Source organism: Oryza sativa, chromosome 11 (assembly GCF_034140825.1).
Source record: "Oryza sativa Japonica Group chromosome 11, ASM3414082v1".
NCBI classification, from domain to species: domain Eukaryota; kingdom Viridiplantae; phylum Streptophyta; class Magnoliopsida; order Poales; family Poaceae; genus Oryza; species Oryza sativa.
The window spans coordinates 3,779,123-3,848,529 of NC_089045.1; the positions used below are offsets into that span (position 1 = coordinate 3,779,123).

At 41.5% G+C, this 69,407-nt stretch overlaps 8 protein-coding genes and 1 long non-coding RNA gene across 12 annotated transcripts in view; 3 read left to right on the plus strand and 6 right to left on the minus strand.

Annotated features, from left to right (window-relative positions):
* Positions 1–3,146: 3,146 nt before the first annotated feature.
* On the minus strand, positions 3,147–4,268 carry LOC107275582 (uncharacterized). Its single transcript, XM_026021384.2, has 2 exons — positions 3,404–4,268; positions 3,147–3,369 (listed from the first exon to the last, which is right to left on the minus strand). The coding sequence occupies exons 1-2, from the start codon at positions 4,266–4,268 to the stop codon at positions 3,263–3,265; spliced, it is 972 nt and encodes a 323-aa protein (XP_025877169.2). The 3' UTR covers positions 3,147–3,262.
* A 1,985-nt stretch (positions 4,269–6,253) lies between these two features.
* Positions 6,254–8,026, minus strand: LOC9272615 (uncharacterized; the record flags this gene model as incomplete). Its single annotated transcript, XM_066305415.1, has 1 exon — positions 6,254–8,026. A coding segment is annotated over one exon (1,185 nt), but the record flags the coding sequence as incomplete, so codon positions are not given.
* An 829-nt stretch (positions 8,027–8,855) lies between these two features.
* Positions 8,856–12,775, minus strand: LOC4349916 (probable alkaline/neutral invertase F). 3 transcript variants are annotated; one of them, XM_015761982.3, is made up of 5 exons: positions 12,436–12,775; positions 11,864–12,243; positions 10,947–11,378; positions 9,947–10,505; positions 8,856–9,409 (listed from the first exon to the last, which is right to left on the minus strand). In XM_015761982.3, the coding sequence occupies exons 2-5, from the start codon at positions 12,221–12,223 to the stop codon at positions 9,114–9,116; spliced, it is 1,647 nt and encodes a 548-aa protein (XP_015617468.1). In that variant the 5' UTR covers positions 12,224–12,243; positions 12,436–12,775; the 3' UTR covers positions 8,856–9,113. The 3 variants fall into 3 exon arrangements, with proteins under 3 accessions (XP_015617468.1, XP_015617469.1, XP_015617467.1); XM_015761983.3 differs by having other exon boundaries at positions 11,864–12,248; XM_015761981.3 differs by having other exon boundaries at positions 11,864–12,325.
* A 5,652-nt stretch (positions 12,776–18,427) lies between these two features.
* Positions 18,428–24,270, plus strand: LOC4349917 (uncharacterized). 2 transcript variants are annotated; one of them, XM_015761984.3, is made up of 16 exons: positions 18,428–18,551; positions 18,671–18,833; positions 19,571–19,665; positions 20,011–20,072; positions 20,154–20,245; positions 20,325–20,460; positions 20,556–20,642; positions 21,168–21,257; positions 21,707–21,809; positions 21,888–21,995; positions 22,354–22,454; positions 22,575–22,640; positions 22,744–22,831; positions 23,222–23,282; positions 23,364–23,427; positions 23,957–24,270. In XM_015761984.3, the coding sequence occupies exons 1-16, from the start codon at positions 18,470–18,472 to the stop codon at positions 24,083–24,085; spliced, it is 1,527 nt and encodes a 508-aa protein (XP_015617470.1). In that variant the 5' UTR covers positions 18,428–18,469; the 3' UTR covers positions 24,086–24,270. The 2 variants fall into 2 exon arrangements, with proteins under 2 accessions (XP_015617470.1, XP_015617471.1); XM_015761985.3 differs by lacking the exon at positions 21,168–21,257.
* A 3,657-nt stretch (positions 24,271–27,927) lies between these two features.
* Positions 27,928–29,956, minus strand: LOC4349919 (transcription factor PCF3-like). Its single transcript, NM_001423171.1, has one exon. The coding sequence runs from the start codon at positions 29,605–29,607 to the stop codon at positions 28,291–28,293; it is 1,317 nt and encodes a 438-aa protein (NP_001410100.1). The 5' UTR covers positions 29,608–29,956; the 3' UTR covers positions 27,928–28,290.
* Positions 29,957–46,035: 16,079 nt separating this feature from the next.
* LOC9268231 (uncharacterized) lies at positions 46,036–47,874 on the minus strand. The gene is made up of 3 exons (XR_010737762.1): positions 47,418–47,874; positions 46,830–46,886; positions 46,036–46,564 (listed from the first exon to the last, which is right to left on the minus strand). It is a non-coding gene; the product is annotated as an uncharacterized lncRNA (long non-coding RNA).
* Positions 47,875–51,803: 3,929 nt separating this feature from the next.
* LOC4349921 (protein TPLATE) lies at positions 51,804–58,349 on the minus strand. Its single transcript, XM_015761778.3, has 7 exons — positions 57,129–58,349; positions 55,923–56,519; positions 55,089–55,450; positions 54,628–54,928; positions 54,076–54,198; positions 52,633–53,085; positions 51,804–52,539 (listed from the first exon to the last, which is right to left on the minus strand). The coding sequence occupies exons 1-7, from the start codon at positions 58,251–58,253 to the stop codon at positions 52,039–52,041; spliced, it is 3,462 nt and encodes a 1,153-aa protein (XP_015617264.1). The 5' UTR covers positions 58,254–58,349; the 3' UTR covers positions 51,804–52,038.
* A 184-nt stretch (positions 58,350–58,533) lies between these two features.
* LOC4349922 (uncharacterized) lies at positions 58,534–63,200 on the plus strand. Its single transcript, XM_015761130.3, has 11 exons — positions 58,534–58,645; positions 59,216–59,485; positions 59,572–59,683; positions 59,784–59,865; positions 60,003–60,090; positions 60,189–60,272; positions 60,934–61,030; positions 61,130–61,217; positions 61,647–61,752; positions 61,850–62,044; positions 62,519–63,200. The coding sequence occupies exons 2-11, from the start codon at positions 59,216–59,218 to the stop codon at positions 62,963–62,965; spliced, it is 1,569 nt and encodes a 522-aa protein (XP_015616616.1). The 5' UTR covers positions 58,534–58,645; the 3' UTR covers positions 62,966–63,200.
* Positions 63,201–65,182: 1,982 nt separating this feature from the next.
* Positions 65,183–69,407, plus strand: part of LOC4349923 (cleavage stimulating factor 64) — a 5,106-nt gene continuing 881 nt past the window's right edge. The window contains exons 1-9 of the mRNA XM_015761520.3: positions 65,183–65,414; positions 65,801–65,879; positions 66,338–66,512; positions 67,634–67,667; positions 67,781–68,019; positions 68,112–68,189; positions 68,413–68,448; positions 68,540–68,962; positions 69,222–69,407. The exon at positions 69,222–69,407 is cut by the window's right edge and continues 60 nt beyond it. Coding sequence (XP_015617006.1) covers positions 65,369–65,414; positions 65,801–65,879; positions 66,338–66,512; positions 67,634–67,667; positions 67,781–68,019; positions 68,112–68,189; positions 68,413–68,448; positions 68,540–68,962; positions 69,222–69,407 — 1,296 coding nt within the window. The 5' untranslated portion in view covers positions 65,183–65,368. The remainder of the gene's footprint in view (positions 65,415–65,800; positions 65,880–66,337; positions 66,513–67,633; positions 67,668–67,780; positions 68,020–68,111; positions 68,190–68,412; positions 68,449–68,539; positions 68,963–69,221) is intronic.

A 69,407-nucleotide genomic window follows, 5' to 3' on the forward strand; every position in this document is an offset into this window, starting at 1 on the left:
CCCTACCTTTTGGAACTAATCCCTCCGATACATAAAACGGAACGACCGCATTATTAATTAGGTATTAGCTTTTTAAAATAAAAAGTAGAATAATATGATTTTCTAAAGCAACTTTTGTATCAAAATATTTTTAGAAAAAATCACCATGTAACCGTTCGGAAAATGTACGCGCGAAAAACGATGAAGATGAGTTGGGAAAGCCAGTGAACAAACTCAGCCTTAATTCAGCAGAGAAGAATCAGATTGTATCTCTACTTTTAGCTATATCAACATTTATTATGTGCCTGCTTATATTGAGTAATTTATTGGTATCCTCTTTTTTTCTGACATATTATGAGAATTGATTCTTAAGATAATGCGATGTGACTCTCCGTACGTGTTTGGTGGAGAGAAAAATAAATGTGATAAATTTCTACGGTAGTTGACATCCTCACCTAATGCTGTGTCAACTTGTGTTATAATCCTTTTGGTCTTCCTGTTAAGTTCATCCTTCACCGCTTGAATTAAACCTTTTGTGTACCTCGTGACACCACCATGAAATAATTTTGATGTACGTTTAGATCTAACAACTCAATTATGACTCATTATGATCTTGAAGAACAACTAGGATTCTAGCGGCTATAGCCATAATTTGGTCTGAGAAATAGCAAAAGCTACATGTTTTGGTCAGTCCACCGAAAAGGGGGAAAAGCATTGACTCAAGATGTTTGTACTAATCTGTGACAAAAATGTGTTTGCTGCTATATGTATTAATTCGTGAGGTTTCCTTGTCTTTAGCTCCTAATGCCTCGAATGCACTTTTGATGGTTTGTTGATTATTATGTTTAGACTTTAGATATTTTGGATATTTCTGTTGGCATGTATGTTTAGACTTAGATATTTTGGATTATTATCTGTTTGTCAACAGTATATTTTCAACCTGACGATATGTCATTGTTTTTTTTTAACCTAATGCTGAAGTGCAAATCTATACCTCATAAAAAAAATCATAAGGCTTCCATAGAGGATTTTCGTCCGTCGCCCAGCGCGCACCTCCTCTGCAAACCCCAAATTATCACACAATCCAATCCAACCCAAAAACAAAATCCAAATCAAAATCGAAATCATCACAAAATATCAACTCAAGAGACAAAATATCAACACAAGAGATGATGAGAGGAGAGGAAGGAGCGAGCGGGAGGCCGCCGCTGCTCCTCGCTGGACCTCTACCTCGCCGCCTCGCTCCCGTGGAGGTCCCGAGCTCAGGGGCTAGATCCTGAACCACCACGCCACCGGGAAGCCGCTGCGTCAAGGAGCAACTGACCCGCCATGCCACCAGGGAGCCATCACCCTGCCGCGCCGCCGAGAGCCATCGACCCGCTGGATGTAGCGAGGAGCGGGGCGGCGGCAGCACCCCGACGAGGAGGAAAGGGGCGGCCGACGGTGCGAAATTATTCTTATGTGTCAATCCGTTATTAAAAGTCTAACATTGATTGTTTATTGAACAATATTATAAGCTTGTTGCCAGGGTTCAATGTATCAGAAAGGGGGGAATTTTGGTGGTTAGAAAAATATGAAATTGTGGATATTTTTCAGATATTTCGAACGAAATATTCAAACAAACTTTAAACTCTCGAACAGAAAAAATGAGGAAATTTGACAAGAGATCCGTCATTTCTAGCAACTTCTGCAACAAAACAAACGAGGGCATTCATGATTCACAATGAAAAGGACACCATAGGAACAACACACCTGCAGCTTGGGCTGCCGTCGCCCATGACACGGATGAAGAGCAGTTGCCGTCGATGTCGCCGGAGATTGTGGCTATCAATGTCTTCCAAAGTGTCCGCTCCACCGCTGCGCGCCGCATCGGTGTGGGGAGCGCCCGCCCCACCTCGGCGCCTGTCGTCGACTTCGCCGGAGAGGCTGCTCCTCCGCCGTTCCAACCGCCGCCGAGGAATAGCTGCGGCGCGCCGCCTAGCTGCAAGGAAGATGTCGCCTCGTGAGGAAACAATAGCAAGGGACCAGGGAAGTGAATCAAGTGATACAAATAGGGAAGAGAAAGGGAGGAATTAAGAATTTTGACTGATTTTGACCCTTTTGATCAAAATATTTGACCGGTAGCCATTTCCATCGGACCCCTCTAAAAGAACTGAAATTTCGGAAATTGTGAACCTTGCTTGTGGCAACACAAGCAATCTTCATTGTGTTCATCTTAAAGGCTTGGGTGCTTCCACAAATCAATGAAAAATCCTACTTAAGAAATATCCATCAGAGAAATGTGCATATGCATTAATGTTAAGACATATTGTTTCATTATTGCAGAATGTTTCACCAACAGAAAGTTCTTCTCTTGTGAATGTTCAATAGCATTATGAGATCAATTCAAGAATAAACTTGAGTTTACCTTTTTTTTTTTTACTAGTGTAGGTGCTGAATTGACATCTAAGCTATTAGCCATAATATTGGCTCAACTTTTACAAATGTAAAGAAAATCTAAAAATAAATATCACAGTTTGATAGAATCAACAATGCATGCTTAGTGCCACCAAAATTAATTTGCAACAGATATTTCAATCAATCATGTTGTAGGTGATCTGTTGTACATGCATAGCAGACAGGACAGTCCTGATAAGCCTTAATTTCTATCAACAACCATTTCTTCCTCATACTCATTGGGAGCCCCAAAAGAGATCTAAGCAGGCAGCCATTGTCACGACAAATAATGCCATACGCTTTCAGCAAATCATCACAATCCAACCCAGGTATCTCTTCGAGTGCCACCAAGATCTCCTCAGGAGAAGCCATCCTTGACACCTGCAGATTTTTGGGAGATGACTCCAATGCTAAAAATTGTGACAAATTACTGCTGATTTCGGTTGTAATTGGCAGCTTGTCGATGTTCGCCGGCGGCATTGTTGTGACATCGCCACAGCTTACTACGTGGTCGGGGATTTTGATAGGAATATAAGTGCATCCATATGGAAGTAGCCATGAGAAAATATCATCGTCGCGCAAAACCGACACTAGTGCCTTGCTCTTCGTGTCCATCATGACCTTCCACATCGTCTCGTCGTCGTCGTCGTCGTCGTCGACGCGGTGTTTACGCCGTTTGCGTTCTCCGCGCACACTGAGGTAGATGAGGTTTGGGTCATGTATGCTCACGATGGGTAACTGTGGATTCGTGTGTGGGAGGCCGCTTAGGCGTCGAGGGACCAGAGCTCGGTGGCGTCGATCATGGCGTCCATGGTCCATGATGACATGTCGCCGTCGTTGTCCATCCTCATTGTCCAGGTGTGGATGACGAAGGCGCCGCCGGAATGGTCGCACTGCGTCGCGCCGCGGCGGCCGCAGCAGCATCGCGGGAAGATGTCGACGAACTTGAGCGTGGCTCCGCCGTCGATGGCGCAGACGGTTCGGGTGTCGAGCAGGCAATGCCGCCGGTTGCCGCCGCGGCGGTCGTGCTCCTCGTCGAACGCGCCGGCGGGGGCCTCCACGGGGAGCGGCACGTAGCGCGGCCGGCGGCGGAGGGGGGCCTGCTCGTCGAACACGTCGTCGCAGAGGATGACGCCGCGGTACAGGTCGACGTAGCACAGCCGCCGGTCGCCGACGGGGACGGCCATGTCGGCCTCCCAGTAGGAGAGCTCCTCGCCCTTGCCGTCGTCGTGGACGATCGGCGAGATCGGCGTGGCGCTCCACTCGCCGGAGCGGAGCACGACGAGCTCGGCGCCCTCCAACGTGTCGCGCCTGCGGCGCCTCTTGGTGAGGAGCTCCGCCACCACGAGCTCGCCGTCGCCGCCGCCGCCGCGGCGCACGAGGAGGCCGGTGCTCCCTTCACGCAGCTGGTGCGCCTTGGCGCTCTGATGCGGACGATACGCCGTTTTCTCAACCTCTGACAATGGGACCCAGTAAGTCGGGAACAGCGACAAGGACGGCGGCGGACGTGGTAGGCCGTCTTCGTCGGCGACGGCGGCGGCGCCGGCATTGTAGACGAAGTAATCGAAGTGCTCGTCGTTCTCTCCCTTCTCGTAATGCATCTCGACGAGCACGGAGTCGCCGTGGGCGGCGACGACGTTGATCGAGGGTCCGTGAACTCTGTGCTTGCTGCACGGCGAGCAGTGGAAGCTTAGCTGCGACGCCGCCGGTGGCGCCTCGAGGCGGAGGGAGACGCGGACGAGATGGCCGTAGGAGGAGCGGGAGGCCGCCTCGGTGATCTTGGCTCCACCGGAGTTGGAGGTGGAGTCCTCGCCATCGCCCTCGACCTCGAGTTCGGCGTAGTGGTTGAGCATCGCCCACCCTGGGCAGCCTCCGGCCGCCGCCGCCGCCGGCGGCGGTAGGGTTTCCATGAGCATCGGCGAGCCGATCTAATGGGGCTCGAGTGGTCGACGGAGTTATGGAATTAATTACACAAAGAAAACCCAGATGAGTTTATTTGCAAAATATTCCCCGGCCGGTGTGCCTCTAGGCCCTCTAGTTCTATGGGAAATCTGAAACAGTATAAAAAAACACGAATATCAAGAAAGGATCTAATATTAAATAAATAAATAAAAAAGATGGGACTTTAAACTCAGGATGTATCTTGTGGAGCTAGCCGAAAGATCACTGGACGTTTCTCGAAATCTGACCCCCGGACGTTTCTCGAAATCTGATACAGATGATTTTAATTTCAAGAAGATTTATAACTTTCCGTTTGTTTAGACTTCAAAATATTTATCCGTTCAAAAAAAGACTTCAAAATATTTAGGATTGTTTTCACTAGTATTTCCCAACTGATCATCTGTCATCTTTTTTTTTCTTTTGACCGAATGTCATAATGCCACTTTGTCGTATTTCTCAATCCGCTCTCAAAAATAAAATAATATTGAAAGCAGTACTTTTTTTCTGACATTTGTTTATTTATTGGCAGATATATATACGGTGTGTGCACACGATAGATTCCTATGATGTCAAGTACCGTAAACATTAACAGCGCCACAAACAATCATATGAAAATTCTTAGCTATTCCAAAATGAAAATAGTTATTCCAAAAAAATATCCATCACATGAACATATATAATATAGTATGTATGTCAAGACAAAACTGTTTAATTATTGCAAAATGTTTCACCAACAAAAACTTTCTCTCTGTTGGATCGATGAAACCACATATACCAAAAGGTTGGGCAAAATTGGTCTGAAACGACTTGGATCGATCTATCGTATACACTTCTTCTGTCCTAACTGGCAGTACAATTACACTAAATTTCGAACCCTTTTTCATGTTTGGTAGACACAACTCCTATAAGCTTCCACATCAAACTTTTCTTTGGAAAATGAAATCTATCGAAACATTCAGGCATTCCATGATGCCGACCATCGCATGGTCGGCTTCACTGGCCAGTCTTCCTCCATGGAGGTCATTATCAGCGTCGACGGGTCTTCCAACATCATACATGCCACAAGGTAGCCGATGATGGACAATGTCCGAAACTTTCTAGCCTACTTGACCGTCCGAGCTTGCCGTCGTAGTACTCCAGCTAGCCGTCTTTCAGTAGGCAAGACTCGGTGAGCTCGACTCTAGTATGAATGAAAATAAAAAGATCATTGCCTGAGTTGTGTGATGTAAAGTGAGAGTGTCTCTCCTCCTTTTATAGCATTTAATGACGGTTGTGAATGGCGGTTACCACCCATAACCATCATTGGGAGCCAATGAGAACTCTCCATGTGGAAGGTGGGGGCGGGGGGCCGTGTTGGTTGTTCGGCCCAACCACTTCCACCGCCTCAAGACACCGACCTTTTCTGTGAGGCTGACATGTGGGTTCTTATGACAATGCATGGTGGATAAGCCTAATTATATCAGTTTTACTCTGATTTATGAGCCCTTAAATCCGTGTGGTCACGTCTGATTGGCCAGATATGTGTTTCTTCGCATAGCGGGTGATTGTGATACAATGTTTCTTCACATGGCAGGTGAGTTTTCATACAGAATTACCTGCATACAAATATTTCACTAACACCTGTGGAAATAGTTAGTAATAAACTCTACCACTATGCCCAGTGTTTCATTTTAGTTTTTTTTCTGCAGGAATGGATGGCACACTTAACATTTAAGGATCGTCAACAAGCTATCAACCATAATATTGGACATCTAAGCTATGAACCATAATATTGGCACCATTCTTCCAAGTGTAAAAGAATTAAAAATAAGAAAAACAATCCACCAGAATCAACACAATCCAATAGTTAATCACACAATGTATACTTAGTACCAACAAAAGTAATTTACAAAAGACATTCCAATATATCATGATCATGTTGTACATGTAGAGCAGACATGACAGTTTAGATAAGCCTTAATTTCTATCAGCAACAATTTCTTCCTCATACTCATTGGGAGCCCCATAAGGGCTTTGAATAGACGGCCATTGTCACGACAAAGAATGCTATAAGCTGTTAGCAAATCATCACAATCCAACCCAGGTATCTCTTCAAGTGCTACCAAGATCTCCCCAGGAGAAGCCATTAACACATACAGACTTTGGGGAGATGACTCGGATGGCAAAGATTGCGACAAATTAGTGCCAGTTCCGGTTGCAGTTGGTGTTGCAATTGGTATCTTGTCGACCATCGCTGGCAACATTGTCGTGGCTTTGCTATAACTCACATAGGTAGCAAAGCAGTCAGGGATTTTGACAGGAATACAAGTGTATCCATGTGGCTGTCGCCAATGGCACCGACCGTCGCCGCGCCAAACCGACACTAGTGCCTTGCTCCTTGTATCCATCATGATCTTCCATACCACCTCTTCGGCGACGTAATGTGCACCCCGTTTGCGTTCTTCGTCCACAATGAGGCAGACGAGATTTGGATCATCCATGCTCACTATGGGGTGTAGTGGAAAGCTCCGTGGGAGGGCGGAGTAGGCGTCGAGGGACCAAGCTCGGCGGCGTCGATCATGGCGTCCATGGTCCACGCCATGTCGTCGTCGCCGTCGCCGTCGATCCTCAGTGTCCAGGTTCTGATGACGAAGGCGCGGCTCGAACGGTCGCAGGTGGTGTGCTTGCCCAGGCTGCCGCAGCAGCAGCGGGAGGAGATGTCGACGAATTTGAGCGCGGCGCCGCCGCCGTCGATGGCGCAGACGACGGTTCGAGTGTTGAGCAGACAACGCCGATAGTTGTCGCCCTGGCGGTCGAAGTGCTCCTCGTCGAACGCGCCGGCGGGGGCCTCCACGGGGAGCGACACGTACTGCAGCCGCGGGGGAATTTCGTCGAACAGGTCGTCGCCGCAGAGGATGACGCCGCGGTACAGGTCGACGTAGCACAGCAGCCGGTCGCCGACGGGGACGGCCATGTCGGTCTCCCAGTAGGAGAGCTCCTCGCCCTTGCCGTCGTCGTGGACGATCGGCGCGATCGGCGTGGCGCTCCACTCGCCGGAGCGGAGCACGACGAGCTCGGCGCCCTCCAGCGTGTCGCGCCTGCGGTACTCCTCGGTGAGGAGCGCCGCCACCACGAGCTCGTCGTCGTCGTCGTCGCCGCAGCGGCGCACGAGGAGGCCGGTGCTACCTCCACGCAGCCGGGGCGGCTTGGTATTGGTACCCTGATAAGTCGGGAGAGCGACAACGACGGCGGCCGCCGTGGTGGGTCCTCGTCGCCGTCGCCGGCATTGTAGAAGAAGTAATCGATCCCGTATTGTTGGTACCCTTCCTTCTGGTAATGCATCTCGAGGAGCACGGAGTCGCCGTGGGCAGCGACGACGTACATCGAGGGCCGGTAATGATGAGCTCCGTATCCGGAGCCGCCGCACGGTGAGCAGTGGAAGCTTAGCCCCGACGCCGCCGGTGGCGACTCGAGGCGGAGGGAGACGCGGACGAGATGGCCGGACGAGGAGCGGGAGGCCGCCCCGGTGATCTTGGCTCCACCGGAGTTGGAGGTGGAGTACTCCGAGTCGTCGACCTCGCGTTCGGCCGTGGCGTAGGGCATGAGCATCACCCACCCTGGGTAGCCTCTGGCCGCCGCCGCCGCCGCCGGCGGCGGAACGCCGGAAGGCAGCGTCGCCGTCGCCGTCGCAACCGGCCGTAGGGTTTCCATGAGCGGCGCCGCGAGCCGATCGATCGGAGTTTTGGAGATCACGTGTTTATTTACGTATGGGTACAAAAACCTAGATGAGTTTATTTGGAATACTTACCGCCTCACCGGCAAGCCACCCCCCCCCCCTCCCCGCGGATTATTTGGAACTAAATTAGTTCGGCTAAAAATTTTGGATTTTTTTCTTTTTTTGAATTTAGCAAAATTATTCAAATTGAACCATATTTTATTTAAATTTCAAATTATTTCGGACCGAATTTTTCCGTCGTATCGGTGCCCTCCGATAGAAAGTGCCGGTGCGATATATCGAACCCTGCTCCCCGGCCTGTTCCTCTAGTCCTGTCCTATCAGAAATCTGATATATATCCTTGATTTTAAATTTCAAGAAGTTTTGAAACCTTCCGTTTGTTTAGACTATAAAATATTTTGGATTTTTTTACTGTTTGCCACCAGTATATTACCCTATTTCCAAACCGACGATCTTGTCGTTGTTTTTTTTTCTTTTTACTGAATTACTGAATGCCGTAATGCCACTTATTTCTTATTGTATTTCTCAATCTGCAACTAAAAGTGTAATAATATTGAAAGTAAATGCACAGATTTTTTTTTCTAAAATTTTCAATGGTATTTGTTAATTGGTGTGTGCACGAAAGACTTATGTTCACAGGATATCGTAAACGTCAATGGCGCCACAATCATACAAAAGTCCTTGGTGTTTCCTTCCACAATGAAAATATGTGAGGAGTATATTAACAGAAAGTCCTACAAAGTATTACAAAGAATTATCCATCACAGAAACATATGCTAGTATATATGTCAAGACAAAACTGTTTAATTATTGCAAAAATGTTTCACCAACAAAAACTTCTTCTCTGTTGGATTGATGAAGCCAGATACGAAAAGTTGGACAAAATTGCTCTGAAACGACTTGGATCTATCGTATACACTTCTGTCCTAACTGACAGTACAGTTACAGTAAATTTTGAACCCCATTTTCATGTTTGGACAAAACTCCTATAAGTTTCCACATTGAACCTCTCTTTGGGAAAAAAAAATTCTATCAAAACATTTCAGGCATTCCATGATGCTGACCGTCGCATGGTCGGCTTCACCGGCCGGTCTTCCTCCATGGAGATCATCATCAGCGTCGACGGGTCCTCCAGCATCATACGGGCTACGAGGTAGCCAGCGATGGACCATGTCTGGAACTTCCTGGCCTGCTTGCCGATGAACCGTCCCAGCTTGCCATCGTAGTACTCTGGCCAGCCGTCCTTCAGTAGCCTGGACTCGGCGAGCTCAATGGCGCGCTTCGCCATCTGCGGACGCCCAGTCTTGATGCAGGCTGCTGTCAGCAGCCACAGGAGAACTGCAGATGGGAGAACACACACATAAACGTTAAGATCTTGGAATGAGGATTCAGGTGACTTTGGTTGTGAACATCAGAATCACATTTCGCCAACTATCTAGGGAACACGAAGATCGGATCAACTTTAGGAAAAAAAAAAGTGCCACACTCAACCCTCAAAGGGATCTGTCGGTTCTGTTCAATTTGATGAAAACAGATGAAGAAGTCAAAATTTCATAGCCATAAGCACCTTAGCTACCCCCAAAAAGTTAGTTTTTACAGCTTCTGTATGACATTAAGGATCTTACAGTATAAGACTTGATTAATAAAAATTATTAGAACAAAGTCATTATCAGAAGAGGTGAATGTTGAATAGTATTATGTGATCGATTTCAGAATAAACTTTAGTTTACCTATTTATTATTGTGTGTGATGAATTGACATCTAAGCTATCAGCCATAATATTGGACATGACTAATTTTTATGAAGAGTAATGCATAGTAAGGATCAGCAACAGAATCATCTCAAGTTAGCACAGTGCAAAAGGAAAACTTTAACCTGGCCATGATCCTCCATTGTGATAACTCCACCGGGTGTTCTTCGGGTCGCAGCCAGTGATTATTCTCCATTCATGGTTCTCAATTGCAGGGTAACATATCTTCAGAGGCATCTCACCAACTAGCTCTTCCCACCGCTCCTCAATCAGATCCATTATTGCCACTGATTGCTCTGGAGTAGCCAGAGATGATATAATGGCAATGCAATTTCCAAGGGCAAACCACCGAAAGTCCATCATAGCTGGGCTCACGTTGCCAAGGAAGTAGCCTCCCCGGCATGGCATGAAATCAAACACCCAGTCAGGGATTGAATCCGGGATGACATTGAATTTGTTCACAGCAGTGTGTGAATACTCCTCTGTTTTATATCTGTATATGTTATTCAGGTGTGGGAAATCTAGCCAGAAGTAATTCCTCATGTGGTAGGTTAGAGCATGTAGCCGTTGCCCTATCTTTTCTATGAAATCCTTCCCTTCACCATCTGGCTTAAGCATCTGCAGAGCACATCTCAACGCCATGTAGAATAGAGCTTGGATCTCAATAGGATAACCATATATACCCTGGAAATAATAGTAGATTTAACATTTGAGCCAAACAGTCATGTAATGATAAGGATCTCAATCACCAATTATAAAATTGTAGTTCAAAAAGTAGAACTTCTAGGAATGAGATTATAGTATTATACTACTACAAATGCCTGTTAGCACTATTATCCATTTTTAAGTAAATTCAAACTACGTAGTATCTCTTTCAGAGAAGGTTAAGAAGACAACGCTTATACTTGAAACTTGGAATAACAATGCAGTGCTCCCGGACATTGTGCTTTGAATATCAGATTTCTGCCCGTTTTATTAAAAAAATGTTTTGAAAAAACAGAACTTGCTTGGTTCTAAGAAGAAAAAGCAGAAACATTCAGCTTCTTTGTTGCCACATCAACTGAACTGTACTGTTTTTAATGATACATGTCAAGAAATAAATCAAATCAAGGTGAAAGCTCATACCATTCGACGATCTATCATTGAGCAGCCATCTGTGCAGAGCAGAGTTGGGAAGGTATCAAATCCCTCAGATAAGCATAGGTTCAGTATCAGCCTCATGCAGTTCTGACACTCTGGTGATTCTGCCAAACTAGTATCTGCCGTATACTTTGTATATGCCCGGAGTAGAATAATCCACCAAAATCCAGAGTCCACTGGAGCCACCCTCCCAATTGCACTCTCACCAAAATCTGCAACTAAAGTTTCAGTGTTTCTGTTCCGATTACGATCCACCTTGAAACTTGCAGGCATCGCTCCTGCTCCAAGCTTGAAACGGTCTACCATTTTCTCCGAGCTTTGCAGGTGGAGTGTTTTCAAGAGGAAGTTTTTCACTATATCAGTCTCATTATTCATTAGAAAAGCCAATGCACTTGGAAAAAAATCTCGCACAAAAACCTGCCATTGTAAGGATAACATCAGGAAAGAGGTGAAGCATAACTGAACTATTCATTTGATTCAGGGGGAAAAAAACATTGAAAAAACAAGCATGCAGAAGAATCCTAGCTAGAAAGCAAGCAAAGTTTTCAAAGCCATACTGCTTAGATAATCAAACTGAACAGGTCATCATAAGTGCTAGTAAAACAAACGAATTTGCTCTGCAGGACTCCATGCCAGTGATGATGGATATAGTTACCATTTAACAGCCTACATAATATATTCAGTAAAGCTATTATATTGCTCGATAATCGACATAATCATATATATCAACATCAAACAAAGGCTAAGCATCAAACACTACAAAGATCCTAAACACACCAGATTACTCAGGTACTGATTTCAACATGTATAAACCAAACATTCAATACATCATACAACAAGAACATAAAAACGAGATTCAGTTTTCAGAAACCATATGAACAAGCAGAGGATTCCGATTTCACCTGATCATAATTGAGCACCTCCTCGGACGCATGGTCGACGGCGGCAATCGTCCCAACCGGCTGCCCCCGGAAGTACACCACGGACTTCCTGAGAGCCTCCCACGCCTCGTTCACGAGCGGGTGGGGATCACCGAGCGTCCCCAGCGAGAAGGGCGAGTCGAAGCCCGAGGGGAACGCCGGGGAGTGCATGATGCTGTCGAAGCCGTCGTTCTGGCGGTGGGAGAGCTCACTCCACGACTGCTCGTCGAAGGACCTCTTCCTCTCCAGCGTCAGCCTCGGCTTGTCGATGAGGAGCCGCGAGAGATCGAGGTTGATCTCCGCCTCCGAGGCGATGGAGACGTGGGACGACACCCTCTTCATCCTGCTGATGACCTCCTCTTCTTTTCTTGGTCAAATTTGTTTCAGCACGAATCAGTTCGAGTAAATCCAATGTGAAATTGGAAAGACAGGCAATGCAAGATCCTGAGAAGAAATCAAGAAAGAATATATTCGGATTTGACACCGGACAGCAAGCAATCAATCGAAGACCGTAGCAAAATCAGCGGCGGCGGCCGGCGAGGAGAGAAGAATACCTTGAATCCGAAGCGGCGGCGGCGGCGTGTTCGCCGGAGAAGAATCGACGAGGAGAGAGAAACCAGCCAACTAATAAACCAACCAATGAGAGCGTCGCCGTTCACCGATCTTGCGGTCTAGATCCAAGCGCAAGAACGGCAAGATCTCCTCCGGCGGCGGATGGGATCAAGAGGGGGAGGGATCGTGGAAGGAGGTGGTGGTGGTGGAGGGAGGAGACTATCCGCATTTCTGGCTCCGGTGAGCTTACTATTTATAGACAGCATTAATTCTCCCCCATTTCCTGGCGCCTTCGGATTTTCTTTCTTCTTCCCGGCGAACTTCGGACGTGCCACCCACACTGTTCAAAGCTTTGTCGTCTCCACTTTCTATCTTTTCGGATATTTGGCTTATCCAAAACTAATACTTCTCTAGTCTAACATGAAGATTTCCTCAAATTTTTTTTTGGAATCAAAAGAAAGGTTAATTTTTTGCAAGTTTATTTCTAAGTTTTGTGATAGTCTCTTCGGTAGGTACTGACCCACGTTAAATGTTTTTCATGGTGGAGGAAGGGAGAAGATTGAGAAGATACGTGTAATGAAGTGAGTCATTAACGTATAGTTAATTCAGTTAATTATTTTAAAATTTAAAAATATATTAATATGATTTTTTAAAACATTTTTTCTATAAAAATTATTTAAGAAAAATATTTAATAGTTTAAAAGGCATGCGCATGAAAAGCGAGGGAAATCTCCTCTCTTTATCTACAGCTCAAACATAGCATGAGAGAGTGCATTGTAGATGACATCATGACAGCCGGCGTATGCAATACTTGTTTATCGGTAGTATCTCGTGACATATTTGAAAGAATAATAACAATAAAAAATTTTAGCACCAAACTCAATATAGTGTAATCCTATATAAAAGAAATCTAACTACGAGTAATCGAAAAAAAATGAAAGTACTAAAAAAACTAAGGGCTCTTTTCAAACGCAGGATTCTTAAACACGCAGCATTAGAATATCATCACGTTTTTTATCTTAGGGAATGAAAAAAAACAAAACAGTTTGAATGGAGTAAAGGAAAAACTGAGAGGAGTATACACAAAGAAAAAAATATTAAGAGGTTGCAGCTCCAAAATTCGCATGAAATAGGAAAAGCATCAGTGGTGTGGTGTTGGAGTCGTGGGTGCATGACTCCAGTCAAATCCTAGCTTCCACAAATATTACACGTATGTAAATGAGCTTTCAACATGGTTTTAATGAAATCTTGAGCGTGTTTCATAAAAAAAAATCCCATAAAACATGCCCATAGAAATTTCAAAAGAATCCCGGAGATCCAATTCTTTGTTTTAAAGGGGCTTTCTATAGGATCCTAATTCAGAACATGATGATAAGCGGAAAAAAGTGGGACGCCAAGACGCCGATGAACTCAAGCTGTGAAAGTCTTCTTTTAGAGAGAGAAGAAAGTCGTCCGAATTTCATTTCCAGGGTCCCGAAGAGGTTCGAAAAGGTGTACATGAGTTCCTCCTATAAGGGGCTCATTGGTTGTCAACCAAGTGAGAGGGATCTAATAAAGATGAGTACAGATACCTTCAACCGATATCGCTTGAGAGGCATAGCCGTCTCTTCCAAGAGATTCTCTCTTATTTCTTAAGCAAGTATGAATTGCCATAGTATTCTTCGAGGCATGATTCAAGATCCAATCGATTTGAAGTATGAATTGAACATTGGTTTTTGCATGTCAATAATACACTGGTAGAGAAACCATCTTTGGTCGGTTGCCCAAAATCCATAATAATCCCGGTTTGAATAAGAACCGGGACTAAAAATGATCTTTAGTCCCGGTTGAAAAGGCTAACGTCACTTTTTGATCTTTAGTCCCGGTTGGTAGTCCCGGTTCGAAAGAAGGCAAGCTGTGTCAGACCCCCCCTATGATCTTTAGTCTCGGTTAGTTACCAACCGGGACTAAAGATCTATTTTAATCCCGGTTGCTTATAACAACCGAGACAAAAGAAAAACAAAAAAAAATCGCACCGCGCCTCCTCGAGAGGACCAACAGCCTTATCCTCTCATCCACTCATCTCTCCTCCTCTCCCTTATCTTCTCCAATCTTCTCCTCCCTTCTCATCTTTTCATCTCCTTCTTCTCTTCTTCCCCCTTTCTCCCCTTCCCCTCTCCTCCCCCTCCCCTGCGGCCGCGGCAGATCCCTCCCCGACGCAGGCGCGGCCGCGTGCGGCGAGCGGCGGATGCAGCTGCGGCGGCGCAGGCGGCGGCCGCGCGCGGCGAGCGGCGGCGGCTGGGCTGCGGCCCGGCGGAGGGCGGTGGCGGGCGGCGGATACAGCGGCGGCGGCGCAGGCGGCGGCCGCGCGCGGCGAGCAGCAGATGCAGCTGCGGCGGCAGCTAGGCGGCGGGCCGGCGGAGGGTGGAGGCGGCGCAGGCGGCGCGTGCGGCAGAAGCGGCCGGCGCGGCGAGCGGCGGATGCAGCCGTGGCGACGACTGGGCGGCGGGCCGGCGGAGGGTGGCGGCGGCGCAGGCGGCGCGTGCGGTAGAAGCGGCCGCAGCGGCGGTCGTGCGGCCTGGCGGAGGGCGGCGGCCAGGTGACAGCGGTGAAGCGATGAATTTGCTTTTGAGAATTTGTGGTGTATTTGATCTGTGCGATGTAAATATGTGATGTATTTGTGATGTTTCTTTTTAGAATTTGTGATGTATTTGTTTTGATTATCTGTGATGTATTTGGATATGGTGGATTTGTAGATGATCGATCTGGGATTTGGAGATGATCTTTTGTTATGTGATTTTGGGGATGATTTGGGGATTTTGGAGATGATCTTTTGTTCTGTGATTTTGGGGATGATTTGGGGATATGGTGAAATCAATATTCAAAGTAAAAAACAATAAAAGAAAAAAGAAAATACTAACCGGATGTGGCTTCATTTTTAGTCCCGGTTGGTAACACCAACACCAACCTGGGTTAAAAATGGCTCCATCTTACCAACCGGGACTAAAGATCGATTTTTAGTCCCGGGTATTTGAACCGGGACTAAAGATAGCGATCTTTAGTCCCGGATTCGTAGTCCCGGTTGAAAAACCGGGACTACAGGGGGTTGCAAACCGGGAGTAAAAAACGTTTCTCTACCAGTGATATCATAGTTGACCTAGAAAAGAAGAGATCGCCATCTCTCTCTCTCATGTTCAATCGAGATTGTGTGGGTGTTTAGTATTGTATTCTAGTTCTGGCTGGTTAGAGTAGAGGACTCGAAATCCTCTTAAAATCCCAAAAATCTTCTATTTTTTTCCTTTAATTTCAAACGAGTCATAACTACGAGAATTGGTTCCCAAGGAAGTCACGGTGCAAAACTCCCCCGTGAAACGTTTGGAAAATTGGAAAACGAGGTGCTAAATTATTATTTTAGCTGCCAAACCGTCAAACCGACACTAAACTTTAGAAGTCCCGCCTAACCGACACTAAGCTTTAGATGGCCCGTATATTATTTTCAACATTGCTCTTAAATGACACTAAGCTTAGATGACAGATTGTTTCCACGGATGATAAGATTTTTCCATGTAGCATATGGATTTGATTTCTGCCTTCCCTGCTTAAATGGATTTACTGATCCTCATTACCTCATTCCATAATTGTTTGGATAACTCCTAATAATAAAGTACAGTAGTAGGAAAACTAACGAGAAAAAATGGCATGAGATAAGGGCATTAACTTTTGCTTAGATATTTTAAGCTGGAAATTCTTTCGATGTCATCAAGGTTGAATAATCGACACCAGCCGACGACGATCGGTGGCTGCTAAAGACCAAGAAAAAGCTACTTTGTCCATTTGTACCAGCTAAAAATATTCCAAAAAAAAAACGTTATATTGTCCAATAACGAAGGACATCAAGTCCAACTTTTCTTGGATGTTTTTTTCCCGTTAAACAGTGAGAAACGACCAATCATGTGACTTGTGTAAAAAATATTGTCAAAAGTTGCTTTCGCTTGTGGTGTGTTGTGCTCGATGGTTTTATGCGTAATTCAAACCGTGATATTTGATTTGTCTTCTATGTCTATTGAGGATGTTTGGAACAATTCCATGATTATATAGCTTTATATATACTCATATAATTTGATAAGATAACCAATTTCATAGATGGAAGTGGAAGTTGATTTCTATAATTTCATTTTGCGAGTGTATGTTATAAAACCTATCTTTTCCTCCTAATAAACAAACCAGTCCCTCACTATCCAAGTAATTTTGCATCACACGAAAAACGAAATCCATAATTCGTTTTTAGGGGGTGCTTATTAGACGCAACTATGCTGAGGATGCAGCTAGAGAACACATTTTTTACAATAAAAAACCAAAAAGAATTGAGTTGATAGTTTTAAATTTGAAGATGAAAGTTTAAATAATTCAAATTATGGGTAGAGTTTTTAAAAAGTTGAGTTGAAAGTTTCAAAATTTATTTGAAAAGTTTAAAATATTAAGTTGTATGTTTTGAATTTTGATATGATATTTTTAATATTTGAGTTAAAAATTTTAAAGTTTGAGATGAAAGTTTTAAAATTGAGTTTCTTCAAAATTGATGTACAGTATATGTGAAACATGCATATAATTTTGGGGAAAAAAAAAGGAAAACATACTTATACTAGTGACGAGTGGACCTTGTGGGCCAGACCAGGTGGTAGCGGAGGAAAAGATCCAATTTCACTCCCTAGAAACCGGGTATATTGCCCCCCCCCCCCAAACGATTAAAGTAGTTCAAAACGACTCCCTCGACTGTATTGCAGGTAATTTTTGCTGCCGTGGTGTCCACATGGTAGCTCAGTCATTAGGAAGATGAAAAATAGACTTGGGACTCACATATAAGTGGCAAAAAAATTGTGAGTTCCACATGTCAGCCTCGACTCTTATTTTCCCCTCTCTCCTCTTTTCTTTCATACAAGAGCACAACACCCTAACAGTGGGCGGTGCAAAGCCCGCTCCTCGTCCTCCCCCTAGGAGGTGAGTGGTGGCGATGGCGGAAGAAGCCGACGAGACAACCGTCGCCGCACGAGGCATGCATGCCAGGAGTCGTCGTTGCTCCAAGGACTTGACCTTGGAGAATGGAGACGCAGAGGGCGCGCAGGGGTGTGATGATGGTGGCGTCAAGTCATCGGCGATGGCGAGCGAGGAGCGCGAGGCTGACAACATTGGTGAAGGGCGCCAATGATTGGGGTCCGACATTAGGCTCCACCTTAGGGTTGTAGGCTCGTTGCAGCTTCGATTAAGCTATCGGGCGGTGAAGGATTGGCGGCGATGATGGCTCCTTCAAATCCGCTTCCTCGTGGTTGATGAAGTATGGAGCTCATGGCCGATGCGCGTGGGTCGAAGAGGAGCCGGTCGGACAGGCACCTTCCCTGTCAAAGAGGAGGACAGTGCTTGCTGCCAGCCACCGCCACTTCCCCTCGTTGTCTCGCCACCTCCGCCGCTATGGAGAGGAGGGATGAGACTCTCTTTCCTCCGGGGAGGGCTGATTGGCTAGCGGGGAGAAGGGGGAGGAGGAGAGAGGAAGGATGAAGAAGATAGGGAGAGCAAGGGAGAAGAAAGAGAAGGGTCACTAATACGTGGACCCTACATATTGACGCAACTAGTTTGATTAGGTCAACGTGCCATATCAACGAAATCACTTACTATCAAGAGAGTCAAATTATATTGGTTTTAATAGTTAGGCGGTCAAGATATCCGGCATTGCAGTTCAGGATATGAATCATATTGGAGTGGACCTATATTACTGGGAGTCAAAGTGGACTTACTCCAATAGCATTCTGTTCATTTATCAGCCCAACAAACTAACAAAGAAGGGCTTCCTGAAATTTGACACAAAACTGAATTTCAGGCCCATGAAAGCCCATGTAGACCTTTCCCGTTAACTTTTGGGCCCCACAAACTGAAATGGGCCCACCCACCTCTCGTCTGCTACGTGGCCCCCACTAATTGCAGTGAAAAACCCCAAAACCGGGTGGATTTCCTCCTTCCCTTGCACGCCTCCACGCACCCGTGGCCGGAGAAGAAGACGCCGCCATGGACGCCGGCGAGTGCTCCAGCTCCCAGCCCTGCGCGTCCTCCTCGCCGGACGCCGCCGGTGGCGTTTGGGCCAAGCTAGGTGCGGCCGCCCTCCTCCCCCACCCCACCCTTCCTTTTTCTTGGGTTTCTTCCGCCGCACGGGTTCTTGATTCTTGACCTTTTCGTTGGTCTTGCCCTTGGCCATTGCTTGCACTGCAGTGCCCTCCGATTCCGCGTTCCCGGAGGTGGAGCTGGCCGAGGACGACGCCGTGGTGTGCTCCCGGGTCACCCCGGACGGCGGCGGGGAGGTGGCCGCGTGGTGCGAGATTAGGCGCGGCGGCGGCGATGGCGACGCGTCGTCGGCGACGATTCGGAATCTGAGGTATCTCCCCTTTTCTGCTTTGCTCTTCTGGACTGTGCATTGTAGGCAAGATACGCTCTTTTTCTGCAATCTTGTTTTATCGGATTGGGGGAACAAATGCCATTCATTGATGATGCGTGTTTGGACGAAGGTTATAAAATGCAGAAAAGTTCGTACTGATTGCGATTGAATGTGAGTTGTTGTCGTTTGGATTATGTGAATCGTTGCGGTGTGGTAGCATCGTGTTCGTGTTCTTGATCACCTCCCAATACCAAAATTAAAGAAAAGTTTCCTGTGGATAAAAAAGATTCAGATTTGCTAATGATTCTAAAGCGCCTTGATTTTCTTATCCATAACTCACTTTCCAAACTTCTGAACCTGATTGATCAAACCAAAAATGAACTTTTGAATCGTGCTCATTTGAAATCGATAGAGGCGAGCCCCTGGAGACAGGGAAGAGGCAGAGTGGTCATGGGTGAGTTTTTTTTTTGGGGGGTGGAGGGTAGAGGAGAAGGGAAGTTCACTTCTGTGGCCAAGGTGGCAGGAGGGTCATGCAGGTTGGAAATGAGGAAGTTTTTCTATATTTATATAAATAGTTTCTCTATGTGCGTACATCATAGCCAACCTGTGTTGCAACCTTCTGTTATTCCTTTTATCAAATTCTCGCTGATGTTAGATGCCTGTCTTGTCATCCTTGTAATGTATGTTTCATTGGACCTCTATCGTACGTTAACATTATCCATGTGCCATTGAGAAAGCTCGGATGCAATTATTGTCGATGGAAGAGTGATCCAGCAAGAAGCAGTTGACATCAAACCGGGGAGTGAAATTGTTTCAGGACCCCAGAAAGATGGTGAGATAACTATGTATTTTGAGTTTGGCATTTCATGCATAGATTGGTGATTGTGTATATTTAATGGTCTTCTATTTTTTTTAAGTGGACTATTTTATGCCTTTATGAAGCCAAATGAGTGTTTACACATGACTCTGAATATATGTACTCATTGAGTCATTTTGAATGTTTATTGTTTCCTAGACCTTTCTGTTTATAAAGTGAAAAATCTATGGTTGCATGTTCGTAATTGTGCTTCCGAACAATTTATCAAATTACAAATGTTTATCCTTTTGTGATTCCGTTATGTTGAACAGGTGAACTGTACCACTATGTAATGCATTTATGCTATCCATCTTCTTGCAGGGCATCTGTTGTACACCTTTGATATAACAGGCCTGAATGACCAGGACAAAACTAATATCAAGGTATTTTGTTGAAATGAATGTTGATCAACAACAACCTCGGTGCATAAACGTCACTAACTTTTATTTAAATGATGATGTCAGATTGTGCTGGATATTGAGAATGCAAAGTGCAGCATATGCTTAAATTTGTGGCATGATGTTGTTACTGTTGCTCCATGCCTCCACAACTTCTGGTACTTTTGCCAATTTTCCTAGCTATTTTTGATTTATCTCAAAATTCTGATTGGTGCTCATTTCTGTATTCCTTTTAAGCAACGGTTGCTTCTCTGAGTGGTTAAGAAGGTCTTCAGCTAATTCGCGTGATAAAAGTCAGAGTGCTGCCTGTCCACAATGTAGGACGGCAGTGCAATCAGTTGGTAGGAATCACTTCCTACATAATATTGAAGAGGTGTGATAGTTGTGTTTAGTGACTTAACTCCTCAATACTGTTTAAGTGCTACCTATTGTACAGCTGAGATGTTTATTATAGTTCTGCTTTTGTAGGCTATACTGCAAGCTTTTTCATCGCTACAGCGGTCTGATGAGGAGATTGCATTGTTGGAGTCATATGCCTCGGTCAAGACAAATATTGTGAGTTAAAAATCTTACTAAGAAATTGTTGATTTCCACCATTTTCTCAATGGATTGTATAAAGTGTTGCACCAGTCTCTTATCTGCCAGCACTGATATTTGTCCCTGTTATCTGCCATAAAATCGAATATTGTTTTAAAATCATCACCCTTTTTTAACTTGTTTATATATTGTTGTTCATTTTAGAGAAGTGCCTTCCTCAGTCATTTGTTATTAGTTGCTGATAAATATTTAGTTTTGCTGTTGATAGCTTTTGAACTTTAAAAAGCTTGTAGTTAGCCTTCCCTACAAATAAAAAATGGCAGCTTGTAATTATGGACAATTCAAGGCCTTTCTCATGATAATGTGATGTTATATATAAATTGAAGGTTGCATGAGTTTTGTCATAAAATATTGTTGGGGCTAATTTTAATTACTCAATTCATATGAAATTTAATTGTGAAACTTTATCTAAGTAGGCGCAGCAGTTGTATTTTAACATTTCTGCTATTCAGTCTATGATGTATTTTAACCTAAAATTCACAGGCATGGCATGCATTCATCCCTTTTCCATGGTCTTATGCTGGTGCGATGATTCTTAGATCCACCATGGGGATAAACATCTGTCAGAGGGAGGTCAGATGGCAACGACTCAAAGTAGAACAGAGCTAGGTGAAGTAGGGTACAATTGAGGGAGCAATAGATCTATAATAGCTTGCCATGAGAGAGACCAGAGCTGACTAGAGACTTGTTTATTCATCTTAGCTTAACGGAAATGTATAATCCCCATCCTTGTGATAATTTGACCCTGAAGCTTATCTCTAAAATAAGGAATAGATACCAACCCAATCTAATCTGTTAAAATCAACTGGCATGAACAGTACCCCTGAACATGACAATTTGTCTGTCTGATGGATAAAATGCCTTATTATTAGAGCCAGTTGAGTCACAGGACAATTAATACCCGACTCACCAAGGTTATAGGTGTTTTCTATGCTATAATATATATGTTGCAAGTATATTTGTTTTGGTATTTAAATGATCAGTCCCATGATTCTGAGTTGCTGTCAATGTTCATACCTTAGGTTTTGGGGAAACAGAAAATCCAGTCAAGGAAGCGCCGTTTGCCACGTTCAAATGATGAAGCTAACCATACTAACCATGCTGATTTTCTATGCCCTCAATGTGGTAAGTGTTGAAATTTCATTTTTAATATTTTTATTCTTCTTTTTAGACATGTTACTCAAATGAGAAAAATAAATGCAGGTGCTGAATTTGGTGGATTTAGGTGCAGTCCAGGTGCTCCACACTTGCCGTGTAATGGATGTGGAGGAATGATGCCAGCCAGACCTGACACCAGTATACCACAAAAATGTAACCGATAATTCTGACCATATTACAAGATTGTAATTCTATAATTCAGTTGTTATTTGATTGATTATTCAACGTAACCATGTGTGCTGCCGTTATGTTAGGAACTGGACATATCTATGTTCATATTTTTTTCTTGCCATACTAATATGCTTGGTATCAATTAGATGAGCTAAAATTATTTTTATTACATAATTGAGGAGTATGATAGATATGCACGATTGCCTCAAGATGTATTTTGAAGTTTGCAGGCATCATGAGTAGCTTGATTGCACCTTTTCCCTACTGAATGTTTATGAAAATTATATCCTCTGTATTCTTTTTAATTTTCTGGCTCTAATCTATCAACCTTATATTGCAGGTTTGGGATGTGATAGGGCATTTTGTGGAGCTTATTGGTGTTCCCAAGGAGTGAATTCAAGTCAGCATAATCCAATCTGTGATCAGGAAACTTTCAAGATGGTAAGATAATCTATTACTTATATCTTTTAGACCCCACTGTACTCCATCATCATACAGTACATGTTGTGTACTTATATTCACTGTTTGACATGTTGTGTGGATAACTGCATAACTTTGCAGATCTCTCAGCGCCATATCTCTAGTGTTCCTGACACAGTACATGGAGGCAATCAATACGAGAAAGATGTAGGAAGTTTTAACATGATCTTATACTATCATATTGCTCCTTTTATACCCCAGATAGTAGTTTCACATGTGAGTACTGAGTATAGTATTTTCTCCTCTCTAGATTACAGAAAGATGTATACAGCAATCAGGCAAAGCATTGCAAGCTATAATCTCAGAGTGGATAGTGAAGTTTGACAATAAGGAGCTTGGTAACCTTCTATCTAGTTAAGCTAATTTTTTCGTTGATGCAAAATCTGATTATATTTGTTATTTAGTTGTAGTACATATTCATGTTGCAGTTTTGCATTTCTTACATCGTGATTACATCATGATTGTTCTAGCATACGAATGACCTGTTAATAGCAACAATTTACACAGTGCCTGAGTTGTGTTTTTGCTTTGAATGGACAAAATTTATGTATGACTTGAATGTTGAGAAGGAAAACCTACTTCTGGGGACAATTTTCTCTTTGTTTAGCGGATTACTATCTTGTTGCACAATGGACATGCCCCCATCTGTCACATTGTATGATATGCTGTTCTTACTGCACATGCCATCTGTCACATTTGTATGATATACTGTTCTTTTGTGCATGCAGATCGCTCAAGGCTGCAGCTGAACCATGTTGATGCAATTACTTCTAGGACATACGTCTGCAAGTAATTATTTTCCCTAGTTTACAAGAATAGTTCGATTTCATCTTGCTCATTTATCTCATTTTGGACTTCCAACAAATGCAGCCAATGCTACAGCAAGTTCATCGATTTCCTGCTCTACTGGTTCCGTGTATCAATGCCAAGAAATGTATGTATACTTCACACAGTTACTAATAATTACTATTATCAATCCCTCTTCATGATGCGAATGCTTTATGATAATATTAATCAATTCCTCTTCTTTAAATAGTCATATGTGATAGGTCCCCTGTATTCTGAAGCCACACCATTTCTGAAACTTAACATGTCTTACAGAAATTGTTCTAGAACTTTCCTGTGTTCCAAACCAACTTTGTTGAATGGTGTTCTAATTATTTGGATGGTCAATTTTGCAACATATCTCTAAACTATACATGGAATTAATACTTGGTTTGTTCGACTGCTTAGTTTTGCTGCACATATATTCTATAGTTGCTTTCATGATCTAATCCTGGACTCCTATTCTAACCACTGGACCCTTGTTGCTTTCTAATATCCTGAGTAGAACAACATATAAATGTTTCATTTAACAATAGTAAGCTCATGAACCTGTAAAAATCTTTGATCGCCGCTACACTGCTTCATTTATTCATAGATCATACCAGTCTTCTAATATTGATGGTGATGTTCTGTTCCAGCTCCTTCCACCTGATGCTGCTAACAGGGAGAGCTGCTGGTATGGTTTCATGTGCCGAACCCAGCACCACCGGCCTGACCATGCTAAGAAGCTCAACCATGTCTGTCGTCCAACAAGAGGCAACCCCTAGCCTGCCTCGTTCTCTGAAAAAAATCATCTATTTTCAGTGTTCAACAGCAGCATTGTACAGCAAAGAGCAAGTGCCATAGGCTCTGGTTTCTCAGTGTTTAACAGCTCTGTTTGATTAGTAGGAATGATTGTCAGGTACATCAACCAGTTTCAAATGCCTAAACTGATACAACCTGTTTATCTTAATCTCTCCTATTGCAACCTTCCATACTTATGTTTTTGCAATGCAACCTCACATGCTTTCAAGTTGCTATTTTTCGCCCATCTGCGAGTGTTTGAACAGAGGGAGCAGAAGAGTTCTTCTGAAAGAGAAAAATGCAACTAGGCAAGGCCTGGCTGGCTTGAAAGCTTGATAGATACAAGAACCAGCACATATATATATCCTGTTAATTAATTAATCTTGACCAGTGCCTGAAAACGAAAGCGCATTGCACTTGCACTGCATGGACACAAGCTGTTGCTGTGACGGCAGCTCTGTCGGCAGGTCAGGGGATATGCATATAGGAGCATTCATATCTGCAAGGCACTCCCTCCGTATCAAAATATAAACACTTTAAATTATTTAACAAATACTAAAATTAAGAAAAAAACAATTCCTTCCAGTAACATTAGTGGTTAATTTTTTTAAATTTTAATTGCTTAGATTCCTCTCTCAAACATCTGATTGGCTGGAAATATATGGATTTCTGTGTATTGTTCCGTGCCTAGAAATACTTATATTATGGTACAAATTCTAAACAAATGCTTATATTCTTGGGACGGAGGGTGTGTATAATTCAGTTCTATATATGCCTCGCTTTCACACGCATGAGACCAATGTTTTCTCATTGCCATTGCAAGATTGATAGGAAAAGGATGGCGATGGCGACGTGTTCATGCAACTTCAACCCATCTCGCCGTCCTTGTCGGCGATTTCCCCAGAATTTGTTATCACGTCGTCCTCAGGTTACTGCAGAGTTTCAATCAGTCAGCATCATCGACACATGATCACCATCTTTGACACTGCAAATCAGCCGCAATTATATATCCGTTTTGTGTGAGGATGTTTTCATTTGGTCCAGTCATGTTGAGTATCTTTTGAGGTAGCATACGGCTTCTTTTGGCTTATGGTACATATAGATGTGACAATTTTTTTTGAGGCAAAATGGGAATTTTGTTAAGCAAAAATGAGAAAAAAAAATCTGGCCTCTGCATCTGCCAGGAATGTGCTAACATGCTTAGTGCAGATTTAGGGTCTGTGTCCATCAAGCTTTGGCTAATCTTATCCTGGTGTTTGCTTGCCTTTTGCAAAAATTGATCTACCTTTTAAACTTATTAAAAACTGCTGTTTATATATGTTAGTACTACATGTAAAGCTAGCTAGCTAGCTAGCTGATGCTGCATATATATTGATACAGTAATATACAGTAACTCTATTAGTTTTAGCAGCAGCAGCACAGAAAGCAAGGGAAAAGGGAAAGGGCAAACAGTTGGGAATCATGGACAGGGCCAGCTCTCCATGCCACAGTGCCGAAAAAAAAAGTCCCCAAAAAAATGTATATGCACAGTTGTTCTGGAATGAAATGGAGATTAATTTCATTATTTTGTCTGAAGGAATTGGGCGTTGTATTTTTTGGAATTTTGTTGGAGCACTATTGGAAGGCATGGAAGAATTAATTGTGACTGTGGCTTTATCAGCATCACCGTGGCGATTGGTTAAAATTGCAGACCGGATACTTAACGCGTTAGCAACAACACTGTACACACAAGTTGAGTGGCAGTATCCCTCACCTACGCTAGGTCGCTATCACCACTTAGATATCTCTAATCCCACTTGTTCTCCTAGCTTTCGTCTCTCAGTATCAGTGCGTCGTCTTAGCAAAGAGTTATGGATATAAATATCTAGCTTAACGCAGCAAATGAACCGTTAGATTTGTCTCAAGATTCTCACGTGACTATGATGTATGTGCTAACATGACGGACAACGATTGATATAGAAATGCCCCATATCTGTTAACTTTGTATTAGCTCGACCATGGCGCCCCTCTTCTTGTTTTTTTTTTAAAAAAAATATTATTACCATATCATTTTTTCCTCCTGTGTTACTCTCTTCTTAATTAATTAGTCTTGACAATATGATAGGAACATGTATTTTTTTTAAGATAATGAGAAAAAGATTCTAGCTTTTGCTTCATCAAAAGGTAGAGCCAAATTATTACAGACTTTGCAGCGCATCCGTACGTCTAGCTGCATCACGAAGACAAAGAACAAATGCCAACATAATTTAGATTATTAAGCCAGTCTAGAGTCTTACCGCCAGAGAATGATTTTAGTTTAGTTTAATTTAACACAACAGACATTCTTAGCATGCAAATTGCCAAAACTGTATCACCTCACAAATGCAATATCTGGAGTTCTGAATAACATGTCAAAAATATCTGCAAGTGTGTGTGATCCATTTGGATGCAGAAAGTCAGAGAGAGCATCACGAGCTTGGAGCAATCACACTGCAAACAGATTCGGAGCGACATTAGCTAGCTTGCAACTGTTCAAAAGGCAGGCAGGCAACACTGCCATATGCATATATGCCACTACTGAATTAAAGTGGCAGAGAGTTGCATTATCTGTAAACACACACATGATAGATATAGACATAGATAGATATACCAGCATATATATGTGTAAAGCAACAAGCACCGATCGATCACAATCCCAAGAATATATTGTACACCTTGGAAAAGAATTAGTCAATGATGCGGTTCTAGTCATGTTTTTGGAATACACATGATGTATTAGAGAATCTTGTAGCGTCTTTTTATTTATAAGAAAGGAAAATTTTCAAGGAAATATATATGAAAATCCTATAAAACTTCTGCGTTCCAAAGGAACAATATTGAAGGTTTACTACTATAAGATTCCCGCGCTACGAATGGATGCTCACGTGAAACCACCTAGGAATTAGGATGGTGGAACAATCCCACCGAGCATTGATATATAAACGCATATTACTTTTTTTAAGAACATATGCACCTATTGCAACAACTTAATTAGAAATTATATGGAGCGCATGGTTGGAGGATTTTATGGGTTATAAGTCATAACACTTAGAGGTTATTTTTCTAAAAAATATTTATAGAATTCCCATGTTTCAAATGGGTGCTCATATAAAACCATTATATATATAATGACGTGAAACAACATTATATAGCATTGACGCATAAGAGGCATATATATGCAAAAACAACAATTATTATATCAACCACAATTAATTAGTAACGGCTTATAGAACTCATTTTGAGTACTGGTAGTTAGGCTCACATAGATTTCATAAAAAAACTAACGGTTTATTCCATAATAGTCCTGTTAGTGCGTGACTCCCGTGATTTGAACATGTGCTCATGTCACTACCAGTCTCACGTATAGCATTGTTAGTGCATAAGAAGTTAACTAGCTATCATGCTCAACCAAGAAGCACATATTGCAAGAAATCCGAGAAATGATTGTTAGCAACAATCTAGGACATATTTGGAGTCATGGATTGTATAGTATAGGAGTTGGATTTTAATTTTCCGCGACTTTTATGGGATTCTCATGGTTCAGATAGATTACAGGGGATGTAAAACCACGGACAATAGCAAACTGATTAATGATCATACGGAACCTAGACATAAACATATGCAAATCATAGCAAGAATCAACTATTACAACAAACTACGCCAAGGATTATATTAGCATCGGTTTAGGTCATTAAATATCAAAGAAAAGCAACCGTTTAGGTTCAGCTAGGAGCGTAGGGTTGCATCCCAAACAACCGGGTGTTTGTCATTGTTAATTTCATAAGCTTTGTACATGTCGAGCACAGACTGACAACAAGAAACATATTAAATTAATCACTCAGCTAGGCTTCTCAAGATCGATCCAATTGGACCCACTACTAATCATCATCATCATCACAAACACCTTACATTGATTAATTAATTAATCCAAAAGAGCAAACTAAAATAATCCCAGGTAAAAAATAAGGGGGGTAAACTAAAGAAGCAAACAATCCATTGATTGATGAATTGAGATGATTAATTAACGAGAGCAGCAGCAAGCAGTTCCAAACACCCTAATCTGTACTCTCTCTAATCAAATCATCATATGCCATTTGCATTTGCATTTGCACAGCTACCTCCCATTAACCCATCATCACAGCTTAGCTAGCTTAGCTTAGCTTAGCTCAGCTCACTGCGAGCTCGCCGCGCCGCCAGCCTCGCCGCCGCCGCCGTTGGCGCGGCGCTGATGATCCATCTCCGCCGGCGACTGCCCCTCATGCTGGTGCTGGTGCTCGCCGGAGCGGCCGCCGCCGCCGGCGTTGAGCGCGGCGAGCATGCCGAGGTTGTTGTTGCTGCTGTTGTTGTTGTCCGCCATGGTGACGTTCATCGCCGTGGGAAAGCTGCTGCGCGACATGAACTGGAGTGGCGCCTGCACCGTGTTACCGGCGGCGCCGGCGCCGGCGCCGTGGGGGAATGCCCATGCCGGCTGCATCCAGAAGGCGGCGGTGGCTCCGGTGGTGTTCGGCCCCACGGCCCACATTGCTGACGGGGCGGTTGGCGGCGGCGCCGCCGCTGCTGCGGCCGCACGGGCCTTCTGCTCGGCCTCGCCGGTGGCGCCATCGACGGGGTCTTGGCGTGAGGTGTCCTTGAACAGGTCGTCGGCTTCCCTGTAGCGCTTACGCATGAACTCGCCGGCGCCGGGATCTTGGGGCGTCGGCTCCGGGTGCTGGTGCGGTGGCGGAGGAGGGAGCAGCTGGTGGTGGTGGTGGTGGAAGCCGAGCATGGCGGCGACGTCGTGCTGCTGCTGCTGCTGGAGGTGGTGGAACGGCGCGGCGCGCGGGGAGGAGGAGTGGGAGGCGGCGGAGCGGAGGGAGACGGCGAGGGAGGAGAAGTTGGCCGGGATGGTGCCCGTGCCGGTGGCGGCGACGATGGCCGGCTCCGCCTGCTGCAGCAGCCACTCGATGGTCTCGCCGTCCGTCTTGTGGCCGAGCTCCCGCGTGAGCTGGAACACCCGCGCCGCGCACAGCGCCGGCATCCGTATCCGCCGCCCGCGCCCCTCCACCTTGGTGTGCCGGTCCTTGGTCGGCCGCTTCGCCCCCGCCCCCGCCGCCACCACCGCTTTCTTCTCCGACGACGCCACCGGAGCCGCCGCCGCCTGCACCTGCCCACCACCACCACCCGGAGCAGCAGCAGCGGGCACTATGGCCAGCGACCCCATGAACGACGCCGGCGCCGGCATGGTATTCGCGCCACCCTGAGCGGCGGCGTAGTAGAACGGGTGGTGCTGATGCGCCACCTGCGCCGCCGCCGCCGCGGCGGCGGCGGCGGCGGCGGCGTGGTGGTCGGACGTGCTCCGGCTGCTGTTGGTGCTCGTGCTCGTGCTGCTCGACGGCGCCGCCTGCTGCTCCATCCCACCCTCCGCCGCCGCCGCCGCCGCCCTCAACCCACCACCACCAACAACAGCTGCCACCACAAGAATCAGCACACAGTTAGCTACCACGCACATGCAGCCAGCGCGCCACCGCTCACCGGAGCTATCAGAAGACGGAGGAGGAGGACGGCGGCAACGGCGGCGCGGGCGCACGTGCGTGGCACGCGCGGGTGTGGGGGTGGAGAGGTGTGGGGCTAGGAGGAGAAAGAGAAAGAGAGAGGTGAGAGGAGGAAGAGAGGGATGGAGGTGTGTGTGTGGGGTTGGTAGGTTTTGGGGTTTTTGATTAGGGCTTTCTTCTCTTATAATCCCCTCATTTTGGGTCAGATTTAGGAGGGTTTAATTGGTATATGGTATTGCCTTGCTGGTGATATGATCCTTGCATGTGGTTAACTAAGGAAGTTTATTAATGGACAGCTAATTCGGTGATTACATTTAGCTGGCGTATATTTGAGATTCGTGGTTGAGTTGGGTTAGTGTGAATGCGTTCCTGGCGATAAATTTTGGGAAGGTTATTATGTTTTCCTTGGTATTGTTCATTTATTTCTATATCTAACATTCCTGACAATTAATCCTACCTATTTTATTTTTTCCTAAGATCGAGATATTTTATCCTTGTTCATCTTACTTAGAAATAGTCACGTGAAAGAATTGTTGACTCCCCTCACTCTAGATGTCAAATTCTCATGTGACAACAACCTCTCCACTTTGCTAACATTGTTCGTACTACATTAGTTACATGTTGTGATATCTACTTATATATATATCGTTTTCTAACCCTCGAAGACTTCAAAATTGTAATCCCGTAATCCCCTTTAGCAGTGTATTATGTTGAAAAGTACATATAGCAAACGACTTCATAATTGATCGATCGATGACACATGTAGTGATTATTACACCGAGAACTCTTCTTTTAGCAAAAGGCAATGGATTTTACAGATAGGTTAATTATAGACCATGATTTCCATATGGTTGTTCATCCCAATGTAGCAACAAAATTTAATAGTATCAACTAACATAAAAATTTTACCACAATCTAGAATTCCAAGTAACATCATCACTAAGTATGTGATACTGATAGGACTTCCATATACTTTCAAACCTTGGAGAGCTGGTTGCTCAATCTCTGGTTTCTCTTTTGCCCAGCTTTCTAGGGTTCTTAGATCTTTAATCATTTGGAGAAGAGAGGAGCTACATATCTAGTAGCTTCAAATTCTCTCTAGAGTGAGCTAAGATAGCTGTGGCATGTGAGGGGTTGGATGGATGGAGTGTACGTGTAGCAGCTAGGCCACTCGTGGGTCCTCGGAATGATGAACCCAAAGGGCAAGCAAAGAGGGACAGTAGAGCGTCACCCTTTTCCCTTTGTGCTAAGACACAAGCTGAGAAATATTAGAAAGCACCCACACATTGCCCTCATCTTTGTTGCTCCGATCCTCACGGAGGCGAAAAAAGGTGTCGGATTTTTTTTTTGAAAAAAAATTGTAAAATGGTTTGCAACAAGAAAGTAAAGATAAATTTATGAGCATGAATAAGATTTAGGGGATGATGTTGGTCAAAGATGCACGCAATAGCTAGAACTCTTGCATAGAACAAGCTCTAATAATAAATAGCCATCCCGTCTTATTCATGTGAGATTTATAGGACACATTACTGTAACATGAATAGGTAGTCAATGGGTGTTCATAGTACTCAAGCATGCAAATTCAAGACTTGGACTAGAAGTAATAATGATTGAGTTACAATTTACATGTGTGTTGTAAACTTGCTTTTATGCAACACGACTGGTAGTACTATTATATATATAAAGTGAAGCAAGGTGCTGTTAGTGTTTGTGTGAACGTATATTCGTAAGAGTATGTAATAGAATATCTTGTCCTTGGGGTTCCCATGCTCCGAATCCATACAGAAGTGCGAAATTGGTTATAACAATTAAAAGAAGGACTAAATATTTTATTCTAAAAAAATACCATCCCTTTGTTGCTTTCTATTTATTTTTTTCACACCTTTTGCATATAATTTATTCTATGCCACAGAGAAATACAAACTTGTTCATATTTATCACTATTCGCTAACGTTTCACAAAATTTTGAGATTGCCATGCATGCCTAGTCCTCTCCTTTCTCAATGTAATGACGTAGCTTATGGTCTGTCATTTCTTACCTCACTAAGTCTTTCTCCCATTGATGAACATGATTATGCTTATGATGTTGCCTCATCCAGCAGAGAGGATGGGCATGCCATCTGGTCCTACGTATAGAGAGCCCCTTTCCATCAGGTTCCAACGTTTCATGGAGTAAGGATGCATCTGGAGTGTGTGAACTTGACATCAATTAATTAGTAGGGCTTGGTATTATGTGCATGCATCCCTCTTGCAACACCAGTGTGATGTGATGAGGTCCTCTATGGTGTTGGCTAGCACAGAATGATAATGTACTTGACCCTCTATCCACTATGAAATTTGGATTTCTTACCCACCTTTGAATGTTTGATAGTTCATGATGTATATCTTGTCCTATACATGATTTGGCTATTGCTCATTAAATTTGCACTAGAATGAGATTAGATTATCAATTTTTCCTTAATTTGTTTCTACTTGTTGATTTATACGAGTCATATTTTTTATAGAAAATGTTCTCAGATAGTACTCAATTAATTGTTTCATAATGTTCAGACGATATCATTTTTAAAACCATCGTAAACACACTACCATACTCTTATATCATTGATAATACAGAATAACGACATACCGGGTATATATTCTCGTTGGCATGGGTTATACTAATTTTTTTTTGCCATGGGTAGAATAACGGGGCCGTGAAGCCAAGGGGAGACATTGCAGGTGCGGGGTGTCAGAGGGGAGCATCTAATGCTGCTGACAGCTCATCCCAACAGCACCAACCAGGTCTCTTCACTCACTCACACAAACAGTAAGTCTCACTCTCTCTTATCTCACACACAGACACACAGAGAGAGAGAGAGAAAGATGAGCCAACAGTGGTATACAGTGCTACTCCTGTCCTCTCCATTTCCAAGAAAAACAACGATCAACCATCCATCATCATAGATTAATTAATTAATCAATCACAGGACGATCCAGTAGTAGTTGATGATCCTAGCTAGATACTAGTACTCCTCCAGCTAGCTAGTGTGTCTCTCCTAGTAGCTGGTACAGCCAATAAAACGCTAAAGAATGACCCCGGTGTACGTTTGCCATGCAGCTGGCCAATTTGCTCCTCAGTGCTCCAACATCTTTTGTTTTTCCCTTTTTCTTCAGTTTAGACACTACTCCCTCCGTTCCCAACAAAATCCAACCTAGTTTAGAGATGAGATATTATCTAGTCCAACGAATCTGAACAAACCTATATCCAAATTCGTTGGACTAGGTAATATCCCATATTTAATTAGGTTGGTTTTTTTTAGATATTTAACTATTTGCCACTCTTACAAGTGACAATTAGGGATTTACCACTAGGGCTATATATCATAGACATATGAAGACTCACATGTTATAGACTGTGAGTAGCAAATCCTTAATTGTTACATCTTAAAAGTGGCAAAAAGTAAAATGCCATGTTTTAATGAGGGAGTACCCCTCTCTGCCATGTATTTTCTCCATCTAAAAAGAGTTTAATTCTAACTATAAATTCGAATAACATAGATTTTTATGGGACGGCGGGTGTAGATCTCTATAGTTAATCTACTACCAATAGTTTGCATAAATGATACTTTCTCCATTTCATATTATAAGTCACTTTGTTTTTTAAGTCAAACTTCTATAAGATCGAACAAGTTTATAGAAAAATATAGTGACTCTAATAACACCAAATTAGTCCTACTAAACCTAACATTAAATATCTATAAACTTAGTCAAACTTAAAAAGTTTGACTTAGAGAAAAATAAACATCTTATAATATGAAATATAATGAGTTAGTGAAATTCTAACATTAAATATCCTATAGAGATTTTCGATAAAAGTTAGCGAAATTCTAACCTCTTGAAAAAATTCCTTATATCTCTCTTATTCGAATCATGTGTTTTTTATGTCTATTTAAATGAGCATTTTCTATATTATCTATATGTTTTATAATCCTTTGTTTTACAGTTATATTCGCTTTCTTCGTTTTTTTTCTAATCCTTCTATTCAAATGAGCCCTTAGGAAGGCATATCTAGATTATATGCTAACAGTACTACAGTTCTTAAAAAGCAAAGATACTGTTCCTTTTTAAAAAGAATAGAGTTCCATGGAATATCTTGAGCTATCTAGCTAGCTAAGAGTGTAGCTAGTTTGACATACATGTGAGGTGTGAGATAGAGAACAGGCGTCGTGCATAGTTGCAGCCTAGCTTAATTAGCTCCATCAACCATTCATGTAGGGTACTCATCATATATTAACCGTTTGAGGATAAAACGGAGAAGAATAATGATCATATATAAAACGAACAACAAAAAGAAAAATGCATCAGCCTATATACTTTCTTGATTTATTAATTCAATCCATGTGCATCCCATCTATTGCAAAAACTGCTTGAAGAGATCCAAGATATTTTTTGGAATATGAAGAATTTTCTGGGGCTTCTAGATTTAGGATGGAAAGAACCTTCTTTTAATTTTACGACATAAGAAACTTTATGTAGAACACGCCCCTCATAAAGAAACGAAACCATAACATGAAACACAAATGTCGATGAAGAAATAAAGCCAAAATACGATAACGAAATGAGCTGAAATCAAGCAAAAAAAAATTTTTTTTACAAAGACGCCATAGGATATCTTATACCTTACTTATATTAGGAAAACAAAACCATTAAAAAGACCATGCGAAAAAAATTACAATCGAATCAGATAAAGTCTTCTCCACCGTTCTCTATTGGAGCCATGGTCATTTTATGTTATTCCACACCCCATGTTACATTGTAGGCAAATGCTTGCTCATTAATTATCATTTTAGTTATGGGTGATGTGTATGGTTGGGCCATGCATCCTATACAATACTACATGTTGGCAGTAGCAGTTATTAACTTTTAGGTCTACACCTATATTTTAGTGACAACTACTATACCACTGGTACTCTAGAGAATTCTGATTGGTATGATTGGGGACGGAGGTCGTGGTGCAGAGATATATAGCATATATTCACCTCGAACATATTTTAAAACAGAAGCATTACGACCAAATTTTAGAATAGTGGAGTGATACTAATATTCCTGAGATAACGCCACTGCATTTTTGGGCATTTCTAAACCCGTCCGTGATTAAGGTAATGAATGCTATTTATTGAAGTTTTGTGAGAAGAATGAATTAAGATGCATACAATTAAAGTCTCGACATGGCGCAGGGTACTCCTCGCTGGTCAAAACTGCAGACATTGTCTCTGGTCGATCCCTGCACGGGCTACTCCATCATCACTGTGCGTGAATATAGCACTAATTATATGTAACCGGCCGGGCTGAAATAGTTACCTTTGATGAACAATATGCAACCGTACCATATTAATTATATGTAACTAGTCATCAACGACCAGCTGTGTCTAGAATGGGCTATTGTTATTGTTGCTGTCATATATATATATATATATATATATATATATATATATATATATATATATATATATATATATATATATATATATATATATATATATATATATATATATATATATATATATATATATATATATATGATGGTTATTTTCTGAATTATGTATAGCACTTTGCATTTTTTTTAAAAAAAGAAGAATCCGTGTCAATTACAGTTTTTTTTTTCCAATTATTAGTTCAGAATTTCGAAATTAAATCAATAAAATATATTACTAAATCGAGAGTACACGTACACCTTTATGTTTATTAATTGTTATTAAATTTTAGGATAATTAAAACGCATGCTAATAAAAACTAAAGAGTGATATTTTCATAATCTGGTTTTAGTTATTATTATATTTTAGGATAACTAAACCAAAGATTCCATGTTATTTTCGATAGCATGTTTTATTTGACACGGATTTTTTTTAATACAGTTTAAGGTTGTGATGATATGATCCACTTAGTCAATGAGTTATTACCGGAGACCAAAAAGCTCCCGTGTGACAAAAACATGTGGAAACGATATTACCAATAGCTAGCACTCGGTAACCAACACATGGTGGCTTCATCACTCTCTCGTGTTCCCTGATTGGATGAGGTTGAGGGCTGAAGCATATGGATGGACGAGAATTTATTGATTTAGCGCTGGGAGGAGGTCGAATATTATATAAGTACTTACATATATGGATGGAGGGAGTATTCTCAGAAATATGCTGATGAAGAAAACTTTATAGAAATCAAACTTTTTAGAAGCGTACGTGCCCATAAGTTATAAATAAGGACCAAAACTGTGTGCTGTATAGCTTGCATGGCTTGCTGCTTGAACGTAATTTTGCGAAATCTCGTGAAGTTTGATCGATGAAACTCAAAACCTAGTTATTTTTGAGAGCTTCGAAATTCAAACAAAGTTGTGAAACCATCATAGGATCAGAATCGATATGTATCGACCCATACATCCGATGCTTTGGTACCCAAAGAGAGCGATCGATATCATATACTCCCTCCGTCCCACTCATTAATGCACGGTCAAACTTAGCACAATATTAAACCTAACCCTTGACTTTAAATTTTTCATAAACTACAATGTTTGTAGCAACAAAATTATAATTATAGAAAAGTAAACTGAAATGACAATCCAACGATATTATCTTCATGAAATAAAATTCAATTTATAATAAAATATTTATTGGTCAAATATTTAAACAGTTCTGAGTGAGACGGAGGGAGTACGTAACTAAACCAAATGATTTTGCCTGTTCGGAAAAAAAAACTAAACCATACAATGTGTGTACAGACAGTAGATCTGAAGTTTGTATGTTTTATTACAGTAGTTTAAATTTTAAATTTCTTTTAAAATAAAAACACAATGATTTATCCAAATATCATCAACATAATCGTGAATCTACATCGTGAACTTATGAAGCTAGAAATGCGTTACGTTGGTATTTCAAAATATGTTGGATTCGGTTTAAGGAGTATCTATATTTGCATCAAAAGCAGCAGGGCAGCAGCTCATCATCAGCGATCAGAATGAAGTAATCAAAGCTACACACGCAGCTTTTCCTCTATAAATATTTCTGCCCAAAGTCCGTGCGTGCACACGTACGTGTGCAACTAAAGCTGCGTTACGTGACGATACCGATGATACGTACGATTTCGATTATATTGATTACAATTCCTCTCGCACGTGCGCATGCATATAGGAGTATTTACACATGTAATATATGGTGTATACGTGGCGGCAGTTGACAGAAACGTTCGTGCCAATACATACATAAGCAGGTAATCGACCAATCAGATGTGCTCTGACCGACTCTGAATCTCTGATTGACCAAACAAGCAGCTGGTTCTCGTTACGCATTTCATAGGAGAGAGGGAATGGAGGGGATTGAGAGGGAAAAATTCTACATCATAATAATACGTGTGGAATAAATCTTCCTCAATCCTCTTGTGAGAGCGATTAAACGAACAAGGCCTTATCGTGTTGGATCGATGATCGTGCCAAGATTCATGTTGTCTCTGCTGCTTGCTAGCTCTAGCTCTTCTCCTTCTCTGGCGATGGTGCATCCATCGAGTTAGGGTTTCTATATATGCAGTGGCGGAGCATACCAAAAAATTAGGTGGGTCAGACAATATGTTGCGGTAGTCAATACCATTATATTCCTAGGTTAATTCTACCCAATGCATCATACACTAGGTAGCATGTGTATTTTTAGTTGTTTTAGGCTATTAATTACAACTAGGAAGGTAGCCCGCGCTAATGCGCGGGCATCTTATTTAGTGGTGTTTGAAATTTTGTTACGAATGTTTATGTATATGATTTTTTTAAAAAAAATATTTTTTCTCTTCTAAATATGTGTATATCAATAATTTGTTTGGGATTGTTTTGAAAGTTAGTTTCAATCACTAGACGTACGGACGTGCAAAGAGGGGACATGTTTCTGGGCATTTAATTTATCTATACGTATGTTGGACCGATGGGTACGTCAGGTCTTTTGAGGGGGTGTATGTGACATCCTAGTTCGATTAGATATGGCCTATGTTTTATTTAAAGGATGTGATTTGTGTTGTGTGCACTTCAGTAGTACCATCTTGCTAGTTAAGAAAGAGTGCAACTAACTTGTAAGGCATTGTCCCTCTAACCATATCATTTTCGTGTTGACTATTTTACATGAAGCGACAACGAAAGTGTAAGTGGGGTGATATATGTAAGTGGGAGTGCCGGTTAAATAGGCTGTGATGTGTTGTTCTAGAGAACGGATTGTTACAAATTGTAAACTAAAATTACATGAATCATGTCATCTTAAATTTATGAGAAAAAAATATCGCAACAATGGATACGGTTCATATGAAACTATCATTTATACTATATGTGTTTCTTTTTTTAAAAAAAATTAGCATCTTAATTTAAACTTTTAAGTAATACTTTTTCTTGTATACTAAAGATGCATTTATAGATTTTAGGATATATTAATTTAAGAAATTTCCTATTAAAAATATGGTAATATGACTTCTTTATCTAATTAAAGACATAATCACATACTTCTATTTGCTTCTACTACCTCCATCCATAAATTAAAGGATTCAAATTTTATCCGATTTTAATACTACTCATCCCATCCAACCATCCATTATTCATTTTTTATCCAACAGTACTCTAACCATCTTCTAACTCTTCACATACTTATTTAGAGAGGGGAATCTTAGTATATTTTTTCATTCTTCCTTAATTCCTATAAAATTTTAGGATTCATTATAGGACAGACATAGTAATTAAAAAGAGCTTCATTCATAGATGGATTTACGGATTTATTTGTACGTTTGTAGATTGATTTAGCTTTACATATTTATATAGGTAAATAGACCTCGTATACATGTTGAGAGATATAATTAAGTTAGTAGAATTTGTTAGATGTCTAATGGTATAAAGTAATGAGCCCACCATTTTTATTAAATTTTTTTTAGGATTTTCTTTTATTCAGTGGTTAACTTAATTGCCGTAAGGAAGAAAAAAGAGGCGAAAGCCAGTGGGTTCGTCTCATCCGTGAGGAGGGAAGTGGATATGTGCATTGTACATATGGATTTTGACGGCCTGATCGATCGGTAGGTTTTATTTTTAAGATATAGATCTAACATTTTAAAATAAGGTCCACCGGTTTGAGTAAGATGTTTTTATCTCAAAATTTTTTATATAAAGATATATTAGGGCGTCATGTGGTGATTTAGGAACGTTTATGGGAAGCCACGTGGTAGCTTGAGAGAATTTGTAGGATATCTAATGGATTTTTAGTATATAATAATAGATAATTCATGTCATATTAATTAACATATCACTCAGTAATTAAATAATTTGTATGTGTAGTGTCCCTGATAATATCCAAGTGATGTCCCGATTTTTTTTTCTGAGTTCACCCCTGAAAATTAAGGGTATATACATCCAAGTGACGTATTATAATTTTTATATAGAAACATATGTACCAAGAGATTATTTAGCTATCTAATTAATTTTTATACTACACGTATTTGGTGTTAGCCAAAAAAATAGGAAATATGGAAGGGGAGGGTTAGAGGGGGAGAGAGGGAGTACGTACATACATGTGCACATTTTTTTTCGTTTTAAAATGTATTACGTGAACTTATGATCGGAGTGGGGGAACGTACAGATTTTTTTTGGAAGATAAGATTTAATGGTGAAAATTAATAATCTAATGATTTAAAATGTTGGGTCCACCGGTTTATAGGAAAGTCATATAGGAGCGTTTGTAGGAATGTCATATGGCGGTTTAGGAGCATTTGTAGGAAATTTAATGGACTTTTAATATATAATGATGCTCAAATTTCTAAGAATTTTTTTCTAGTTTTAAAATGTGATAAGTTCGATGAATCTTTATTGCGTAGAATGATTTAAGATGACACTAATATTTTAATGTTTCGTGGTTGTTTGGTTGTTGCCGGTATGTTCAAATGATGTATTTAAATTTTTATGGAGCAAAATAGTAATATAGATGTTGATTTACTTAATTAATTACAAATAAAATTACTGTTTAAATAAATTAAAAACCGGATGCTGTTTTGATGCGATATGATCAAATAATGTATTTTAGTTTTTGTACATAGTAAAATATGGGTGATATGGATTTTAAATTATTAGTTGTTTTTCCATTAAAAAAATTAGTTAAAAAAAGAGTTGGGAGAAGGAGTAAAACGTACGTACATACTATATACGCACGTACGGCTGGAGGGGTGGGAGGATAGTTTGTTTCTTTTGATAGATTTAATTAGTTTTGTGTTATCTATAACAGATCTAATGGCATAAATAATGGGCCCACTGATTTAAGTGAAAATCAATGGTAGGTTATTTTTAGAAATTTTTAATATTTTTTAATTTACTAAAATACCACATGCCACATGGCGGCTTGAGAGCGTTTATAGGATGTCCATGTGGTGGCTTGAGAGCGTTTGTAGGAAGTTTTACGAATATAATAGATAGATAATAGATAGATACTGCTTGATAATTAGAGTATTAATATATGCTGACATACTGGACCTTGACATTTTTTTGTTAAAGGTTTGTTATTGCCAGCAGTGCTGCTCATCAGGAATTAGGAGTCCCGGATATTTCTAGTTCTGTCTGACAATTAACGTAATGAACAAAATGAAGCCCTCTCGCTAGCTCTAAGATATTGAGATACATGCATGTGTAGCAGCATAAACATGACTTAGAAATTTAATTAGTAATAGTTTTAGCAAGTGATTGACATTAGCTCATGGGAGCTGGCGAGATGGAATGCACTAAGCAGTACTCCCTCCGTATTTTAATGTATTTTAATGTATGACGTCGCTGATTTTTTGACCAACGTTTAACCATTTGTTTTATTCAAATTTTTTATGCAAATATGAAAATATTTATGTCATGCTTAAAGAATATTTGATAACGATTCAAGTCACAGTAAAATAAATGATAATTATATAAATTTTTTGAATAAAACGAATGGTCAAACGTTGGATAAAAAGTTAACGGCGTCATACATTAAAATACGAAGATAGTAGTAAGTGAGAAAAAAAAAGCAATGAGATTATGTGCCACTGATGGGATTTCCCTGAACTACGTACCACAAAGATGCAGCCATGCAGGCAGCAACAATTAAAGCAGAAAAACGATCACTCGGTTATCTTGCAGGTAGGGAGGCAGCTGAAGCCATGCAACAGAAATACTAGAACATACATTTGGGGTAGTGGGTCCTAGCCAGTAGGTAGCTAGGCCAGACGGCCCACCCTGCCGTATGGGACCCTCCGCCTTTGTTTCTATGGGTTGAAAGCACGAAGACATGTTTGTGACTCAAAGCAGTGGCGGATTCAAAAATTTTCGTAGGCCCGAAAAAATAAACTATATACAAGTCTACATATAAATTATATAGATCATTTTGACGTGAGCATTTGCTTTATAAGTTTATGTCAAGTATTTACATTGCTGCTGTGGTGTGTTGCTTCATACGACCTAGCAGTGGACTAAGCAAGGTAATTAGATATTAATTCATGCGTGCAATGTTGCATGCGTCTGGCGGAGCCTGTGCTATTGCCCATGGTAGCCAGCTCCACCACTGGCTCCATGATATGTTTAAGGGAATTGGCAACTGACGATGGACGAGATCTCCAATCCGACACTCCAAAAATTTTCACCAAGATGTATAGCAACTCACGGTGTGGACTGAAACCAAGAGGAGAGGGAGGGAGTCGGACTCTGTCACAGTGGTGGTGGGTGCGGGGTGGAAGGATACGGCAGGTGTTTGGATTTGGTGCGCATGCAAGAGATAAAAAAAAAAGGAAATATGATCTTCAGCCAATCCAATCAACTATTTCCTTCCCGAACCAAACCAAACTAATCTAATCTCTACCTTCCATCTTCCGCACACCTTCCATCTTCCTCACGCGCATCAGCACGGCCGTGCAAGAGCATATACAGAACCACGGAACAGAGGGCAACCACACGACATAAATCCTAGATTCCTATTTGCAACTCAACAACTCCAAAACCAACCGACGGAAACTTCTGAAAACTACAAAAATAGAACCGTGGCAGCAAGCCGATTTCATTTTCGTAGGTCCCGATGACAACAGAGACACGGGGGCGACAACGACTGTGGTATAAAATGTGACCAGAACTCGAAACTCTAAACGAACTAGATGCTAAGACCAGCAACTACGACTCGACGATGCAACAGAAAACTCAACAAATAAAAAACTCAACAAATAACAAATAAACTACGACTCGACAATGCAATGGCACAAGTATGGTTAGGTACATGATATATTTTTTTTGTATGGCAATTTTCTGATTATAGGTAGATAAAAACTCACCGAGCAACGAAAGCTCTGATACCACCTGATGAACCCTGAGCTCCACTTGAGACAATCAAGATTGTTGTTGGCCCGATCTTTTGGTGAGTTGATGATAACTACGATTTGGGAGAAACGTTGACGACCCGACTACAACCGTACTAGATGTTGTTGTATTGCGCCTTAGCGATCGATACACCTCTCCATGGGTTGTTGATCTTGCCGGTGCAGATCAACCTTATTCCTGCAAGCAAATCAAAGAAACAAGCAAGAACAAGATAAAAGCAATCTGAATTGCAGATAGGAATTGAATACAAATGATAAGTTGGGGTTCCGTAACGAGTTAACCGGCGATCTAACCGATCACGGGATTACACGGCAAAGTAGCAAAGCTAAACTTTAATCTAAACAAAACTCAAGAAACCCTGAAGGGGTACCTACCTATTTATAGGGGCGGGAGGACGACCAAGGGGTGCAAAGGGTCGTTCTCCACCTGGTTGGGGCGCACCCCAGGTGGGAGATCAGTGATGGCACGTGCTACTAGAGTTGTTAGGTTGAAGACAAGTGAGATTAAAAGTGCAGATAGTCAGGACATACATAAGAACCATTGGATTACGAGGAAGAGGACAATAGCAAGTAGATTGGCACTAGCCTAGCAAAGGAGACTAGCAGTGAAGAAAGAGGTCAAGTAACATAGGGAGGATAGCAATAATAGCTAGCAACATACCCTATCAACTTAGCGGAAGATGTGTAGTGCGAGGGTATACTTATTATTTTTTAAGAATCCGTCATAGATCGATGACATTTTCCCTATTCGTCATAGGGAATTGGTCATACAAGACTAGATTGTTATAGTTATGACTGGTAGCTAGTTCTAGGGAAAGAGAGATGTGAAGGACGAGGGTGGGTTACACTACAAACATAAGCATGTCCAATATGTTGGATATTCATCGAACTTGATGTTAGAAATCTTATATGCAAGACAAAATACATGTATAGAGAACCTCTTTGAAGAGTATGGGCACGTTTCCACGAGGTTCTAAAAGACTTCATATTCCAAAAGGAACTAGTAACAAATTATGTGAAGAATATGCCATGGATGAGAGCTTTGAATGTTGTCGGTATACAAGTAGTCAGGCAAAAATGTGATGTCTATTTGTACTGCCTCCGATTTTTAATATATGTAGATTGTTCTTGACTTTTAGTCATACGTTCCAATCATGCTTAAAGTATTTTTAATAGCAAAACAAATCACAACAAAAATAAGTAATAACTACGTAATTTTTTAATAAGACGAACAGTCAAAACCCACGTTTAAAAGTTAACCATACACTTAAACATTAAAAACCGGTTGGAGGATCATAATTTGTTATGGTGCATATAGATAGGAATTTTGCATACTGAATGACACAATTGTTCTAGTTGATGCAGAGGCTACTACACTGCAGAGAGTGTAGTTGTACTACTCGAGTTGCCATGCACGGATAAATCTCATCTTTTCACACAATCCAATGTACGGCCCTTTGATCATCTTTGAGAGTGTCTCTCCAAGATCAAATCTAAAGGCAGGGAGAATCTGATGAAGCCTGGTCGAAATCGAATGCTATCCCAATTGATCTTTCCATTGCTACATGAACCTTTCCTTTGCTTTTATTTCTTTTTGTGCTGCATGCTATCAAAGTCCCACGCACGCACATGCATATGCTTTTGTTGACTCTGACCAATGGATTCGTCAAACCTCATCATCCATGCATGCGCCTAGCTTGCTAGCTCTGGGTCCTTTTAAATTTTTTTCTGAGCCAAAACAACTTTGAAAAGTAAATACAATAAAATGAGCTTTTGAATGAAGGAAAAGTAGAAGGTTAATGGAGAGAATTATTAAATTTTTCTGGTCATGAATATTTCACCTTTTCGCAAAGCTCCTACTTAAACTTTGACTTGAGGACTTTTAAAATGCTAGAAAAAATACCCGTGCGTTGCAACGGGTGAAGGCAATTTTAATCTTATTATTTTTATATGGTTTAGTTAAGGTGAAACTCGCTGTGGGAATTCGTTTGGATATATATATTTTTTTAGAAAATCATGAGCTGCAGTTAGGAATTCGTTCATCTCAAGTTAGCATGCGAGATTTTTTAAATAGATTTCTTATATAGACTCATGTATTTCCAAAAGCGAACTAACTTAAAAACCCACTCAAATACGGATATATATTTCCAAAAGCGAACGAACTTAAATTGACTCATACACGGATGATGTACTAAAATACCGGCAAAAAATATCTTTAATTTTTATAATAGTAGAGATTTAGATCTAAATAAAAATATAAAAAAATGGTATGTAGTTTGTAGATTTGTCTTGAAGACTATTTTATAATCCTGTAATCTATTTTTTTCTAATATCTGTGGACTTGTAGTTAAAGATGCACCTGGAAGACGAGAGAGTGAGAGAAAAAAAGACAAGCAACAACTGTTTTTAACCAAGATAATTTGATCTTTTCAGTTTGTATTTATATACACCGAACAAGTACTACTCTTCGGTTACCTTATTAATTTGACGCCATGAAAATTAAGTTCAGTTAGATCTCCTAATATCAAATAAAAAGATCATAAGGAGTATTAATAATTATGTAATGCTACGGTGTCTATCCGCAGTGAGAACTGTTCTATATATCCTTAATATAAATCGTATCAGATGGGCGCCCGTTCTTTTTAGATGAAATATATATATGCAGATAAAAGCGGATCCGATGGATGACCTATTATTTATATATAATATAGAGTGTGTTTAGTTCACGTCAGAATTGGAAGTTTGGTTTAAATTGAAACGATGTGACGGAAAAGTTGAAAGTTTATGTGTGTAGGAAAGTTTTGATGTGATGGAAAAGTTAGAAGTTTAAAGAAAAATTTTAAAACTAAACTCGGCCATAATTAAGGATGAATTAAATATTATCATATACGTACATAAACCTGACATCACCTAAGCATAGCTTTTAGAGAAATCATACGTATACCTCTGAATGTGTGCCATGAATAATCCAAAAATAATCGATCCCTCCCCAAATAAAATCCAAAAACGGGCGAATTGAAACTTCATCGATCAACATGTACTGCATCAGTTTATTTATCATCCATTGGCTTGTTACGCATTCTGAGAGAGATCGAGAGTGATGGGGCTCTCTGTTTGTTGGCACAGACAGCATCTTTTTCCCCTGTGCAAGCGTAAGTCGAAATGATATGCATCCATGCATTGCCCTGTGCATGCATGCTGTGAGCATAAAATTACTACTGGTCTACTGCTACCTGGCTCTGTCCCTAAAAAATCAAATCTTTGCAAATGAATTTATATATATATATATATATATATATATATATATATGTGTGGATGCGCTAAACCGCACCCAGGGTGCGTTATAATTAAACTACTCCCCTCACAAACCCCACCCACCCTCCCCCCTACCCCCACCCCACCCCCCCTCCACCCACCAACCCGCACCTTTACCACCCCTCCCATTCGCACATTTTCTCCGTCCCGCACCTTTCCCTCCCCTCCAGTTCGCACATTTTCTCTTCCCACGTCCTTCTCTCAGTAAAAAATTTACTCACAGTTGATTTCTTCTTTCAGTAAAAGTATTACTCACACATCCATCTATTAGTAAATGATTTACTCTCAGTTTATTTCTTCTTTCATCTTTCAGTAAATGTGTTACTCTTGGGTAGTTCTCAACCCTTATCTCACACCTGATTTTTCTTCCCACGTCATTTTCTCAGTAAATATTTTACTCTCAGTTGTTTCACTGTGTTAGTATAAATGGATTACTCACAGGTAGTTCTCACTCCTTATCTTAGTAAATTTATTACTTAGTAAATAGATTCTCATCCCTTATCACAGGTAGTTCTTAGCCCTTCTGTTAGATTACTCCTTACATTAAAATTTTGCTCCAATGTTCTATCACTAAATAAACTACACTCAAGTTAGAAGTAAAAACTTTTGATATAGCAACATATATTAGTCCAGTCTTCTCTCAGTAAATAAATTACTTTGTGCTTTTCTTCATCCACCTTCCTTGAGTAAATAAATTACTCTTAGACTGCAGGAGCAAAACATTTATGCACATCCGACAAATGTTTGAACGGATTTAGAATTACAACGGCTGTCTGATCACACACGCAATGTGATACATTTGTAGAATGCACAAAAACAAATAAAAAATTACAACACCACCAACAATGATGGATATGGCCGGCACCAGACTCAGTCACCTCCTTGCCGACGCTGCTGCTAGTCCTGTGCCATGCCGCATAATAATCTTTATGGCCCTGCTCGTGTGTCCTTACCAGTGTCTCCAATAGGTGGTTTCAACGAGAAGTCTCGATTTACATTCAGTATGACTCTAAATGACACAGATTAGAAGCCAATAAAATAGAAAGTGCCTAGCATGTAGAGATCACTGTTAGTCACTTTCAGGACATCAAAAAATTAGCACATTTTAATAAAAATCCTCTTCTTGATGTACCCCTTGAAGCTGTCAATTGGAGCAGCAGGATTGGCTCATCAACATGCCATCAACCCGTGCCTCAACTACAGTATCCCACACTGCACCTATTGAAAATATACAAACTTGAAAATAACAGGATTATTCCAGATATCAAGTCCAAGATCCATCAAGATTTAGCATAACAGTGGTCTATACATGAAGAATATAATGAGGCACAGCTGAATGCAAAGCAATGTGAATTTGGAATATTATAGGCATTGTTTCAGTCTTTCACCTTGATTTTTTTCCCCACTCATTAAAGATATATGACAGTAACACCACATATGCAAGAACTAAGTTATTTTTGTTAGTATAAAAAATTATGAAACAGTTTATTGTTTCACATACCTCAGGAACACATATATGTTACTGCGAAGTGGAGCACACCATGACCCGATCGAAGCACTGTTGGGCAAATACGTAGATACAAGAAGAATAGCAATAAGAGCCTCAACATTATATAAAGTATTAAGAAATGAAAGAAAATTAAGAATGGAAACGTCCTTGTAATTAGTATGTAGTACATCGAAAAAGATCACAAACCTGTATATTCATATCTCAAAATCAAAATCATATGGCTAACTGATTCAGTGAAGGATAAAAGGAAATTCATTTGTGCTGCTCTACTGAACCAGGGAATTTCAGAAAAATTGTTACCCGATCAACAATGCTCAAATGAACTACAAAATTTCAGAAACTAGTACCATATCTGCTAATCGCGTGGCTGACTGAACTAGTGATTCTGTTGAACTAATTCAAAATTGCAGAAAACTGCTGGCTAATCAACTGATAGCTCTGCTACATTGAAAATTTTCAGAAACTGCAAGCTTATCGACAATATTGTCAGACGTAACCAGCTAGCATTAGGCAGCAGAAACAGATTAGCATCACAAAATTGTTGCGTTTGTCAGAAACTTAACGATAATCCAAGCATACCATCTGAACTTCGCTGCCTTGTGCAAGCTGCTTTGGCTGATGATGAGGATGCCTCAATCAAATGAGGAGGCCGGCATGGCGTCATCGGCTGGGGAGAAGATGGGCCTTCGGATCCAGAAGGCAGGCAGCCCTCTCTCTTGGACATCAGCCTCCACAATCCTCTTTCTCCCCGGCCACCGTGTGGGGCTGTGACGAGCCGACAACTGGGTGAGGGGCTACAGCTGCTCGTCGCCGCCCTCCTTTCCAGACAGGATCTGAGTAAATGAGAACACGAGTTTGCAGGAGATGGGAAAGCATCGCCACTACTTGCCGTCAGAGCGTTTGCGCCGCAGCTCCTCCGGCACGGCGGCCGCCTCCATCCCCATCCCCCGCGGCATCACACCCTGCCGCCGGCGCCGCCGCAGCGGACGCGCGGACGGAGAATGAGACGCGCCCCCGTTTGGGGTTCCGGCCGGGGCCACGCCGGAAAAGAAGAGGACCAAGAAGAACAAGAAGAGGAAAGATACCCTCGAGGCGTCGCTCGTTGTTGTCCGCCCACCTCCCCTCGGCTCCGACCTCCGGCGGCTGCGGCGGCGACTCCTTTCCACCCGTCGCTGGCCGATTTCGCCGTTCTCCCGCTGCCTGCCGCTGGAGGACGCCGATGCCGCTCCCTTGGCCGCCCGTTCCCAGATCCTAAAAATTCGGGGTATAACCGTACAAAGCAGGTGTAAAGAAAATGGCTAATATGTGCGGGAAGTAACAACATTACTATAGGGTAAATGCATATTCATACATTAATCATTTTACTATCAGTACTACAAGAAATATGTGGGGGAGCGGGGTGGGGGTGGGTTGTGTTTTAATACAACGCACCCCATCTATAGTGTATATATATATATATATCTCTCTCCAGATTTATCCTCATGATTTATTTTTTTTGGACAGAAAGTGCAACCCATACTGGCGATTGTTGAAACGTGACTGATTGGTACAATCAAAGGCTGTACTCCACAGCTACTTTGCTCACAATCAACAAAGCCATCTCTTCTCTTACCTACAAAAGTGAGACAGGGTCCTTCCTCAAAGCAAGAAATATATATATTCGTACACACAAGTAGCTAGCTAAGAATTACTACTACCTTCGTCTCAAAACATATGCAGGTTTGGGGGTTGAGAAGAAAAGATTTTACTGCTCCTCAATAAATGAGGAATTGATGTGTGTCGAAGGTTAACTGTGGGTTTGATCGGAAAAAGAAAATTGAATGAGAAGGGATAAATAGTACTATAGTGCTAGAAATTTTTATATTATTGTGGACAAAATTTAAGTGCTAGAAGTTCTTACTCCCTCCGTACTCGTAAAGGAAGTCGTTTAGGACAATGTTTAAGTCAAACCTTAGGAATATAAATTATGAATAACTCTCAAGTTGTTGAGTTTAAAAATATAAAAAATATATGAATATATTTGTCTTGAAAAATACTTTCATAAAAGTATACATATATCACTTTTCGATGAATATTTTTTATAGAAATAAGAAGTCAAAGTTGTGTTTTGGAGACCGTGTCGCTGTCCTAAACGACTTCCTTTACGAGTATGAAGGTAGTATATTTTAAAACGGATGAAGTAGAAATTTGCCACATCTCTCTCTCTATCTGAATTGCACCAATATATATCCAATTCAGTAAATGCAAAACCACCTGGGTTCAAATGCAGTAGTACTGCATGCATGCACATACATATGGTAACATGGATATAGCATCTGTTGCACGAAGTGGCAGGCAGGGACATTGGAGAAATTTTGGAGGGAAATGCTTTACATTTGCTAGTACCAGCTTGCCAAGATTCGGATTTGCTAAGGTCATACTCCTATATAGTATTCACTGCAATTTAAGCAGCAGTAGCACTGCTAAACGTTGGATTCGAACAGAGATCAAAGGTCTAGATTAGTGCAACACGAACTGTTCATGCTGTCGTAGTATGACTCAGTGGGGGCAATATGGAAATACTACATCCGTTCCAAAATATAGCTACTTTTGACTATAAATCTGGACACACAGTTGCCTAGATTTATAACTAAAATTGCTTATTTTTTGTGACGGAGGAAGTATATCTTAGTGCTACGAATCTATACTGAATCAGAACAGACTCATAGCACTAGTTATATCACATACTCCCTCCGTTTCACAATGTAAGTCATTCTAGTATTTCCTACCTTTATATTGATGTTAATGTATCTAGACATATATATTTATATAGATTCATTAACATGAATATGAATATGAAAAATGCTAGAATGACTTACATTGTGAAACGGAGGAAGTATAGTGTAATAATACGTTGTTATATTTTAAGACGAGGGAGCTAGTTGAACAAAACGCCGTCCATTATGTAGCCGTGAATCTGGGTCGTTGATCGGTAGAATGGACGTCCGAGAGACTGCGTGCAGCCAAGGCTTAAATTAAAGCTGCTGATATGAACTGCTTATATTAGCTTAGCTAGCATGCATAGCAGGGGAATGAATGAATGGTCATGCATGTGTTTTGCATTTGCATATGTCGAAAAGGCTCAGCAGTTGTCTGCCGTGTCAGTACCACTAGCTATAAGGATCGAAAAACTACACACTTGACAGGTACTGGTCAATGGTCATGTGATGCTAATAGCAGGGTGAGTTTAGATCCCCGGATAAAATTTTTCACCATGTCACATCGAATGTTTGGATATATATACATGGTGTATTAAATATAAATGAGAAAATAACTAATTACACAGATTGCGTGTAAATTATGAGACGAATCTTTTAAGCCTTATTGCGCCATGATTTGATAATGTGTAGCTACAGTAAACATTTACTAATGATGGATTAATTAAGCTTAATAAATTCGTCTCATAGTTTACAGGCGGAATCTGTAATTTGTTTTGTTATTAGTCTACGTTTAATACTTTAAATGTGTGTCCGTATATCCGATGTGACACGCCAAAATTTTACACCATGGATGTAAACACCCCTAAGCTCTTTTCTTTTTCTTGAAGCAATTACAATTACTACTCCTGCTAGCAACACCTGATCTTTACCTCAACTAGAGTTGAGTTTGATAACCATGCATGATTAGTTTGGATGCGGGTCTGCAGTACTACTCACTGACATGTGGGCCCCACAGTCCCTCTGGCCCACATGCCAGTAGGCAGTACTGCGGATCTCAATTGGATTAGTTTAGCTAGCCTAGACACATGCAAAATCCTAATCAAAGAGCATCGATATGATTAATTACTTGGACATTTTTACTCATGAATGATAGATGAGTAGAGGGCAGTGGATCGATCCCATGCATGATCAAACAGAGACGATCGAGGAAGGTGTAGCATAGTACTGATTTTTCACGAATGCGCAAAAAGATTATACATCAATATATTACTCCCTACGTCCCATAATATAAGGGATTTTGAGTTTTTGCTTGTAATGTTTGACCATTCGTCTTATTCAAAAAATTTTGAAATTATTATTTATTTTATTTGTGACTTACTTTATTATCTACAGTACTTTAAGCACAACTTTTCGTTTTTTATATTTGCAAAAAAAATTTGAATAGGGAGTACTGCTAAATAAACGCTGCACCAATAGAGAGGGAAAGCATAGTAGTGATTGAGTCATTTGTTCTGTTCCACTATCATCACCACAGTTGGATTCTCCAGTTCTGAAATCTTGACGGTGAACCCTCCCCAGAACCCCATTTTCCAGCACCAACACACAATGAGAGTGAAATAATATAATCAGCATGCAGGTGACGCACAGAAAATATATATGGGTAAGTTAAAAGGACAGATACATGTGTAATGCATACATAAAATTGGAGTAAGAATGAGAAACTGATACAAAATTGTGAGGATAGGAAAAAGAATATACTAGTACATACGTTTCACACTACACCACGACGAAATTACAAATAGTTAAGAACATGTACACAATATCCCCTTTTAGAAATAGATCTTCTGGGCTAGCTACAAGCAACTGTTTCTCTTGTTTTTTTCTATTCAACAAGAATTTCAACCCTACGGCCTTCTACTTTTAATTGCTCCACAGCTTAAATTCGGTCACAGGACCCTTTTGGCATAATTGAAACTTGTGGACAAATCAGCTAGCTTCTGGGAAGGTAATAAAAAGCGGTGCTCTGCTTGAAGAAGTCATATTTTGCACAAACTTCCTTCAAGTCTGGTATTCAGGCATTCAGCTTGTGCAATCTTTAGTTGTACCCAATCTGAATGGGTTGATAAGCTTGGGGTTCCTTGCTTAATTGGATCTTGGTTGCATTCCCATTAAAAATACTTTCCGTTTGCTGCCAATCAAGGAGCTCGCTTGCCGGCATCTCCTTGTGCAGGACACCACAAGATGGCAGGAAAGATACGGGAGCGTGTTGACAAGATGGGCATATCATTCTACTCATTGTTCAGTTCCTGCGTCATCACCACCTCACTAGTCACCAGTAAGTGAAATCAGCAGGATAATACTGATAATACATACATACACAAAATGGGGGTAAAAGGGACACACATGTAATACATACACAAATTGGGGGCAAAAAATGAGAAACAGATACAAAATTGTACATGTGCCGCATGCCAAAAAAAAAGGAAAAAAAAAACAGAACCTCACTGTGCTTTCATGGCTTTCTCCTTGCACAGCTGATGCCACTCCTGCAGAACGGCCGCCTGGAGGGCACGGTGCTCAGCTTCCTCCGCCGTGAGCTTTGAAAGCGTCGAGGGGCCCTTGGGGTTCCCGAATTCATCCAGGTCCTCGTTTTGCTTCTTCTCCTCTTCCTCTTCTTCCTTTGTTTTCGCAGGCGGCACCTTCGGTTTGGCTGCCTTGAGCAGGGCTATTCTCTCCATGGAGATCTTCAGCCGCTCAGCGGCCGCGCTCTTCACCTCATCCTCGGGCATGTATTCCACGGCGCCATCGGTGATATCGTCCATCCAGCCCTGGAGGTCTGATTCGATCTCTCTTGTGATCGATTCATCGGATGCACGCACTACGAATTTGCAGATCATTGTGGTTGTTTCGTCGCCCAGATCAACGTTCCGGCTGACCTCGCTTGCACCAAAGATCATCATGCCCACAAATCCACCAAACCAAGTCTTCGCAGCGTAGCATAACTGTAGAAGATTCATTTGTTATAGTCCAATAGCCATGGTAATTCTGTAAGGAAAGATTCAAGGCAACAGTGTAACAGATTATCCAATGCTTACCTGGAACCCAGCTACTGTTCTGATGAAATGAGAGCAAACTTGATGGAAAGGCTTTGAAGAAATCGACTTCAACCCACTGAGGAAAGGAGAGCTATCATACTGCTGAGCAGCAGTGGCCTTGAAACCACTGCCTTCATATGTGTATGTGCCAGTGCACTCCACCATGGCTGGCAAACTTGGCCATAACCGGAAATACTCAACTGGAGAGCATTCATATGGCAAGAGAAGTTCAGCAAGAGGGATCTTGTATGGCTGGCAGCGCAAAACAACTGGCTCCCCAAGCTCTGCCCGAAATGCGCGCTTTTGCCTCGTCATTTGTGAGCTCTCTTCATAATCTCCTTCATAATCAGTAGATCCTACACTTCCATCAAATGGGTAGTACAAGACTTGAACCCAGAGGGAGCATCTCTCAAAATGTGAAACTCCGACAGTTACACTACTTTGGACTGGATCCTGCAGAATTAAAAAGGCATTTTTACACATAAAATAGATTAAATTTTGAATTAGTTGATCTATAATCCAATGTTAAAATTATTCTACCATCACCCTTTTAGTCTGCCAATTATCGCATGTTTGTATGTTGTTGACAATGCTATCCTGGAACAAGGTATACAACCTAAAAATCTCAAGGTTGATGGGAGATTTTAGGAGGGATTGGGAGTTTAGAGGAATGGGAAAAATATTTGGGATTAAAAATCAAATTAACATGTTGATCTCACCATCAATTCCCTCATCTAAACTCCCAATCCTCTTCCCTCAAATTTCCAAACAAGCCATCAAGGCCAGAGCGGGCTTGATGTACTGATTTACAGGTACCTACTAGTAGTATGATCCTATATATTAACTCCAAAAGATTTTGCTGTTATGGCTCCAAAAGAAAGGGTTTCAGGAGTAGTCTGTTACTTCCAAAAGTATAAAAAGTTTGCCAAATAGAGATTTTAGTGCATTTGCTGGTTATTTCAGGCATTTGATTCTAATGCAGCAATGCACTAATAAACAGAAGAGAAGAATAAATTAAAAGTTTAAACAGCAGCGCAATGGTGGATTTCATAGTCCGAAGTTAAGCTGAATGTTCTGTAAGTGTGCGTTATAGAATATTGAACTATCAACAGGCTGGTCAGATTATTTACTATACTGGATGAAGTAATATTTAAGTTCTGGTCAAAACTAAACTGAAAAGATCACTAGCGGTATTTAAGTTCTGGACAAAACAAAACTGAAAAGATTACTAGGGAAAGAAAACATCAGTTTAAACTATAGTCAAACCATTTAGTCATAAGCAAAACTATAATCGTAGAGTTTGTTTGCTCCAATTCTGGTTGATGTTGCAGTCTTGACAATAGTGTTATATTAGTACTATTTCAAATTATTGCTGGGTCATTGAAAGTCAAGTTCATAGAAAGAACAATAGAAAAATAGGTACAATTGGATCCATAGAAGCACCTGGGAAACAAGATTACGGAGGTGTCGAACGGTGCGGGAAAATCCATCCATGTAATACAGTGCTCCAGAGAGTCCAACTCGGATATCAACCCTGTTGAGCTCCGGCTCAGTCAAATTCAAGATCTGCAACAACACAAACTAGTCAAAAAACATGGTAATAATAAACAAGCAATAACAGATCTTAGAGCAAGCAATATATGCAGTTATTTTAACTTCAAACCAATCCAGTAATCTACCAAGATGGATAAGTGTTCTAACATGTCCCCACAAATTAGAATATATTGGCAGACTTCCAGTAGTATGTCTGCTTGCATAAGCATAAGAACGCCACTCCATAACTTGGATAATAAAAAAACAGTTGTACGGTTGGCAGAAAACCACAACAAATTTACAACAAAAAAAAACTATTGCCATGCTGGGGTCAAATATTAGTGTATTTTAAGTTCAGAAATTATCATGACAGAACCAGCATTTAACAGTGACCATGACAGAAACATTAATTCAATAAAAAGTATGAAATCAAATAGAGAAAAGAAGTCCATCAGGCCTTACCTTTAGATGCAGTGTGATTCTGCCATCAGTTGGATCTGCCAAATGATACGCTTCAATATAGCATGGATCACTGCTGCCGGTCAAAGTATACGCTTTTGGGAGCTCTTTATGCAAAGTACCAATCCCTTTTGTCTGTAGCAGACTCAACTGTGTGGGACTTGGCCTCCAGAGCTCCAGAATAGCTTTATGTACTAACCCCTCCAATTTCCTGTCTTGAGCAGCAGACGCCTCTGAAAACTGGACGGTGAGTTTGTGGTGGCTAAATGGATAATCCCCTGTGGCATCACCTACGCCCACCCACCTGAATGACATATCAGAAAAGTAGACAATTATTATATTTATTTCATAATGCATGTTCTAGTAGACAACTTTCTTTCAGGTATAATATTTTCGTTCTTTATCTATGTGAACACTTCAACCTCCGCGGAGAATTTGTTACTCAAGTTCCAAAATACACTCACCTGTTATCTGGATGGCTTGTCACATATTTTATTATCTGCAAGACATAACGTGACTGATGTTTGGTGACAAAATCAGCTGAAGTACTTGCTCTATATTCTTCCAATTCTTTACTGAGGAGCTGGCCAGCTCTTGCATTTCTTGTTCCCAAACGTTGGGCACATATGAGGACAGACTGCATATCTTGTATCCTATTCGATGTAGTGGTAGAGGATTCGGTGTTGAATAAAATCTTGTGCATGTTAGATATGATAATATTCAGTGGATCCTCTGGGTCATCAGCTAAGAGAGGATCCAGACCTTCAAGATCGAAGTGTTCAGAAATCGCCCATATCAACCGTGATGATATTCTTGGGGTATGGACCTGAAAAGAAATTAAGATTTAACAATTTGGCAGAGTAACCTGTACTTTAAAAGCGTCAAAAAGTAAATAGAGAAACTACATCGCTATTGTTCTTTTATTAACCAGTTCCAACTTGGAGGGCATCTTTTAAATGGCTGTGTAAAATAACATAGAGCAAGAGCACATATACACTGTTAAAGCATTGACAAGCAGATGCTTTTCTGATTTTCTAAATAAGATACAAGACTTATAGAAGAGGTTGATTTTAATGCATAAGTTTTTACAGGAGTTAGATACACGAGACATGTTAAAGTAACACCTAATAAATGTTCGCATGGAAAATAATATAGAATAGAAATTGTGACATACTAGTATTTATTTGATTGATGAATGGAGCATAGAATAGTACAGAACAATGTAGAATTGCACCAAAATAAAATACGCTATTATGTTCGTGCTTTAAATATTTAAGATAAAAAACAACGACCACAACCTCACGAAGATCCCTGATAAGCTGCAGCTGTAAATTTCTAAGTCTTGTCTCATTTAGAATCTGATCTTGGGATGCACCAGCCTTAATTGTCTTTACACCACCCCTAGTATCATATATATGACAAAGCCGAACAAGTAACTTCAGATAGCAATCAATTGCATAGGTGCGCCCATTACAATCCCAGAGAACACAAGGCCTGCAAACTTCTACCACATCCAAAGCAGGTTCTGTCCAATTCAATGCACCATAACCAGTTCCATAGGCTAATGCTCCTATAACTCTGCTCTCTGTGCCAGAATTATTCTGCTCAGGTAGTGGAAGCGATAGCTGGAAACAACTTTCAACCAGGGAAGCAACCAGCTCTTCCCTGAACAAGCTTTTGCTTGTAATGCTGTTTAGGTCGTCCTTCGCCCTTACATCCTCAAAAAGAGAGATCACATCTGTTCCTGGAACAGGCTTCTGACCTCTTCGAACACTCTCCTTTGCAAAAAGATCAACACAAAGAGCAGTCCGACAAATACATGCCAATGCATGCATACGATCTGATTCGGCTCTCAAGTTTCTCACCATCTGAAGAAGTCTTTTGAACAGAGACACCTGTGTCATAAAACATGCTTTTGTAAATTGATCTTGGAATAAATTAACATTATGACACTCACATATTCTTCAGAAGGCATGCACAGAAGGGAAGAAACTGATAGAACTAATTAATAGCCATATTTGAAAAGTTTATGTTTTCAAGCATGGATCAGACAATAGCAAGGGATCAACTTGAATTTCAACATTAGAGAATTCCAGCTTAGACCATTAGTAACTACTACCAGTCAATGATAGTAGAACTAAGGGCCTGTTTGACACAGCTACAGCTCCAACTCCACCCCTCCTGGAGCTGGAGCTCAGCCAAACAGTTTCAGCTCCACCAAAACTGGGAGTGGAGTTGGGTGGAGCTCTCTCACAAAATGTACTAGAGTTGTGGAGCTGGGTTTAAGCAGCTCCACAACTCCACTCCAGACTCAACTCCTGGAGTTATATTTAGGAGTTGAGCTGTACCAAACAGGCCCTAAGAACCAGGGTACCGACTCCAAGGATCCTTAATCATAAAGTTGGTTTTGGGCTAAAAGAACAATTAGTGAATATATGATAGAAAATAGCTAAACATAATCATCAAATTCGCTAGGCTAAAGTAAGATGATGTAAGGTCAGCACCTGCATTCCGAGATCCAACAAATGGAGATTGGTCACAACAGCCCTAACAATCGTCTCCCTCATCGATGAGAACTCTTGCCGGTCCCATAGTGTAAGAATTGCAGTAGTGGCAGCCGAAGCCCACTCCGGCTTACCTCCAGGTACATCTGCAAGTGCCAGCATATTGATCCCCACCTCGAACACCAGCGGCGGATCCAGAGAGCTAAGGAAAGGCAGCAAGTGTGAGACGATGTCTGACACCCCAACCAACTTCTCTGCGCTCGATTCCACGCTATCGGCAATAGTAGTGTCCCCTGGCTTGGCAATCCGCCGCAGCGTGTTCACCGCGCCAGAAGCGACCATTTTCGCTGCGTGCACAAGAGGGTACACGGTGACCCGGAATCTCTCTACGGGCATCACCATGGACCGGGCAATGAGCATGTTGCGCCTTGACCAGATGAAATTGATGGCATCCGCCGCCCACTGAGCACGCACGGCGAGCGCGCCCTCGCCGTCGACAAGCTTGTCCCCGGCAAGCCGGCTCATGCGGCGCGCGTCCAGCTCCTGGAAGAGCCTAGCCAGCGCCTCAAACGCCGCGGCGGCCACGGCGTCGGCGGAGTCCAGCGCGAGCTCCGCCAGGCGTCCCCACCACGTGGTGGCGTGCGCCATGAGCGACGGGTTGGAGGAGCACATGAGCGCGAGGTCGTCCCGCGGGAGGAGCGAGGAGAGCGAGGTCACCGCCGCGAGGCGGAGCGACTCGGCGGGGGAGGAGAGCGCGGCGGCGATGTCGGCGTGGGCCGAGGAGAGGAGCGACGGGAGGAGGTGGGAAGGGAGCGAGGGGAACGAGGCGATGGACGAGGCGGCGACGTCCGGGTCCGGGAAGGAGAGGTCGGAGGCGAGGGAGGAGAGCAGCAGCGGGTCGAGGAGGTCGGGGGGCAGCGGGAGAGCGCGGAGGAGGTCGAGCGCGAGGCGCTTGCATACCGCCGACGACGGCGCCGCCAGGATCTCGGTCGCCACGGTGCGCGCCACCGCGGACACGTCCCGCCCCGCCGCGCACTGCTGCAGCGCCTGCAGCAGCGCCGACGACTGCCGCAGCGCGTCCGACGACCTCAGGTCGGCCGTGATCTGCGCCACGAGGAGGTCCATCTCGCCGCCGGCGATCGCCGGAGATGGGGGAGATGGGAGGTGGGTGGTACCGTGGTGGTGGTCGCAGATCTGGAGAGGAGAGGAGAACGCGAGCACGAGAAGGTAACGAAGAGTCAGTGCTACTACTGACAAGTGGGGTCCAATGCCAGCGAGGTCGATGGAGCTCGATCTGGACCGTCGGTGCAAACACGATCGGACGGTGGAGGACGATCCAAAGGCAGATTCCGCTTGCTTCTCGGCGTGCGCGATAATAACAACTCTCGCGCCCTCGCCTCGCCTCGCCGCCTTTTCTTCGCCATCTTTTTCGATTTCATCAGCGACGGCTGCGGCGGTGGTTGGTCTCGTCGAATCCTCTCCACCGGAGCATCACCTCGATCGGCTCGAAGGTGAAGGTAATCCCTCTCGTTGCCCCCCTCCTCCTTCGCTGCTCTATCGATCAATCCGATAGCGTGGTGATTGGTGAATCGATTGGGGTTAGATTGATCTGAGATTTTTCGCTCTGCCCTTGCTTTCGGTGTACAATGCGGTGTGATTCCGGGTCCTTTTTTTTTTGGCTCCGAACCATCCAGTTTGCTGCGGATTAATTTTGAGTTGCAATAGTTGCAGTTTGTTTGCAAACGACCTAGGAGATTGTTTTTAATTATTTTGATGCCTACGGTGAAGTTGGGATTGTTGTTTTTGGCCCTATGTTGCGTCGCGATGCACCATCCATGGAACCTCCATTCGTTATGAATTCGTGGTGGATGGGGGTTCTAGTTGATGATTCTAATGCAATGAGGAATCAAGGATTATCTGGATTATCTGCATTTTAATCCTCCTCATGATCCTGCTTTGGCTAATTGCGCTTATTTGTATTATATTAATCAAGGGGCAATCCTAGGCTTAGTAATTCAAGTGCAAACAATCCAATGCGCCATTGTTTTTCATAGTTGGATTTGTTCTGTTGGTGGCATGCATTGCAGATGACGGTGGCATATCTGAAGGAGATGCCGTCCACACCATCAATACCAAGCTGTACGAGTGGGATGCGATCCGTAGCCGCTCGGTTGCTCGGTGCTGGGACTGGAACCCGTCCACTCAGCTTTGTGGGGAGCAATGGTGTCGGTGGCCGGTCTGCCTCGGGGAGCTGCCATGCCGGTCAATCGCGAGCTTTGGTGAACTATGATGATGACAGGGGCACCTACATCATCTTCAACATTGCCGACTCACTGTTCATCAGAGATCTCAACTATGTATGTTCTCGGTATCCCCTTGCTTCCTTATACAAGTATTATATTCCGAGGTTTAGTTTGTCTGATCGAATTGTTAATCCAATCAGCGTCGTCCGGTAAAGCGCATTTGCTTCAGTGATATGAAACCACTTTGTCATGCATTTGACTCGGAGGCCAAGGATGGACATGACCTTATCGTTGGGTTCTTGTCAGGAGAAGGTCTGTTGGGTGTTCTCGGATTTGGAGTTCTTTGCTCTTGGTATTGAATCATGTCTATCAATAAGGGTTTTTTTTATATATTTTTTGTTCATTTGTGTAGTCTATTCAATGTCATTGAGGCAGCAGTTGAAGGAACCTGGTCCTGAGCCCATTGCACTTCAACACTTCTTCAACACCAACAGGCATGTGTTTGAAGTGCTTGCAAAACTTAACCATAAAAACGGATAAATGATAATTGTGTGGCTTCTATGGTTGTGTATCTTTGTATTTTGTTATTAAACTGCGGTTCTGTTTGATTTTGGATAAGCTTGTATTGCAGCCGGTGTACTGGTGTTGCATGGGTACCTGGGCATGAAGGATTTTTTGTTGTCAGCAATGCTGATGGAAATTTGTTTGTGTATGACAAAGTAAGCCCAAGCCCAAAACTTATTCTAGAATGTTATTGCTAAGTATCATACTTAATTAAGTAGAGTTTGAACTGATTAATTTTCTTTTACATGACCAGTCCAAGGATGTAAATACTGATTGGACATTTCCAACTGTAGAGGATCAAAGTGAGATGAAGATTTCATATGCAAAGTCTAGTAAGGTATCTTAAGTATCTTTATATATTTCTACTAAAAATATGCATTTACATGTCACTGACACTCTATATATTTTACTGAAAATTCATTTTGTTGAATTATCAATGTCAAATGAGATGGTTCAATATGAGGTGACAAGTGAAATACATGCTAGGACATCCTCTGTTCAGAAGGGAAAAAAATGTTTCAGATGAACTCCACTGCTGAATTTGATGCAATGTTACCCTATAGACATAACATGTGTTGATTTAATAATTTGCGGGCTATGCTAGTCATAAATTTAGGCTTATAGGATAGTTGTATACAATTTTCGAGTAATGCTCTGATCCTAACATATCAATTATTTGTCACTCCAAATATTTGCACTTTGAGACATGGGTCCCAAGACCAGATTTTCTTTTTCTTTTTTATTTTTGAAACGATGTCCCAATGCCAGATTTCAGTGAAACAGTGTGATGGAATGAAACAAGTGCATCTTTTTTGTGTGATTGGTGTGTGTTGGAGGCAAATCCTCAGTATACCAAAGGCCATGTTAGAACCAACATCTATCAACCTGAAAATTAGCTATTGTTGGGATTCAAGGAACACTTTTGAGATGTTCTTGAAGATGAAGCTTTGAAACAATTGCTGTTATGATTGATTTTGTGATTTGCAATTGCACTCCAGAGCAATCCAGTTGCAAGATGGCACATCTGTCAAGGTGCAATCAATGCCATTTCCTTTTCGCCAGATGGAACTTACTTGGCAACCATTGGACGAGACGGTAATTTCTGTCCAAAAACCCAATATTCAAGATTTTTGCAAATGAAAGGTTCCCCGCGTTCATAGCAACATTGTACTAACGTTGTTCAATCATATCCAGGTTATTTACGAGTGTTTGACTTTGCAAAGGAGCAACTAATATTTGGTGGGAAAAGTTATTTTGGGGCTCTATTGTGTTGCTCTTGGAGGTAATGCCAACGCATCTATTGTTGCACTGGCATAAGACACTTATTTTGTCTCACCTATATATTTTGAATCCAGAAATCAAATATTTCGTCGAAATTTTAAGTATGTCGTTAATGAAAACATGATATAATAGTTTATATATCTATTTTTACACACTTTCATCAGTTCCTTTTGTAACCCTGTTGGTAATCTGTCGATCACATAAACCATATTTGCTTTGGGTCAATAATTATTCATAGTGTTTCACCTGTTATATTTTGCATGCTGTCATGGCTCACTGTAGAATGTAGAGTTTTCAAAACCCTCTAGCCATCATCTGAGTTTTTCTTTTTTGGTGAATGGGCTAGTTTAGGCATGCTATCATCATACCTTTAATACTTATCTCTATAGAACCTGGAAGGTGATATTTGATTATGCTCTCCATATTTCAGCACGGATGGTAAATATCTATTATCAGGCGGTGAAGATGATCTTGTGCAAGTGTGGAGCATGCATGACAGAAAGATGGTTGCATGGGGAGAGGGGCATAAGTCATGGGTAATATTATCATTACATTTGCCCCTTTTCTCTTAGTAGCATGTTGATGCTTCCCATTAAACCTAAACTTTGAGGCTAAATTATCTTTGTTGGTCAGGTTAGCGCAGTTGCATTTGATTCGTACTGGTCCCCACCAAAACCGTATGAAAGAAAACAAAATAGCATGCATCGCTTCGCTTCACCAAAATCGGATGAAGCAGAAGAAGATCCCATATATTCCTTCGCTTCACCAAAATCAGATGAAACAAAAGAAAATACCAATATCATGTATCGCTTCGCTTCTATTGGTCAGGTACCGAGAATTTTATATAAAACAAAAAGGTTTATAAATTCACAGTCGTAAATTGACAATTGAAATTACTATGGTTTGTTTTAACAATTAGTTGATCATTAATAAAGATGTTTATTTTTCTAAACTTGTGATTGCCATAACAATTCAAAATTATAACAATATCTGTTGTTCCATTGGTTGCTTGTTGGTTTCTTTAGGAGACTTTGCATTTATTAACACTGGCCATGTTTTAACGATTCATGCTTTTCTCACTTGACTAAATTATTCATGAGCCAACATGATGCATGATGCTTCACTAACTTCAATTCTCAGTAGCAAGTTTGCTACACCTGTCACTAAAAACATGCTGCTCAATGCTCTTTCTGTTCCTTTCTCCCCTTTGATTGAACATATTGTTTTTCGCTACTTTTTCCCCCCGCAAGACTAATACCAACACTAACACTCTGCCTTCTTTTTTTTTTTGCATGCAACTAGGATGCCCAGCTGCTTCTCTGGGATCTAACTAAGGATGAGCTTAATGTGTCACTAACCCATGCTTCCAGCTGCTCAGAATCATCTAGCAGTGGAAGCTGCTCAGCGTCATCTAGCAGTGGAAGCTCTTCTACAGAAGACAGGGACAAAGAATTCCCCCTTGGCTTCCTTCACCCTTCTCCACGGCTGCAAGAAGTACCAAAGCTCTCACCTGAGGTTGCTCATCTGGTCGGCGTGGAACCCCTCTTCACACTGGAATTCACCAGCGAATCGGTTATCACCGTATGTCGCAGGGGGCGAATCACCACCAGGCCAAGAGAAGAAATCGACAATGAAACTGAAACCGACCAGCAGCATCCTGGTTCTTCCAAGCTGGTCATAGGCAATGGCACGGGAAACTATTCTAATCCTTCGAGGGGATGTTCCCTCGTTTGCTCAAAAACCATCTAAATGGTTATGAAAAATTTGACAACATTCATACAACACATATATACAACTTCACAAAATCTTAAGTCCAAACTCAACTCACACGTCGAGATATAAAAAAAGACAAATTCAGCGTATGAATAGTAGCGTACTGTTTATATCTAAATTTGTCTTTTTTGTTTCTCGATGTGTAGATCGAATTTGAACATGAATTTTGGTGGACTAGTAGGTATCATTATACTCTACATTGTCAATTTTTTTCAGATTTTTTCACAACTATTTGCATCGAATTTAGAAGAAAAAGGTATACGAGGGGATATCCCCTTGAGGGATTAGAATCCACTCCGGCAATGGCACCTCTCCGAATAAGAATACGGTAGCATCAACATCAAATGAAGCAGGTTTTTTCAGCTCTAGCAGCTTCAAGCAACCACTAGCTATGAAATTCATGTGATTGATGGAGTAGATTTCATGGAAGCAGGACTCGCTTGTCAAGCTCCCAGTGATGGATGAATGAATGCTTTGTTTGTACCTCCATAGATAGATAGACAGTGGTAAAATTAAGAAAACAAAAGAAAATTGCTCGTGTACAGAGTCATATATTGTGTAGCTAGGTGAGTAGTAGTACAAGTTGACTAGCTGTCCCATGTTATTAGGATGGTCGTTAGTAACATTTCAGTAGGTTTACGCATTCCTTTTCTTAAATCATGTGCTGTGGATTCCATTGAGTTGTAAATTTGACTTTAGAAGGCATCATTAGGTGAGTTCAAGGCGTGTTCTGTCAGGGAGATTTGGGTTGGCAACGAGGAGGCACTGGTTGCATTATTGCCCGTTAGGTGTGAAATGTACTAGTAGAATTTTGGTGGTACGTTTTGTGTGCGCTTAATCAGTTACAAATTCTGAGTTCAACTGGATGTTGAGGGCTGTTCAGATTATAACTAAAATAAACTTTACTAAATTTTGACAATACCAAAATATGTCATATTGCCAAAATTTTGGCAGGATTTCTTATGTATTTAGTACAGTTTGGCAAAAAATTAAATAGATGCACATGTTTGTTAACTCTACCAAAAAATGATATGGTTTGAAATGGCATCAATCTAATTAAGCCCTAAAGTTAAACTTACCGTTGCTTTAGTGTTAGTTGTTGTAGTGGACAAGTGGTTTCCATCCTAATTTTGAAGGAAGTACACTAGATTATTTTCATAATATTAGGTATATACACGAGATTATAAGAAAACCCAAAAAGCAAAATAAAATTATTTTCACTCTCTAATCATCATATCATATATCATATTTGAGTATTTGACACAATCTTTCATATGTACATAGAATTACACGTTTGCTCGTACTGATGAGCAATTGTTATAAACTACTACTATTCACATTGAATTTGATTCATGAAGTGGATGCTGGCATCATGAACCCACATGAAACCAAGAGTATCTGGTTTGGTTGCCGCAACTTGTCACACCCAAGGTTCTGCGACCAGCATTTATGCCATGGGTGTTGTAGTGAAAACTACTCTCATGTACATGTAGCTATATTCAATAATTTTTATTTGAAAATAACAAGAAAGACAAACATGTATATTGGATACTACAATGATATCTTAAACAATTATTACTATTATTTTCATATTTTGGCTTGGCTTAGTTTAGCACTAACGGTGCCAATCTAGGGTGTGTTTAGTTCACACCAAAATTAGAAGTTTGGTTGAAATTGAAACAATGTGATGGAAAAGTTAGAAGTTTGTGTGTAGGAAAGTTTTGATGTGATGGAAAAGTTAGAAGTTTGAAAAAAAAGTTTGGAACTAAACTCGGCCCTAGGCAAGAAATTTTGGTACCAAGCAAACAAGCTAAGGCTTAAAAATTATGGCACAATTAGGTTTAAAAATTCGTCTCACAATTTATACGCAATCTGTGTAATTAGTTATTTTTTATATTTAATACTTCATACATGTGTCTATACATTCGATGTGATAGGTATAAAATTTTACCAGGAGATCTAAACAAGCCCTAACTTAAATTGACAAATTTAACTCCAAATTCGTTTTGTACCAATCCAAACAAACCTCTCTACCAAAAAAAAAACACTGATGATGACCAAATTTTACAAAGTTAATGGGCCAAACATGCCGCCAAATTAAATTCGCCTAAAATACCAATCAAAACTCTAGACACAGACACGGAAAAGGTCTTCTCCCCTTACTATAAACGACCACCACACCCCGCAAGCTGCACTCATATCCGAACGACGCCGGAAATAGCAAAAAAAAAAAGAAAAGAAAAAGAAAAAGAAAACTCGCCGCCGCCGCCGCGGCCGCGCCCCCACCTCGATCTCCCGCGTCGCCACCCCGAACGCCGCGCCGCCGATGCTGCCGCCCCGCCTCCGCCGCCCTGCCGCCGGCGACCTCTGCTGACGAGCATGGCCGCCGCGGCCCCCGCCGGCGCCCAGAACCGCTGCGTCTTCGGTACGGGCCCCCTACCCCCCGCTTCCCTCTCGCCGTCTTCGGCATGGTTCGATCCTGAGCTGAGCTCCGGGGAGGGAGCTCACGGTGTGCGTGGGGTGCGGAGTAGAGAGAGAGCAAAGGCGGCTCGGCTCCTTCCCGTCGATTTGGGCCTCGGCTGATTTCTAGCCTAGCCGCCTCGCTCTCCTCGATCCGTAGTGGGATTGTTCGTTCTTCGTTTGGGTGTGGGTCGATGAGAGTGAGGAGGAAAATGAAGCGCGTTTTGCTCGGTTGCGGTGCTAGATTTGGGGAGGGTTTAGTGTTTGACCAATTTGGTTTGGTCTAGGGTTTACTGCTCGTGCCCTTTCGATTGACGGATGCGTTTGTTGGTTGTTGAATTTTGGTTGCAGTCGGGAACATTCCTTACGATGCGACGGAGGAGCAGCTCGTGCAGATTTGCGAGGAAGTCGGCCCTGTGGTCTCATTCAGGTTTAATTGTACTGCACAAACCCTCAAAATTGTGTGTGTGTGGAATTGGTGTTTAGGATGGTTAGAGTTAAGCTAAATAGGTTCTGCAAATATTTGGATTTGATTCAGACAGACGTGTGTTGGATACTAAAGTTTTGCTAGTGTCTGTTTTTAAAAATAACTTCATGCCTTTTATTCTCCTTACATAATAAGGAGTTCAGGGGTCAGTGGTATCTGGTATGGACATAATGCTTGGCACACTTTTTTTTCTATGAAATAACATTATACCGTGCACATTTAAAAATAATCGCTAATTGAAGTTTAATGGCTGAACTACATGGTGCTACTAATATCGCTGATAACTCTGAACATAGGAATGTGCCAAGTTTCCTAGCAGCTGCAAGTGTTTTTTAATCTGGTAACACGTGGTAAGATAGTTTCGACTACTCATAAGCTCTTAAACATTTGGTGCTTTGCAGATTGGTTATTGATAAAGAAACAGGGAAGCCAAAGGGTTATGGGTTTTGTGAGTACAAGGATGAGGAGACTGCTCTAAGTGCACGCCGGAACCTTCAAGGTTATGAAATTAATGGCCGTCAGTTACGTGTTGATTTTGCTGAAAATGGGAGGAATGCTGACAGAAACAGAGAAAAGGTCGAAGATCCTCAGTTTCTTACTGTAGAAGAAACACATTTCTCAACTTCCAATTCCTATGTTAAGATGAGAGCTTGTATTGCTTTGGTTCCCATGAATGATAATAGTAGTGTTTTCTCCAACCACCATGTGTCGTATGTTTCACTTTTGTTTGCAGCATGTGTATGTATGTACAGCTGCCTGGCTGTACATACACACACCTGCTATATCTGCCAATTTATCTCGTGAAATTATCATTCTGGTATGGCGCATTATCTTTGGCATCTCCATTTATAAAAAAGAATATCTCTGTTGTCACATCTCCTTTTATTTATGGAATCCGTCTGCCAAAGGCTGTTTGTTGCCTAGCAAAACCATATATCATCATTGGAAGAGCTTCGCCAGAAGTGTTCTGAATAAATAGCAAAAGAAGAATAGTAGTCACTAGGAAAGATGCATCTGTAGTTTCACCTTATGCGATATACTTGAGCAAAAAGATGAAACTGCTAGTAGAATTGAGTGCTGAAACAGTACCCAATTGAATTTTTAGAACCATTTGATATGCAGGGAATTTCACAAAGAAATAATTCAATTTCCGCATGAACCAGGAAATTCCAAATGAGACCTTTATGTATGTGCAGAAGGGTTTACAGTTTCTTTTGGTTTTCTACTGCACTGGCACAAAAATATTCTTAATCTTCTGAGATGCTATCAACACCAGCCTTTGAATCCATCCCATACCAGTGACTAATGCTGATATAAGTGGACCAATCTTCTGTTGCCAAATGTCAATGAGCACACTAAGAAAATGTGCATCACAAGTTCGCAGCTGGATACAGTTGACTGATGTGTGACTTGAAAAATAGCGCAATTTATACATTGTTGTACATGTCAGTGTGGTTTTTTGTTCTAATTATCTGGAGATTATAATGCAGTGGTATTGTATGATATCACTATATGCAGAAAACTTTCAATATACTACTATAAACATTGTGTATTAGATATTAGCTAGCTTCAATACGGTAATGTAGTTAGTGCATGCTTTCAACAATGAATATTATTGATTTATAGGATTCTTGAGATCGATTTGGTTTTGCTAGAGATTCTATTGACTTATGCTGGATATGTTTGTGTATTTTCAGGGTCGTGGAGGACCTGGAATGGCATCCAGTGTTGGTTGGTATCATTTCCTTTATCACTCCCAAGTTTATGTGTATGCTTTACTATTTCTAATCTGCTGATTTTATGTTTGTGGATGCTAACACTGATCTATTGATGGAATCCTGCAGATACTCAGAAACAATTAGCTGGGACTCCGGTTGTAGGCGATACAGGTCTTCATCAGCCAGTTGGTCTTCCATCGGCTATTCATGCTGCATCTGTGATGGCTGGTATTCTTGGAGGATCTCAAACTGCAAATGTTCAAAATGGTTTACCTGTCCAGTATGGGCTTGGAAATGACCCTCTTACTCATTATTTGGCCAGAATGTCAAAGCACCAGTTGTATGAAATCATGTCTGAGTTGAAGGTTATCTTGAAATCTTAAGCACTATTGTTTCTTAAATATTAGAAATGGCCCAGTACCAATTGCAGTTTATTAATGTATTTTTTTTATGGCAGTCCCTAACTAGTCAAAATAAGGATGTTGCCAACAAACTGCTGCAAGGAATTCCACAGCTGTCAAAGGCCCTATTTCAGGTTAACTTTTGCTAATATTGATTTTGTACTTAATCAACTGCTTATTGTTTGTTATGAGCTGATTTTGTAATTGGTTCATTTTTATACATTAGAATACTTCTTAGTCTTGGTTATTTTCAGATTATTGACTGGATTATTTGCACATCGTTCAGTTCTAAATCTAGAATTGGAATAAGAGATTAAAAGCCTAATGGTTTCATTTTTCTCCCTTCTTATAATGCAGTCACAAATAATGCTTGGAATGGTGACGCCCCAGATGGTATAGTCTGATTTTCTTCTGAGCTTGTGGTACCCAATGTATTCTTTGATTCTGTAACATACAGATAACCGATGTTTTATTCAAATCACAGATGCAGATGGCAAAGAGCCAACAGCCCTCTAGCTCCTTGGCACAATCATCATCTCACATAAGCGAACCATTTCCACAGCCAGATGCTATGATATCAAGTGTTCCAAGACCTTCTGCAAGCTTGCCAAACCCAAATGTCCTGCAGGACCCTTCTGCACAGCTGCATAATTTTCCTCAGTATCCGCATTCATCTCAGCCTGCGGGCACAATATTTCCACATGGAAGTCAGTCTGGGGTGGGCATACATCCTCCAATTGTATCTCAACTCCTTGGTGCCTCTTCCAGTGTTCCTCCTCTACCCCTTGCTACCTCAGGAAGCCTGATATCGCAGGTTCAGCCCCCATTTATGCCACATCACCCTAGGCCACCAGCTATGCCAGCGGGTATGCAACAACTACCATTGACTCATCCACATGTTCCCCAGGTATTTTTCTTCACTTCTAAAGGAACCTTTGTAATTCAATCAACTTTGTGTTAATTTATGATAAACCAAATATTTGAGATAACCAATGCAGAGCCTCTGGGAACCTTTATGCTCAAACAGCACAAGTTACTTAGCTAGGCATTGTCGATGCCATAGATGAACTAAATTGTTATTCCAAGTTATGAGGCACAAGCTGTAGACAATATGCACTTTTCATTTAATTACCCGCACATGCCAACTCAGTACGGCCCAATTACAGGTACCTGCTATACCTGATATAGCACAGAAGGAAATGAGGTTTCCTGAGCAAGCAAATCGTTCGACGGAGTTTGCTCATCATCCAAAGTTGCGAAAATTGGAGGATGGAACATCCACACCTGGAATTGTAAACAACAATCCAGCTGTTTATCCTGCTCCATCCCAAGGAATGCTCCCTGGTGGACCA

Bases quoted from the DNA above. Each gene is read 5' to 3' on its own strand.
- LOC107275582 (XM_026021384.2), bottom strand. From the start codon at position 4,268: ATGCTCAACCACTACGCCGAACTCGAGGTCGAGGGCGATGGCGAGGAC. The intron at 3,370-3,403 runs ACACCCGAACCG...CGACGGCGGAGC, and splicing joins CCGGCGGCATTGCCTGCTCG to CACGCTCAAGTTCGTCGACA.
- LOC4349916 (XM_015761982.3), bottom strand. From the start codon at position 12,223: ATGAAGAGGGTGTCGTCCCACGTCTCCATCGCCTCGGAGGCGGAGATC. The intron at 11,379-11,863 runs GTGAAATCGGAA...TTACAATGGCAG, and splicing joins AGGTGCTCAATTATGATCAG to GTTTTTGTGCGAGATTTTTT. The intron at 9,410-9,946 runs GTTAAAGTTTTC...TCCCATCTGCAG, and splicing joins CAATGGAGGATCATGGCCAG to TTCTCCTGTGGCTGCTGACA.
- LOC4349917 (XM_015761984.3), top strand. From the start codon at position 18,470: ATGGACGCCGGCGAGTGCTCCAGCTCCCAGCCCTGCGCGTCCTCCTCG. The intron at 18,834-19,570 runs GTATCTCCCCTT...CCATTGAGAAAG, and splicing joins GCGACGATTCGGAATCTGAG to CTCGGATGCAATTATTGTCG. The intron at 19,666-20,010 runs GTGAGATAACTA...ATCTTCTTGCAG, and splicing joins TTCAGGACCCCAGAAAGATG to GGCATCTGTTGTACACCTTT.
- LOC4349919 (NM_001423171.1), bottom strand. From the start codon at position 29,607: ATGTGCGTGGTAGCTAACTGTGTGCTGATTCTTGTGGTGGCAGCTGTT.
- LOC4349921 (XM_015761778.3), bottom strand. From the start codon at position 58,253: ATGGACCTCCTCGTGGCGCAGATCACGGCCGACCTGAGGTCGTCGGAC. The intron at 56,520-57,128 runs GTGCTGACCTTA...TTTATGACACAG, and splicing joins TGTTGGATCTCGGAATGCAG to GTGTCTCTGTTCAAAAGACT. The intron at 54,929-55,088 runs GTGAGTGTATTT...TATGTCATTCAG, and splicing joins ACAAGCCATCCAGATAACAG to GTGGGTGGGCGTAGGTGATG.
- LOC4349922 (XM_015761130.3), top strand. From the start codon at position 59,216: ATGACGGTGGCATATCTGAAGGAGATGCCGTCCACACCATCAATACCA. The intron at 61,031-61,129 runs GTAATTTCTGTC...AATCATATCCAG, and splicing joins GGCAACCATTGGACGAGACG to GTTATTTACGAGTGTTTGAC. The intron at 61,218-61,646 runs GTAATGCCAACG...TCCATATTTCAG, and splicing joins CTATTGTGTTGCTCTTGGAG to CACGGATGGTAAATATCTAT.